The 72,089-nt window shown below is 41.8% G+C and overlaps 1 protein-coding gene and 1 pseudogene across 1 annotated transcript; one reads left to right on the top strand and one right to left on the bottom strand.

Annotated features, from left to right (window-relative positions):
- Window positions 1-3,763: 3,763 nt before the first annotated feature.
- Window positions 3,764-4,466, bottom strand: LOC147456910 (uncharacterized). Its single transcript, XM_086513478.1, has 2 exons — window positions 4,286-4,466; window positions 3,764-4,167 (listed from the first exon to the last, which is right to left on the bottom strand). The coding sequence occupies exons 1-2, from the start codon at window positions 4,464-4,466 to the stop codon at window positions 3,764-3,766; spliced, it is 585 nt and encodes a 194-aa protein (XP_086369604.1).
- A 27,028-nt stretch (window positions 4,467-31,494) lies between these two features.
- On the top strand, window positions 31,495-32,913 carry LOC147456909 (uncharacterized; annotated as a pseudogene).
- The last annotated feature ends 39,176 nt before the right edge of the window (window positions 32,914-72,089 follow it).

The following is a 72,089-nucleotide window of genomic DNA, read 5'->3' as shown; positions in this document are numbered from 1 at the left end:
AAGGACAACCATAAGCTTTTGTGCATCTTCTAAAGTGTGTGCTAGAAGCACTATATCATTCGCATACAACAAAAGCATGATTATCGCATTGCAAATAGTGACCTCTTCAATGCCTTCTTCTTGCATAAAGTCAAGTACCATTTGTTCCAATTGATCGATGCATATACCAAAGAGAGTTGGTGACAATGGACATCCTTGTTTAGCCCCAATAGTGCTATAACTTTTTTTGATATTTTTCTTCCCATGCGCAATTGAAAAATCACATTGAGGTGCACTACCACTTCATCAGAGAGAGGGTCTTAGCAGGCGACATCGACTTGGAGTACGTTGCGATGGATAAGCAAGTTGCAGATATCTTCATAAAGGCCCTTGAAACCACGAAGCTATGACACTTTCAAGAGATGCTTGGTATACAAGAGATGGAGTTGAGCTTGAAGGGAAGTGTTGAAATGTGAAGGTCAACATGTACGACTCTTGGATGACTACCACCGACAGTTATCACACTGGTGTGCCTTGATGGATACGCATATCTTTGCCAGTGATACTACAACTGTACTACACCGAGCTGGTCTACCTACCATAGTGATGAAACACTTATCTACTCACCTCATTCACTAGTGGTTTATACTAAACCGTTGTACTAGTTTCCCTTTTCATGTTATGTTTTCCCTTATGTTTTTTAGTCCTCTTATCTTGAGTTTGTGAAGAAGAAGTACTATCTTTTGCCTCCATCTTTGTGTGTGTGTATGTATGCTTGCAAGAGCTCAAACTCTCTCCTTCTCTATCTCTTGACATGCAGTGAACTAAGGATAAACTCCTTCAGCTGTCCCTTAATCCCGTCTCCATGCTTCTCTAGAGGTGTTGAAATTTCCAAACTCGAAGCACAATGCTCTAGCTATATTGATGAATAGCCTAATATGCATGTCAATATTAAAGATATAATTCAATAATATTATCAATCTTGATTGACATTCATCCAAGGAGTCTTTATGGTGCACTTTGTAGATTCAATGGTGAGACGAGGGATGTTCAAGCATTTTGCCATTGGACTCATGCAAGAGGCAATTCGTGCATACTAAACTATTTCAAGGAATTGATGGAGATAGTTGTTAGATTTTGGGTTGAGCATTCTAGGGCGTCTTCAAAAAAAAAAGACGCTGCTTGATAGTGTATTGGGTACAACTACCACAAGGAGTATTCATTTTACTTGCTTTTATTTTGATTAGGAAAATTTTAGACTCTCAAATGGACCCTATAAGGACTTTGACTTTCTCCTTGTTGTCCAAAACGGACGCACAATTAAACTTTTACACATGAAATAAAAACTTGTCGGACCTTTTGGATTTAGAATATACTCATAGAGATCTATCCATTGATATATAACATGACATCAGATTCCTTAAATTCTAGAAGATTTAAGTTTTTGATGTGACAACTCCATCTTATAAATGAAATCTCTCCCCACATTTCAGCTTCAGTGAAGAAGCCATAACTTCTACAAATCAACTCCAAATTTGTTAGAGTTTGAGAATTTAGAACCTACTTCCAAAGATCTTTCCACTGATTTGGTTGATAGGGTTTTGACAATACATTTATGTACTTCATCGGGTTGTCCACTTTGGACAAGAGAGGCAAAGTCAAACCTCTTTATAGGGCCTTTTTGAGAGTCCAAATTTCCCTAATGGAAACCTAGTCTCTGGAAGAAACTGTCTCCCGATCTTTTTCTCTAGTGAATGGAGTGTCAAAAGCTATTTTGTAGAATTTTGAAGATATGTGCGGACTAATGAGAAATGGATTCATGTTTGGCAATGCTTTCAGTGTCACATGCATGCCAAGAGTGACTGCTTTCATAATCATGTCCACCGTCTAGCTAGGATATCATCCCTAATTGGAACACTTATGTTTGCAAGCTATGTCCAACATTACAGAGGAAAGAAAGCCATCTCTTGGGATCATTTCATAGAATGTGAAGCGAGACCGTGTGTTCAATCCGACAAAAACTTTCAATACCACATAAGTGGTAAAGTACCATACATCATGTAGAAATCAAAAAGGAAAAATTGAGGGAGTGCGTTTTTATGCCGAAAGTTAGGTGTCTTTCCATTGTGATTTGACTCGACATGCATATTGTTTGGGAGAAGGTAAACCTACAAAGCTGAAACAATAGAACCCCTTAATCTCACATAAAAAATACCACCATTATCAACTCAGCAGGGTTACTCGTAATTTGGAGTGCCTTTTGTTAATACCCATGAATTTAGCACATACTAGTAAATCACATGTACAAGATTGGCATCAAATGTGAAAACTTTGATAATTCCTTTGACGTGAATAACTTTTGAATAATAAGAGGAAATTAGAACAACTTTCCTTCTCTTGCCCTAATTGAATTGGCTTCCCTCTTGAAAAACAAGTCTCCGATTCAAGACTAATTCTGCTGCAATGTTTTCAATTGTCTCGAACTATCTCTACCTTGTTGAGAATTCTTTTCTTATGTGTGTTATAAATTTAGAGAGTTTCAGATAAATTTCAAATTTGAAGGCGATAAAATCTACAAAACATTAAAAAATTCAAAGAAATTTAATGTAACAACCTATATCTATCTATATATATATATATATATATATATATATATATATATATATATATATATATATATATATATATATATATATAGAGAGAGAGAGAGAGAGAGAGAGAGAGAGAGAGAGAGTCAATTCACCCGTAGATTCTCTAGTTGATGGAAAGTTTTATTTACTCGGTGAGCCTAATAACGTTTTTCACTTTCTGGATCCTGGAGTGAGCCACTTGGCATAATCTAGCTCAACCAAGATCACTTGAGCTTTTTGATATTTTGGTTTGGCCATGCAAAAAAACAACGACTGCGTAGAAAAGCTCAAGCCCAATAGCGCTACTTATCGCCTGCGTTAACACCGAGGACTTATCTCCTACTTATCTCCTAGCACATTTAGAGCATTTTACTTTTATATGAATATATATCGGCATCGTTTTGAGCTGAGGAACAACTCCCATAAAAAAACTCATCTTCATGTTTGGCAAAAAAGCAAGGGAAAATTACCAAAATTCCCCTCTAATTTGTGAAAATTCCCAAAATTCCCCTCAAATTTAAAAAATTCCCAAAATACCCTTCTATCTATTTCAGTTGGATTGTTCAAGATTCCTAATCTTTATTCTTTTTTGACAATGGAGAACTGTTGTTCAATGCTTGGCATGTAAATCGGAAGAAATTACATGCCAATTATGTGTAAAAATAACGAAGCAATTCATCTCCAAAGCCTACATAACCAGGTCAAATTCTAGTTTTAGTATCTTGTATTTATAGACAATTAGTCTTCTTATGAAAAAGCTACATATTTTTTTATCTCTGGATAACTCTCACAACCGGGGGTATTTTGGAATTTTGGAAAATTTGAAAGGCATTTTGGGAATTTTTGACAAAATATGAAGGGTATATTGGGAATTTTTGAAATTAGAAGGGTAGTTGGGGAATTTCCACAAATGAGAGGGTATTTTGGTAATTTTCCCAAAAAACAATTTACGATCGAGGCTCATTAGAGGGCTCGTACGAGATAGATTTAAAAGACGGAGCTCGATGATCACTACATCAATATTAATGTGCAAGGGGTACAAGAGAGTTACTCGTCGCCATAACACAAGAAAGCACGGACATGCACGCCTTGCTTCTGCACCCACTCCCGCAGCTCACCGTCACTCACTCAGTAAACTGGGGGGACCATCCAGCTCAAAGTTCTTCTTGAACCTTTCCGCTCTGGAGAAGCCTCTTCAAGACGCTGTGTATTCGGTTCGCGTCAAGCTGCTGCTGTATAGGGAGCACGTCTGAGATAAGCTTTACACCCTTCAGGTGCATCACCTGATGGAGTTTCTGCAGAAGACCGAGTAGCTCGTCCAAGGCATCCTGCAGTTTCCGGGTCCTTCCGCAAAAAGTATGGGAACGGGGAAGCAACTCATTTAGGCGCGCCTTGGACACGAACTTCTGCCTCAGATGTCCACCCGCGGTGGTGAGACCGCCTGCAGCACCCAGCGCCACTCCCGCCGCCACCAACGGTAAGGTAATGCCGAATGTAAACGGTGCCAGAGCAGCACCCAGCATGGCCATTGCTCCACCTGCTGCAACAGCACTCCCACCTGCAGCGCATTACCCAACTTCATCAAGAAACAATTCTCTTAATATGTATCTCATGTAGTTAGTTCCTGCTTCACGACCATATACATCCGTCCGTTCATAATTATCATTCTTACCCACCTGCAACCTGGGTGATGCTTACGTTCGTGTGCATAGACTCCAGCTCTCGACAAACTCCCTCTATTTTGGCCTCGAGACGCTGTTGCTCCGCCTGCCACCCGTGAATGTCCATTGCTTCCAGCTTCTTGAAGGAAGCCTCAATTCTTCGACGCAAGTCCTCCAGATGGTCAGGTGGCGCCATAATCAGGTTGCTAATTCAGCGAGCAGCCAGTAAAAGCCCTGCAGAATAGCATCTACTTATACTCTTGATGTAGTTGGAGATACGACCAGATACAAACGATATGTCGAGATCTTTGACGGATTCGCTGCATGATTACCCATGAGCGCATGATGGTAATAAGAGTCCTCGAGCAGTAATGCACCAGAATCCACCAAAATATCCGGCTTCACACGAATATGCTGAGCAGTAATGGAGGTGAACAACAACATAATATGATGCCAACGTGCCCTGAGGGGCACGGGGTCTTCAATGAATATCAAGCTGTGGGATCGACGCGGAAAACTAGGGCGTGCCATTCAAAACTGACCTCCATATTGATATAATGTCCAAATTGTCTCATGTAATGCGCCAATGTAGTTAGAATGTCTGTTTATCTACTCGTGTTCATGAGCTGAAATCACCCTGCTAGCATTGATAGTTGCCTTTTTCTTGCCCTTCCCACCTTTCGGCCGCACTTATTAACATCCCTTGTGATGTAGAGCCTGGTTGCGTGAGGCTGCCAAGCAGCAGCCCTGCTCAGTCACTACGACTCACACATTCATGGGAACTACGGAAGGGCACGTTTTTGGCAAGGCGGGAGGCTTTGGGCCGTCGGATCAAACAGCAGGGGGGGGGGGGGGCAGACTTTTATAACACTGCACTCACATGCATTTGAAACAAGCGCAATTGGCGGGCTGGATAGGGAGCGCCAGTCTCATGCGAGAGGTGGTGAGGTCAAGTCCCAAGCAGGGGAGGTTGGGGTCGTTACATTTTTGCCATGTAGAGATGGGATCAACAGGGGATTGAATATCCACCGTGGATCCGTCGAGAAAGCCCCGTGACACTTATGACCGAGCCCCTCTCCCCCCCCTCCCCACAAATTACATAAATGAGAAAGGGATATGAATTATTTTTTTATTAGAGTTTGAGAAATTTGAGATGTTTTATTAGAGCACTTATAGTGTGAAACAAACTCACTTCTTGGCTTACCGTAAAGGCAACGATCATAGAGATTCCCTCATTGACTTGCATAGAGGGCAAATGTCATAGAAATGCTTGCGCTTATTCTTTGGACAAAAATACAATTTATTTCTTTTTGGGTGTTCAAGAGTGAAGGTAGTGGAGTAAGGATATGGAGCGAGCTTGTCGAAGCGAGCTTCTTTTTGGGAGGAGGAGCCACCATTGCACCACCACTATCGCCCTCATTGGCCACCAAAGTCATCCCACCTATCCCCTCTCATCCTCCCTATCCTTTGTTCTCCACTCTCCTACACTCTCTATCTCCCTATCCTTGCCTCCATATTTCTTTCTCATTAACTTCTTCCCCCCCCCCCCCCCCCCCCCCCCCTCTCTCTCTCTCTCTCTCTCTCTCTCTCTCTCTCTCTCTCTCTATATATATATATATATATATATATATATATATACACATATATGTCATTATCATCATACCTACCCTTGATTTCACTCCTCTCTCTCTCTCTCTCTCTCTCTCTCTCTCTCTCTCTCTCTCATGCGTCTCTCACTGATTTGTGCACATCATCTGCCTTTCTCTCATCCTCTCTATTGACCACTCTCTTGCTCTCACTCCCTCTCCCTCTCCCTACCACCACATTTCTCTCACAATAAGTCTCTCTCTCTCTCTCTCTCTCTCTCTCTCTCTCTCTCTCTCTCTCTCTCTCTTCATATCCACCCTTGATATTTCTCATTCCATTGATCTCACTGCAATGTCCTATGTCAGCTATGTACCTCTATCGCTCTCTCCCTCCCTTTGCCTCCACGTGTTTTTTTAACTTCTTTCCTCTCTCACCCACTCTCTCCCTCTCTCTCTCTCTCTTCCTCAAATTTTTTCCTTTCTATCCCTCTATTTCTGTACATCCCATAGTCTAAACAAGTCTTCTCTCTCTCTCTCTCTCTCTCTCTCTCTCTCTCTCTCTCTCTCTCTCTCTCTGTGTAACCCTAGCAGCTCCTGCTTCGTTGACCTCCCCCTAGGCGAGGGGCTACCTTGCGGGGGGGTCCCCGGTTCTACAGCGTTGCCGTACTCCAGCTTCAGCTCGAACAGCTCTGCGTCACAGCTCCAGCAACGTCGTCGCCTTGTCCCGCCACTATGGCACCATCCGCTGCTCCAGCAGCGTCTTCACGGGCGCCCTCACATACTCCCGTGCTCATCCCGACCCCGTGCAGCCCTAGCGACTCCTAGATTTGCAGATGCAAATAGAGTCGGCAAGCCTCAATTGCGTCACCAAACAATGTCCATCAGCAAACTATGTGGGCCGCCTCAGCTGAACTCGAGCCCGCCGCCTTGGACTTCGACAGCTCCGGCTCCTTTGCTTTTGAACTAGGTCATTTGACCCGCAGGCACCAGGTCTCACACAGTTTTGCGACGATGACGACTCCGAGCACACCGGCTTCATGTGCATGCAAAAGTTTTCTTGTTGTGGCAGTTGCCCCTAGGAAGGACTCCTTTGCCCGCCAAGAAGCTAGAATCTCAACTCTTGAGACCCAAATCCAAGAGCTCATTAGGGAAAATGTAGCCCTCAAGAAATGCTTACACAATCTTGAGGTCACAAAGGAAGAAGAGAGTCAGACTCTCCTTACAAAAGCATGAGAGGTTGAAGCCTCTATTGTGGAGTCTTTCACAAAGATTGAAAAGGAAGTCCGAGAAGTCACAGATGGCATCACACAAAACACTGGCACCGAGTTAAAGGCCGCCCTCCAAGAGCGCCAGCTACGGGAATCCCTCGATCCTAAAGTGAGGATCGGAGGGCTCCCATCACCATGGTGTACCACCGAGCACACTCTCAAAGAAGCGATCCTCAATCTCAATGACATCTTGCAGCCAATCACTATTGAGCCCAACACAATCTCTTGGCTCAACGACACAAACAGACGCTTGCCACCTGGGCAATGCACACTTACCTAAGGACAAAGAAGATCGGTTGAGGCTTTTATGCCAATTGCGCCTCCTCAAGGGAACGAATTTCTGGATTGATGAGGAGTTAACTACGAACCAACTCAAAATCAAAGCAAGCGAGCTCAAGAAAATACATGATGCTCGTAAACAAGGAAACTGGGCAGTCTATCGAGATGGGCGAGCCCTCATTCAATATTTTCAAACTCCTAAGAAGACCCTGTTGCTACCGACAATAGTAACCACTTAAGTTTTTTTTTTCCCGTGTTGTCATTTTGTCACCCCTCCTTTCCATTTTAGGATACATGGCTCATGTGCCCATTTGTATGACCCCCTTAAAAGCTAGTACTCCCACGTCGAGCCTTTACACCAACCAATTGAGTTGTACTAGTCATATGATGGAGATACCTTTGTAATGATTGTAGTTGGTCCCATAGGTCATATTTGACCTCTGAGGACGATAATCAATGTATCTCTCTCTCTCTCTCTCTACATATGTGTGTGTGTGTGTGTGTGTGTGTATATATATATATATATATATATATATAGAGAGAGAGAGAGAGAGAGAGAGAGAGAGAGATATAAAAGATAGATAGATATACACACACACACACACACACACACATACATACATGCATGCATACACACACACAAACACACACACACACACACACACACAGATACATACATACATACATGCATACATATATATACATGTGTGTGTGTGTGTGTGTATCTGCCACCTCCCCACTCTTGACATCACTAATGGAAAAATTCGTTAGAGAGAGATACGGGGGGGGGGGGGGGGGGGGGGGGGGGGGGGGGTGGGTTGGCAATATGTGGCATTTTCAATATTCAAAGCGGTACAATTGTAAGCTGAGACACATTTTTCCTAAACGTTGGTGTTTGTGTGTGTGTTTGTATGAGTGTGTGTGTGTGTGTGTGTGTGTGTGTGTGTGTGTGTGTGTGTGTGTGTGTGTGTGTGTGTGTGTGTGTGTGTGTGTGTGTGTGTGTGTTGCTGTTTTAAATTTAATAAATACACACCAAGGAACAAGACGTTCAAAAGATGACTGGCTAAAGATGTCTAGGCAAATATTTGTACAGAAACAACTCAGTCTTAGATTCATAACTGTACAACATAATAAGAATGAGGTATCATCCCAAATGAGTTTATACAAAGGTATCATAACTATCCCAATAGAATCATCAAGTGTTATCAAAGTTGGACTGCAGCATGCTAAACCTTATTAAGCCAAGATAGAATTCTCAGTTAGACTTGGCTACGTATGGCAGGCTTCAAAGAACCTATCAGCTGTTATCCATGTCAAACTTAAAAAATATTAGACTAGCTACTGTACTACATATTAAAATCTCAAGGTTATTTTTACATCATATTCTTGCCAGAGTTGCACCATATGTTTCTTTTAAAAAAGTTTTTCTTTTAATAATAACCATTTACTGTAGAAAATATTGACTAATCCATAACATTCTATGTACTGCTTTCAGCTAATAACATGTATGGACAAAAACTTGCAATGCAAAGTTTTGTAACTTCATTCTAATATATGATCCGAGGTCGAGCCCTTCAAATAGAACAAACCAACAATCCATAGTAAAACATAATGGCTAGAAATCTCATTGTACCCAAATGTTTTTAATACAACTGTGGTTAGTATTGAAGTTTTTGTTAAAGCAAGCTCATAAATTACATCAATCAAGCCCGCCTATAAAAGTTTAAAATAATCCATTTTTTCCATATGCCAGGAAGTTGTATTAGCAGAAATCCAAAGTATCAACCATTAGAGCAGAAGATATTTCTGGCTTAGCAACCAAAAAAGATACTAGAGGATTTATTGGCTCAGAGTCAAATCTATCAAAAGATGGTAGTAAGAACCAGATTTTAACTCTAATATGAGAATATGTATGTAAGTATAGGTTTACCAATCAAAGCTAGATCTTTGACTATACACAACAAGGAATTCCAATTCTTTACAGTGTTTCATATCTCCCAGGTTTTAACCTAGATTAAGTACTCTTGTAAAAAAACCCGTATAACCAGCAAATGGAGTTTGTCAAACTAAGGTAGAAAATATCAAATCCAAATTTATTTAAAGCCAAAGATATATCCAATGATGAACTTGGCATCCTTTATACTAGATTTTCAAACCTGGACCAAATTAAAGGCATTAGCCAATAATCAATAGCATGTTGTATAATAGATTTTTTGCAAGTCAAGGCCAGCATGACAAAGTCCAGCAAGGTCAGCAAAAAATAAGTGAAAGGATCATGCAAAAAAGCACCTCAGACAAGTATTAGCCAGAGCCAGAGCCTGCCAAAAATCAGGCCACCTCAAACCATATCAAATATAGTCAGTTTATGAGAGTAAAATTCCAATCCCAAACAATAATTAGCCACATCTAGCGACTAGGTAAGTCCAAACAGTCATCCCCATATCTCAAAATCATAACATACTTAGGTAGTAAAGCACCAAAAAACCAGATTATTATCCATATGTCAGTCAGATCTAATGCCAAGTTTTGTAAAGCACCAAACCTAGAATATGTATGTATGTATAAAGTATATAATTTATGGCAGTAACCCCAAGAGCTAGTTGTAGTAAAAAAAAGATCAGGACTAAGCCAGAAATACAAGACCCAAAAAGCCAGCCACTAATCAGTAAACAGGCTATAGGTAAATCAATGCAGACAAGCACCCCTACCTCAACAGAGAGATTAAGCCAAATAAACATAGATAATCACGGTATTATCTACAAAATGTATGTATCATAACCAGATTAGCACCTGCAATCTTCCAAACTCAGGTTTCAGCAGCAAATCACTCCTATGGTTTTGTAAATCAAAACATGTAAGGCGAAATCATTTCTCAAAAAATCCCCATGTAACTTTCTGACATATGAACCACCCATAACCCTCTAGAATACAAACCAGTGTCTAGTATTTCGCCTACATCAGTAGAAAGATTAAGCCAGATAACAATATATAATCATGTCATTATCTATGAAATGTATGTATCATAACCAGAGTAGCACTTGCAGATTTACCGTTTGCAAGTTTTAAAGCCGTCATCCAATCAAGAGCCAGTATACTTCAAAAATCCTTATAAAACCAGAGTGGCACAACACTAGAACATTTATAGAAGTTGAAATTAGAGTGAAGTTTTAGAACCTGTCCAGCAGAAGCATTCCAAAATACCCTTCATAGTACTCGGAGAGTTTCATAGCCAAGCAAATGATATCACAGCAAAAGCAATGCTCACTAACTAGATCAAAATTACCTTCTCTGTTTTGCAAAAAATCAAAAGACAGAAAGAACCCAAGTCTAAGTGAGGGGAGAGGAACCCCTACCTTTATATATGAGTAGTCGATTGTTAAGGAGCCGCACAAGGAATGCCATCTAATGTGGTTGTACTGAAACATAATAGGTAAGGCCAAAACTGGTATGTTCATCACGGCAAGACATCCCATCGATCAGGAGGGAAAGACGATTTTATCATGAAAGTGATACGCTACCTGCCGCGTCGGGCCGCCCAATCATCAGCCCTCATTACCAGCAAGGGAGGTTTTCATCATGAAGCCCCTCGAGTGAAATTATAGGGGAAAAGGATTTGTGTCATCTATTCAGGTCTTTGGAGTGCCATACTCACGCACCAATTTATGCCCATCACTTAATTTCAATTAGTTAAATCCTCAAGGGACTGCTCCCACTGAGCCAAGCCTTTTAGTGGTTTATACTCAACCAGGCTTATCAAGACAACAATGATTCCTAGTTGGATGTCATTGTCCTAGCTAGATACAGTGATTCAGAGTATAGTCAACCCCCCCCCCCCCCCCCCCCCCCCCCCCCCCCCTGGATGAGGTGCTAAATCAACTACAGCCCGATGCAGTGCCAAACCAAGAGTTTTTTAAGGGAGCCATAGTAAAGTGCATTGCCAAAAGGTATGTGTGTCTATAGTTGGATGCAACGGTTATTGTTAGATGAAGTGACAAAGTGTGTGTGTGTGTCTATGTGTGTACACACACGCACATATACACATACATGCATGCATATATCTATTAATAAATATACACATGTGTGTGTGTATGTGTATCTACCACTTTCCCACTAGTGACATCGCTAATAGGGAAATCCGTTAAAGAGAGAGTCGGGGAAAGGGGGGGGGGGGGGGGGGGAATATATTTATATGTGTGTGTGTGTGTGTGTGTGTGTGTGTATGTGTGTGTGTGTGTATGGAGAGAGAGAGAGAGAGAGAAAGAGAGATATTTTATTATTGTCCTCCTTGGAGGTCAAATATGACCTACGGGACCAAAGTTACATGTGATGTAGTATGTGTATGGTTGATGAGTGACTCTGGATGCTCCAAAATTGTGGTGAAGGGAGTTGCAATGGAGAGCCTGTTGAGATGTAGAGAGAAAAAGAGAGAGACGAGTGTTGAGATGTAGAGAGAAAGAAAGAGAGATGAGACAAGAGACACACCATATGCGCTCCCAAAGACTGATTCATATTGAGGACAAGATACAAATATATAGGTGAGACCAAGTTGAGTAGAGTGAGCCATATATAGTTCCAACACCCCCACTCAAACAAAGGTCTCTAGCTTTGGATGAAAAAACCCTTGGGGAGTTCAAGGGAAAAACCCAAGCCCCTATACAATGTGAAAATATGAACCAGCGATGATGATGTGAAAGTGAATTGTGCATCTATGTAAAAATATTCAAGTGACTTAGAGATCACAATGTGCAAATGTGGAGTGTGCATAGTGCATGGTACCTAAAAGATTACAATGTCATATGTACAAGGCTATTACAATAGCAAAGAAGCTAATCTAGAAAGAGTGAGGTCGAAGCAACTCCAAGCTCCGAGCGCAAGAGGATGAAACGTGATTTGTTGAGGCCTTTGGTCAAAATGTCTGCAATCATCTGGTCACTTGGACAGTGTTCAACCATAATGGTTCCTTTGCGTACTTCATACCTGACATAATGATAATGGACAGCAATGTGCTTTGACTTATTATGTTGAACATAGTCTTTTGCAAGACTAATAGCACTTTGGTTGTCACACCGCAAGGGTGTGCTAGAAAGAGGAGAGTGACCAATATCAACCAGCATTTGTCGAAGCCAAATCAACTAACGAGCTGCAAGTGATGCCGCAACATATTCTGACTCAGTTGTAGAAACTGCAACACAACGTTGTTTCTTGCTAGTCCAAGAAACAAGACAACCATTTATAAAGAAGCAATTTCCACTAGTAGATTGCATAGATAAATGTGAGCTTTCCCAGTCTGCATCTGTGTAACCCAAAAGAGAAAGAGATTGCATAGAATCCGATGTGAGTTGTCGTCGATAGACTAAACCAAAATCTGTAGTGCCTTTCAAGTATTTCAACACACGCTTTGCAGCAAACCAATGCTTAAGAGAAGTACATGCAAGATGTTGTCCAAGATAATTAGCAGCAAACATAATATCAGGACGAGTGTTCATGCCAACAAACTGAAGACATCCAATCAAGTTAGCATAAGGTTGATTTGTGACAAGTTGACCGCCATTGTCAGAAGTGTTCTTCGTAGAGCTCGCAAGACAAGGTGTGTTCGCTGAATGTGCAGATTCCATACCAAATTTTTGAATAGTATCTGCAATAAACTTTGACTGTCGAAGGAATAAAATACCTTTTGTACGGTTCCATTGGATTTGAATGCCAAGACATGAGTGAATCTCTCCAAGATCCACCATATCAAATGCAGAAGACTAACTTTTTCACTTGCTGAAGAAATCCCAAATCATTGGAAACAAGGATGGTATCATCCACATAAAGAGCACGAATCACAAAACTGCTACCTTGGCGTTTTATGTATAAGTTGGGGTCTGACGAGCAAGAGATGAATCCTTTAGAGGTGAGAAAAAGATCAAATTTTGTATACCAGGCTCGCGAAGCTTGTTTGAGACCATATAGTGCCTTATGGAGTTGAGCAACAAGATCTTCTTTACCTGGAATAACAAACCCTTCTGGTTGTTCCATATAAATTTTCTCTTCCAAGTCACCATTAAGAAAAGCAGTTCGCACATCCATTTGATGAGCTTCTAAATCAAATTGAACAGCAAATGCCAATAAAACTCGAACACTTGTAATGCGAACAACTGGTGAAAAAGTCTCTTGATAATCAACACCAGCTACTTGGGAGTAACCTTTTGCAACTAAACGCGCCTTGAACTTGTCAAAAGATCCATCTGCTTTTACTTTTCCCTTATACACCCACTTACATTTAATAGCTGTACGACCAAGAGGTAATTCAGTTATTATCCATGTACCTTTAGAGATAAGAGAATCGTACTCTACTTCCATAGCCTCTTGCCATTGATCCTTTTGTGGTGAAGAGATAGCTTCATCATAAGTAATGGGATCTTCGGAAGTAGGAAAAGCATTATCAGCAATATCGTCATCATAAACATGACATGAGCCATGTTTAAAATCAATAGGCAGATCAACAAAAATATCAATATCATCATTGGCAACATTCGGAATGGATGGTTGTGAGGAGAAAAGTTGCTCTATAGGAAGAGTTTCATCTTCTGAAAGAAATGGAAAAGCTTGAAGCAATGATTTAGTATCATCAGAATCATCCATGGACCATGAGCCTCCCATAAGCTGTTTGTTAAAAGTAGCATCACGATTCACAATTACTTTCTTGGAGGAAGGGTCATAGGATTTGTAGCCTTTGGAAGTGTCAGAATATCCAATAAAAATAACTTCAAGACCAGGAGCATCAATCTTTGTTCGTGTTTCTTTGGGAACATGAATATAAGCAATACATCCAAAGGTTCGAAAATGAGATACAGAAGGAATGTCACATGTCCATGCTGTGATGGGTAACTTACCAGAGGGTGCAGTAGTAGGAAGATGATTCTGAATAAATAATGTTGTCAAAGTAGCTTCAGCCCAAAAAACACGAGATAAGCCAGAATGAATCAGCATACATCTTACAGCATTGAGAATAGTGCGATTCTTTCGTTCAGCAACACCGTTCTGTTGAGGCGAATATGGAATAGTGTGTTCATGATGAATTCCACTGTCAGAACAATAACTCACAAACTCTCGAGAAACATATTCGCCTCCATTGTCACTACGAAGCTTCTTAAGGCGACGACCAGTTTGAAGTTCCGCAGCCTTGTGGAATTGTTTGAAAACAGACAAGGCTTCAGATTTTTGTCTAAGTAGAAATGCAGTCGTATACCTTGAGAAATCATCAATGAAAGTAATGAAGTAGCGATATTGTGATCTCGAAGAAGGTAGAGGTCCACATATATCAGTATGAACAAGATCCAATATGTCATGAGAATGAGTTGTATTTGAAAGAGGAAAGGGTTTGCGATTGTGTTTCCCAAGAGCACAAAATTCACAAATTCCCATATGAGGATGGGCTTTAAGATCCATGCCATGAACAAGATCACGACGTTGAAGATCAAGGAGTTTTGAGAAATCAGCATGAACAAAACGGTGATGCCATATTTTGTAATCATGATCACCTGGAGCAGTGACAACATTTTCTACAACATCGTTGAGAGAGAGTTCAAACAAATTACCATTTCGAGGAGCAGTGGCTATAGTCTGTCCATCTTTCTCAATTCGGCATTTGGTATGATCAAATCAAACAAACAGACCAAGATCAACAAGTCTAGCAACTGACAAAAGATTACGTTGAAGATCTGGTACATGTAATACTCCTCGCAAAATTCGAGTGGAAGAAGATAAGGTACCAAGATATAAGTCTCCAATACTCTTTACTTGACAAGTAGTATCATCAGCAAGATGAACAACACGTTGAACTGGCGGTGGATGATAGTTATGGAGCCACTTAGACTGATATGTCATATTTCCTGTAGCACCAGAATCGACAATAAAAAGTGATCCATCACGTACATGAAGTATTCTGTCTGGAGCAATTGAACATAGGACGCAGCTTGTTTCTGGTACAATGTTGTTTCGATGTTCAGTAGCATATGCTCTATTCCGATCTGTGTCGAATCGACGCTTATAACACATATGAGTGGGATGATCAGATCGTCCACAATATTCACAAGAAGAAGAAGAAGAGTCTCTAGATAAACGTGGTTGTTTTGTGGTAATATTGTGTTCTTCATCATATTGACGTGCCCAACAATCATCTTCAGTACGGCCATTTCTGTTGCAGTAAGAACATTGCTTCTTAGGAAATTGGAGACGAGAGAAAATATTACCGCGACGGCCACCTCTGCGGTTTCCTCGTTGAAATGGACGCCTTTGAGCATAAAAAGCCCGTTCCATCTGTTGTGACTCAGTCTCCTTATGTGAAATCATAGCTGTATCATGACTAGCATTATGAAGTTCTTGACGTTAAGAGTATTCAATTAAAGACATGCAGGCTTGGTCGAAATCAAGACCATCTTTATTAGAGAGAATAGTAACAATGCTATCATAAGAAGAGTCCTTCACCGTATCAAGGAGAAGTGTAATCAGTTGCTTTTGTGGAACAGGATCACCGACAGCAGCAAGTTGATTAATAATAGATTTGAAAGATTCAATATGTCCCGTCATGGTAGTACCAACTTCATATTGTAACTTGTTAAGCAACCCTCTCAAATAAAGTATTTATGTGACAGATTTCTTCTGAAAGTTTGCAATAAGGTACTTCCATACGTCGTGGGAAGTAGGCAGTTCGTACATATCAAGCAAAAGGGAATCAGTAAGAGCAGAAAGAATATACCGACGAGCTGCTTTATCACGTCGTTGCCAATCCATAAAGGCAACATTCCAATCTTCAAATATAGGTCCTTCAGTGATAAGCACGTTATCATTATCCGTATCAACAGGCTGAGGCGGACAAACACGATTTCCAAGAACAACATCGGAGAGTTCATCGCCTTCAAGAATTAACATCTTTGCTTTCCAGCCTGGAAAACCTTGACCTTGGAAAGGAGGAACAAAACGCTGGCCAGAAGGAAAGCCGTTGACGAGAATATTCATAGCCATATCTTGTTGCGAGAAGACGTATAAGATAAGATCGCAGAATTTGCACACCATATATGGTGAAGGCCGCAATTGAGAATGAGAGAGATATGAGGATTGCGTTCTGTCAACGATAAACGTAAGAAGGATGCTCAAGGAACTTCTAAAGATGTGAGAGACGTCACCCAAAAAGGGCAGGGTAAAGGAGATGTTAATAATAAAAGAGTCCTCAAAATAGAGTGGCGTGAGACGCAAGATTGACGGCCACAATACGAATAGCAAAAAACTAAATCTTCTCGAAAAAGTTAACGCCAAAATAAGAAAAACGATCGCGGACGCTTCACGAAGAAGTAGGACGAAGAAAGCTGCGTCAAGCTCAATTGCAGTAAAAACAGCATAACTTTCTACTGCGAACTCCGATTGACGCAAACCTAGAACTCAAATCGAAGAGCTCGAGGAGACGAACAAGTTTTGGATGAAAAGTGCCATTGCGCTATGCTCCATTGTGCTTTTCCCGTTTCTCCAAATTTTTAGCAGAACAACAAGAAAAATTGAGATGAAGTTCAGTGTGTCATCAACAAGAAAACGTAATCAACGATTAGATTGATTAGCAATAAACGTCACACAAAACACTAATCATATTCTTCTTAACACAAAACAACCACAGTTAACAAGAATCAATGCTCAAAAATAAAATTTGTAGCAATTTTTGAATCTTACATGCAAATCGCATACACATACTGTTTTGTCACCATGAATTGAATCGGCGCATAATCGTTACTACTCTGATACCATGTTGAGATGTAGAGAGAAAGAGAGAGAGACGAGTGTTGAGATGTAGAGAGAAAGAGAGAGAGACGAGATAAGAGACACACCATATACACTCCCAAAGACAGATTCATATTGAGGACAAGATACAAATATATAGGTGAGACCAAGTTGAGTAGAGTGAGCCATATATAGCTCCAACAGAGCCCACAGTGTGGCTAGGAGAGAAAAGTGTGTAGGTCTAAGTCATGGCTGAAAATGTGAGAAAAGAAAGTTCGAATGTGACCTAGAGCTGAGAGAGAGAGAGAGAGAGAGAGAGAGAGAGAGAGAGAGAGAGAGAGAGAGAGAGAGAGAGAGAGAGAGAGAGATAGTTCTATTACCATCCTCGCAGGTCAAATATGAACTATGGGACCAAATGAACATGTCACGTGGTGTGAGTGAAGAGAGAGAGAGAGAGAGAGAGAGAGAGAGAGTAGAGAGAAGGAGAGATAGAGTGTCTTTGAGAGTAGGATAGCAAGTCCCTCTCAAGCAAGGAGAGTAGAGAGAGAGAGAGAGAGAGAGAGAGAAAGAGAGAGAAAGAGAGAGAGGAGAAAGAGAGAGAAAGATAGATAGATTGAATTATCATCCATAGAGGTCACATATGACCTATGGGGGGGAAGAGAGAGAGAGAGAGAGAGAGAGAGAGAGAGAGAGAGAGAGAGAGAGAGAATGGAAGGTTGAGACCCTCTCATGTGCATACTCTTTTAGGGTTTCACGGAATGCCCAGTGGCTGCATGCAGCTGTCTCAAGGAACTTCATAGAGAGCAGAACATCTCACCTTGGCCTGGATCTGCTTTACAGCCACGTCGGGAAACTGCCAGGGGGATCGCTCACTCAATAGCCCGTCGATCGTCTCCAACCACGTTTTCTTCTTAATAAGGTCCTCATTTGATCACTTTGAACCATGGCTCTTCCCACTTCATTCTGCTTGAATCCAAGAGAAGCCTCCATGGCTCCTACTGTTGACAACTTTGAATTACTGTCTTCTCATGAATTAAACTCTTGTTTGAATGAAGTGCTGACTACTGACCCTCAAGTTGAAGGTCTACATAAGGTCACTCTTTCTGCAAAAACTGTCACAAATCAGGTCTCAGTATTTAAATCGAGGGCTATTGTGCTCTATTTCAATGGTGAACTACCTGCCCTAAATGAAATAGCAGGGTTCCTTGATCAGGGCTTTAAACGGGCAATAGTGGACAAAGTTTTCTATAGTGGTTCAGGATTATATGAGGTGCTTTTGTTCTCATTTGAGGACCAAAAAGCTTTCAAATATTCTTCTACAATAATTCTGTGTGTTCAGGTTGTTCATGTTCTCCCCTGGCAGCTAGACAAGAAAATTAAATAAGAGTTGCTCTTCAAGTGTCCTGTTTGGGTAGATTTTGTAGACTTACGAGCTTTTTTACACTACAAGAGGTTGTGTGCTCTTGTGATGCTGTTAGCGACGGAAATACATTGGGTTTTTATAACCCCCGGCGTCGCTAAAACCGTCGCTACGAGCGTCGCTATATGCGTCGCTATAAGCGTCGCTATATAGAGACGGTCATAGCGACGCTTATAGCGACGTTTACACTGCAGACTATAGCGACGCTCATAGCGACGCTACAGACCCATAAATAGCGACGGTTATAGCGACGCCCGAGAGAATTGTTTTTTGGTGGCAGGGCATTGAATGCCCTGCCACCCATCAACCATATTGTATTTGATTCACTTTTTAAAAAAAGTGCAAGGGTAGATAATAGACCCAAAATAGTCACCCACAAGACGCATTGGTTGCAAAATTGACAATTGTACACATCATAGGCAAAATGAATTGATTGGCAAATGTAATAATGACAATTGTACAACATCATAGGCATAAAGAATTGTTTGGCAAAAGGAACTGCGGTGACAAATGTAATAATATACATGGTTCAAAAAGACGTATAAAATCCGTCTCATGATACATAAGCTATGAGAAACCCTAAACTAATGCTATCTAGCTACGGCTAAACCGACGTCGTCTAGCCAGACGTCGCATCGCGTCCAAGCGGCGTATCTGTCGGATTCTGCAAAAAAAGACAATAAGACAGCTTTCAGTAAGTATAAACATATAACGACATTTATAAAACAATACAAAAAATAAAAAAGAGTAAACCCTAATACTAACCATGCCGCCGCGAGAACTGAGAATGTCCATCAGGGCGTTTAAGCCCTTCCTGCCTACGTACTCGCGCTCGTACGGTGTGGGATCACGTCCTGTCATCGACCACTGTCAAAACATACAAAGATTTCATTATGTTAGAATTAAAAAACTCATAAACCCTAAACTATCGAACATAAAGAGCAATGTGAAAACACTTACAAAATCGGCCTCAAATGATGCCCATCCACCGCCCCCCAAGTGGTGCGAGCTCCCTGCCTCTACTCGCGCTCTGGCTGCATCCTTTTGTTGCTTCCACTTGTCGGGATTCTTGCGCGCTGCTTTCTTTGCATTCTTCCAATCTTCTTTGGCCAACCAATCTGGCCTGTTCCACTCATTCTTGATTGCTTTTTGCACTTCGGAACGCTTGTGCTTGCAGTATTCGCGCATTCGAATCTTCATCAGGTCTTCATTGAAGCGCTGATCCCGTGTTGGAACGGGAAACTCATCATGAAGTATGCTGATGACTCTGTTTTTTAAATCACTTGGTACTTCACTCCATTTGTTTAGTATGTAGTGTCTAAACAGCTGAGAGCAAAGACCACGCATGCGCGAGATCACCTTCTTGCCGTCATCATCCATGATGATGCCGCCGCTGAAGTCGATGGAGTAAGACAAGCCCTCTGGCCGGTGACGCGTGAACCTGGGTGTCCCGACAGGGGTCTCTAGCGGCGTGTCGATGGGGGTATGGACGTCAGGTGTCTCCACCGGCGTCTGGGCCCCGAAGCGAGGAGTGTCGAGTGGGGTGGCTCCTGGCGGAGTAGGTAGAGGTGTGTAGCTTCTAGGAACAGTCAGCCGTGCAAAACCTGGCGTAGATGGCGATGCTGTGGCTGGTGTGGAGGCATCGGTGGCGGAATCCCCACAACAACCGCCACCGCCACCGCCACCACTAGAGCGCCGGTGTCTAGACGAGTGTGAAGCTCGTCTCGTCGACGCCGAAGCTTCGGAGCGCGCCGAATGCTCCGAAAGAGAGGGAGATGCGGATGGAGTAGGAACGCGCGATGATGCGCCAGAGCGATGATGCTCCACGTACCACTGTCTCTGCTGCGGTGACAAAGAAGAAAGAAACTCCTCATCATCCATACCTGCATTAAACACACGAATATTTAAACTTAATATTGAATGAATAGAGAAGACAATGACGCAAAGACCATTAAATACAATGACGTAATGACGCATATAAATACAATGATGCAATGAATTGAGTGATAGAAGAGGCAAGTCGAAAACTCAGAATTTTCAATCAAAAGATGTGAGCGCGAGTAGAAAAGAGCGTTATACACCATGGAAGGTACATAGAGAGCCAGAGCTTTTACAACACGGAGCAAAATTGTTCAAATACAATATTTGTGGCTTTAAGAGATCTCTCTCTCATCCTCGCATAACTCAGCATAACTTCCTATATCTATATAGAGCTCTCTGTTTAAACACATATCCTCTGTTTCATTTTGTAGCTCCTCTGCATGCACCCCATATAGAGTAGTAGCATCTTGATGCTCTTCTGGCACCACCGCAGCGGCTTCTGATTGAGCATCTTCTCTGATCTCCTCCATTGATGCCGTTGTGATTGGCACATGGTAGACTTCATACGTCCTTGCACTACGAGGGGCTACCTCTATGACGTACCACCAGTTTGATGTAGACTTTGTAGGATGAAATATTACCTGCCAGAGCCACATAACTTACATGAGAGCTTTCAAGCACATAACTTGTAAAAGGGGGATGTTAACTATTTACATACTTACTTGTTCACAATGCTGGGGTAGTACGAAAGTGTCTCTTAGGTCAGTCCATTTCTAGTAGAATCCACCTCAAGAAAACCAGACTCTCCTCTACGCACAGTAGCGTTGCGACCCTCCATGATTATCTTGAACCATTGCACGTCGAACAAGTCGACAAAAAATCCTCTGTAATCGATCCTCAAAATCTCTTGCAGCGTGCCGAAGTAAGTGAGTTCCGCCACCACAGGATCTGCATCAGAGGAACGTCGTCGACTAGACTGTTCAAATTTTGCCATGATTCCACAATCTTGAGTAAAACGCTTTTTGTCGATTCCTTCCACCCTAAAATGTCGACCTTTACACCATGCTGCTGTGTATGACTTATACTACAACGAACAAAGATTATGAGTGGCCCTTCAAACGTTTATAAATAAAGTCACTTGCTAGTTGTACATTGCAAACTTACCTTGGTCGCGCAACCCCGAGAGTACTCCCACTCTTCCTCAGTCACTTCGTCACCGCATTGTTGTGCGCTTTTCAATTGGTTGTGCAACCATCTTAAGCTCATGAAGGTTGGTAGGCTCTCCAGAGCCGCTGGATAGTGCATCGGTGGTCGTCTTCCCCGTCTCCACTCGATTCGTGCCCTTTGTCGCTCTTGCTTTGCATCCTCATATTGTGAAATCCACTTTTGCATCACTGGATTGTGAAGCATGCAAAATCGGTTGATTTTAGCCTCTAGATCTTCCGTCATCTTCTTCTCAACACCGAGATTGCACATGACAATCCCAGATATGCGCTCATCATCTATGGTTCGCCATAGCGTGTCCCGGGCTTTATCAAATCCGTCTAGCCACTCTCCAATGTACACTAGGGACTCTGATACCAACCAACCTTCTGCCATGCTACCCTCCGGACGTGCCTTTTGACGCACATATGCCTTAAGCGTTTTCATGAAACGTTCTAAGAAGAACATCCATCTGGAATGATCTGTGCCAGCTATTTCCACCTCATCAACTATGTGAACAAGAAGATGCACCTGAATGGTTAGCATTGTAGTAGGAAAATGTTTCTCAAACATGCACACAAGCTCCGCAGCATTTAGTTTGGCTAATGGTATGGAGTCTACGTTGATCTCCTTTTGTGAGATCCATTGCACCAGCTTTGCAAGTTTGTAGATTGTGTTACAGATGTCGAGAGACAAACATCCCTCAATGGCAACCGGTAAAATAAACTGTAAAGTATGTGCAGCAATGATATTAAAGTCCACATTTTATGCAATGATATTAAAGTCCACTATGAACGTACCTGACACATTTTATGCCAATCGTGTGACTTCAAACCGGTAAGCTTTCCTTCTTTAGTAAAACACGTTCGGAGCGAGTGCATTACGCCAGTGGGGGTCCGCAAAGATCGAATGGTCTCTTTTACTTTGCGTTCTTGGGCTCCTGTGAAAATCCATGGTGCTTTAGGGAGTTTTATCGATCCATCAGACGCTGTTTGTGGCCAATATTGCTCCATACGATCCACATTTCTAAGGTCAACTATGGCTCCCAAAGTATCTTTCTTGCCGGTCAGATGGTCCCATAGTAGATTACCCACATTCTTGAATATGTGCATTGGATCGAGCAAGTGATTGATCATGAGTCGGGGCCAGTATGGTAACTCGTACCATAGAGATAGTCTCTTCATCCCTGGAGGCAATCCGTCATCGCACATCTCCTTCTGCTCTAACCATGCTTGTGCAAACATCCTTGGTGGCTCTCTTCCCAAAAAGCCGTCGCGTAACACATGATTCTCTGGAAGATACGCTTGATGACCTTCGTAGATTTGCTTCTTTAGTGAGGGTGCCCTACGTGCATTCAGTCTAGGTCCACATGTGACACATGCTCTGTATCCGCTTGTTTGAAGCCCTTCATGTATACACATGATAATAGATCAACTGTGGGAAAAAACAAGATTTACAGTGTCTGAGTGAGGAGTGTCAATAGATCACCTGAGCATTCTGTTAGCCCCGGATAGTCATGCATGGTCCACATTAGAATGCCTCTGATCAAAGCATTCTGTCGTCCTGTGTGTCGGCTCATATCCACCACCTCTATGCCAATCCACAATTGTTGTAGCTCTTCCAATAGTGGACGAAGATACACATCCATATTCCCCACTTTATATCGCCCTGGCACAATCAAGCTTAGCCATAGGTGCCCCTTCTTCATAGTCAACCACGGGGGAATGTTGTAGTTGACGATGACAAGGGGCCATACGCTGTAAGATGTTTGTTTATGTATGTGTGTGTGCGTTTTTGTTTTTGTTTGTACTCTCTCTCTCTCTCTCTCTCTCTCTCTCTCTCTCTCTCTCTCTCTCAAAAACACTATGTGTGTGTGTGTATGTGTGTGTGTGAGAGAGAGAGAGAGGGAGAGAGAAAGAGGGGAAGGGAACATGAGAATGAGGAGAGGGAAGGAGCATACCTGGCTCTCCTTCCTCTCCTCGTGTGTGTGTGTGTGTGTGGAGAAGAAAAAGAGAGAGACATAGAGAGAGAGAGAGATAGAGAGAGAGAGAGAGAGAGAGAGCGTTACCTGCTTCTTGCTTGAGGGCGCCGAAAAACTCAGATCTGAGATCTGAGTTTTTGGGCGCGCTTGGTTATTTTTTTAGCCCAGCGGGCGTCGCTATGAGTGTCGCAAATTTACAAAGAAAGTTGCGACGCTCATAGCGACGCCGGGAATTTTTTTTTTGAGCGTCGCTGTGTGAGCGTCGCTAATATGAATAGCCTCTTGTAGTGTTATGGCCATGTATCAGAGAATTGGCTGCTTCTCTTGGTAAAGTTTTGTTTGCCCCCACAATTACCTGCCCTAACAGAAATAGAGCTTGTGTTATGTGGAATACTGACAAGCAAATGCCACACACTTGAAATTGAGTTGCAAACAATTGGTAGAATTGTCATATATCTGAAATGGGGGAAGCTATCTGGCTCTTGTTATCACTGTGGCCATATACGACACTTTTCAAAAAATTACCCTACATTAGTCAAAGGGAATGTGCAACTCATTCACTCTTACCTTGGAAGCAAACACTTAGTCCCAAAAGAGAAAATCTTTGGCAAAGTATTTGGTACTCAACCAGAGAAAAGTCCACCTACTCTTGCTCAAGGAGCCTCTCATCAGTATGTTGCTCCTCTTGGCAGATAAAAATCGGCTCTACAGATAAATAAGCCAAAAGGTCCTTCCCATGAAGGGAACCAGGCATCTCAGCCTCCCTCATCCAAAAACCCTAGATAGGGGGACAAAGGGAAGAGACGGGTTGATTTCGAAGGGTACCTGTTGTCTAAAAGAACCTTCAGGACCATTTCTGGAATCACTGGATACACATCCCCAAATGCTTTTGATGTCCTCCAAGATGTCCCCTCACCCGATACACTTGCTACCATAGATTCGGTGATATTACAACATTCTGCAATCAAAAACAACATTGTTGCATAACCTAGAGGTCCATATGTCAGATAGTGTCAGTGATGATGACACTCAGCAAGTCTTATATACTCCTCTTTCATAATGAAAATTGCTTCATTTAATATAAAGGGATTAAGCCACCCTTCAGGGCTTCTTTCATTTCAAAACTGGCTCTTGAAATCTGACTTGGATGTGTGCATGGTACAAGAGCATAAGATGCATGCCAAAGCAGGGTCTGTTATGCATTTTAAGGGGTACACTCTCTTTTTTGGTGTAAAAAAAGGCCTCTACTCTGGCACTCTGACATATGTCACAACCTCTATGAAGCCCGAGTGGCTCTTAGATCACCCTTTAGGGAGATGCTCTATCATGCAGTTTGAATCTTCATGGGGCACAATGCAAATTGGTATTGTTTATGCACATAATGATGTTGGGATGAGAAAAGACCTTTGGAATTGGCTTGATCACTTAGATTGGAAACAAGGGGTTCTGGGTGGTCATTTGAACATGGTCCAGTCTGCTAATCACATGACCTCTTTGTCTACTGTTATGTCTTTGATTGAAAGTACTGAATGGGATAAACTTCAAGGGGAAGCTGCCCTAACTAATGCATGGGATGCAGCCACCAGGTCTTCTCCAGGGTTCACCTTCCACTCTCTATCTCATCAAGGCTCTTGGTCTGGATTAGATAGGATTTGTTTTATTGGATCTGCTGGTTGCCAAACTCTGAAGATATGCAAGTGGATGTCTTCTTTGCTTTGTCTGATCACTTCCCAATTATATTGCAGTTGACTGATGTGAATCTTGGCACTATGCTTTCATTTGGTCATTCTAAACCTTTGCTAATAAACAATTTATTTCTGAATCACAAGCATTTTAGACATCAGATTGAATAGCTGATTCAGCAGGCTTCTGAAATGCATAATAATCGTTTGTCTAGCTAGCTGTGTATAATAGTTGGGATGCAACAATGTATCAGATATGTAGGAAAACTTATCAAGCAACAAGGAAACCTGAAGTTGAAAAAGTCCATTGATATGGCTGAGACCCTGGTTGCTAAAGCAGGTTTCACTGCACTGTGTCAGAAAGAAATGCAGGACTTGATGGAAGCCATAACAGCTATTCTGGATTGGGAACTGGCTCAAACCAAAACATAGAGATTTTTGTGCAGACAATGGTATTGACAGATGGAAATGATGTCTCCAAAATATTTTTTTATAAGAAATTGAGATGCAAAAGCAAAAGGCAAAATTTGACAGCTCTTCATCAGGATGATGGGCGTCCTCTCACCATTGGTTCAGAAATCCTTGAAATGGCCACTAAGTACTACAATGAATTGTTAAATATCAGACCTGAAATCTCCTTGCAGAGGGTTAATACAATGCAAACCTTGCTTGGGGCAGTGGATCCGTGCATTGAACCAGTCCACAGCTGCAAGGTTGGAACAGCCAACTGAAGAGGTTGAGATTCTACATGCTCTAAAAAAACTGCCAAATGACAAATTCCCTGGCATATGTGGGTTGTCCAAAGAGTTCATGCTCTCATTTTGGTTGAATCTAAAATCCATCATCTGTCCTTTGTTGAATGCAATCTGGATGGCTCAATGCATGGATTGTGCCCTTAAACAAGGGGTCATCCAACTTATCCCTAAGAATACCTTTCCAAAGACTTTGGCTGATTGGAGGCCCATCACCATGATGGGGATTCTGTACAATATTTTGGCCAAAACCATTGCAATCAAGATAACACCAGAGCTGAGAAAACATATTTATACTGCTCAAACAAGGTTCATCAGTGGTGGCAGATCTATATTCAATAATATACTCACTGTGCAACTGGGAATTGAGCATGCAATAAATTCCAAACAAGACATGGTGATGTTTCAGATATATTTTGTGAAGGATTTTGACACAGTGCAATGGGACTTTTTCTCTAGCATCATGACAAAAATGGGTTTTGGGTTTAGAATCAATGGATTTATAAACCTGCTGGGTTTAATGCTTATTCTAGAATTGTTGTCAATGGTAGACTGTGAGCAAAGGTATACACAGCCAGGTCTGTCAGACAAGGGTGTCCTATTAGTCCTTTGTTTTTTGTTATTGCCACTCACCCTTTGTATTCTTACTTAGATTGCCTTGCTTCAAGTGGTCACCTACAAACCCTGCAACTTGGATCAAAGCAAGTAGCAAGAAAGGTATTTGCTAATGCCACCCTTTTGTTTTTGAAAGCACACAATGTAAATGTCATAAGATGTGTTAAAGTCTTGGATCTGTATGCATTGGTAGATGGCCTAAATCTGAATCTCTCAAAATCTGCACTAATAGAGATTTCTGTCAAGTCCTTTGATACCCAGGTATGGTCAGGGAAAAGGTACCCCAAGGGGCATGTCTTTAGACACTTGGGGTATCCAATTGGAGTTGGAGTCTCCCAACAACAGCTTCAACAATGGGTGGAGGATAGGGTTCAAACTAAAATCTCAGCATGGCATTGTGATGAATGGCCACTTCATGTTAGACTGAGAATTGTGCAAGCTATATTTGTTCCATACATGCTGTTTTATTTACCATTGTTGGATTGGTCTCACAAAATGTTGACAAAATGTACTATGCTGATATCTAAGTTCTTATGGAATCTCAGATCTGCTTCTGTTGCACTTATTTCATGGGAAAAAATCAGCTTCCCATATGCATTGGGAGGGCGACATATACTCAACCTGGGTTCACATGCACAAGACAAGAGAGCATGCTTGCTAAAACACATGTTGGCATCTGACAGTGACTAGTCTCTTTGCATGTGGAGAATCATAGAAACATCTGTTGTGTATTTTCATGGGGTGTGGCACATGTCCAGCTGGGATAAACTTTTCATTGCTACTCCTTTAAAAATAGGCTTTGATGTTTCTAACATGCTTTTGAAATCCTAGAAAACAACATGCTCCACTCTCATATGGAAAGGCAGAATAAGATACACGGGGAATTCACTGGGCGCAAAAAACTTGTTCCGGAGTTTTGTTTTTAAAATACCACCTGTTAAACTCATGGGGAAGCCTGCCCTTTCTCTTTTCAAAAAGGGAATTGTTCGAATTGATCAAATGCTGGACTCTAACCTGCAGTTGAAAATTTTTCTTGCAGAAGCGATAAGACAATATAAACTTGGACATGGATGCAGAAGACTATGGCATCAGTTGGGAGCTCATGTATACAGCCCATAGATATTTGGATTGCCCATATGCAAGACGGACACAGAGATTGGGTACTGCCAAGATGCACAGCCAACTGGTGGCACTCTTCTTGAGAAGTTTTTTACTCAGCTATTTTACCAGACACTTGTATACATGATAGATATAATAAACAATGGAGAATGCATATGAATCAGTCTTGGTGGATTAAAGTGTTTTCTGCTATTTGGTCTATCCCTAATCAGTTCAAATTTAAAGTCTTTTTGTGGAAAGTATGCACTGGTGTCTTGTCTACTGCTTCAAATCTTCAAAAAAAAGGCTTTACTGATGGTAAGTGTTGTGTATGCAAAAGGGATGAAACTATCATACATGCATTTTGGCACTATAAATTGGTTGCAGAATGGTGGAGATGGGCCAATCTTTTGTGGACTACTGCTAGGCGGGTGCAAGTGACAAAATTCAAACTTGTTTTGTCTAAAATAAACACTAATTAGGACACTGCATTGGAATTTTCTATGCAGTCCTTTAGAGTCTGGTTCCTGTGGTTTATTTGGCCTATGACGAACATGGTGGTATTTGAAACAATGGCTTTGCAAGACAGAAAGGTGAAGGAGAGGGTACTGCAGATTATTGGGAAGTTGAGGTCTGATGAGACCAACATCTATACTTTGATATCATAATGTAAATATAAACCAATTCCCAAAAAGAGAGAGAGAGAGAGAGAGAGAGAGAGAGAGAGAGAGAGAGAGAGAGAGAGAGAGAGAGAGAGAGAGAGAGAGAGAGAGAGAGAGAGATTTTATTATCGTCCTCGGAGGTCAAATATGACCTATGGGACCAAAGTTACATGTGATGTAGTATGTGTATGGCTGATGAATGACTCTCGATGCTCCAAAATTGTGGTGATGAGAGTCGCAATGGAGAGCCCACATTGTGGCTGGGAGAGGAAAGTGTGTAGGTCTAAGTTATGGCTAAAAATGTGAGAGAAGCAAGTTCGGATGTGACCAAAAGTTGAGCACTCTAGTAGTGTGTGGTAGGTAGTCAGACTCTTGAACTTGCAATGAGCATAATGTGCATAGTCGATTTGACTCTTCTCCATTTCCCTAACGCCCTATCTCACATTGAAGGAAATGGAAACTAAGCCAAATGGATGTGATAGTGTGTATCGCCGACAAGGGGATAGGCTCAAGCATGTAAGTGTGAGTACGGTTTCTTCTTTTAGCGAAGAGCATGGTTTTGTAGTTGGGGGCAACATGGGTGGTGTAATGTATAAAGTGTGACCCATCGGATTTCTCCCAAGCCATAATACATTGGCGTTGTAGAAAAGCTTCATTCACTTGGGAGTCAATTGAAGCATCATGTAGCAAGTGTATGCATCCCATCTCCCAAACCACTTCTTTATGTCTTGCATTCATCCCGTGCTCAAGATCTTGCTTTTATGCATCTTTTGAACTTTTTTGATTGCTTCCCATCGAATTGTAGGAAGTGGATATGAGGGGTTTTGATGCATCTTTATCATGTACTCCACAACCCTTTCCATGCCCATAACCTCAATTGGAAGATATCGTGACTCAAGAAGTAGGAGCATATATGGTGTTTGTGTCTTAACTTGGAGAAAGTTTGTAAGAAAATTCTTTTGGACATTCTCAAACTCTTTCCAAGTAAATTTTGAGATGCTTCCTCTCTACACTTCAACTCCATAAAGAAGAACCGGTGTCACCAATGCATCAAAAAGATACTTCTTGAGAACCCAACACGATGTTTCCTGCATTACACATGTTCTCAAATGCATAGTATGCTCTCTGTCCCACTTAAAAACGACGTATAGCACATTCATGCCACTTGTGATTGGACGAAACCTCAAGGCCAAGGTACTTAAAGCTCTTAACAACTTCAAGTGTCTCATTGTTGTACACAGTACATGGCTTCTCCTTATGGTTGGGTTTCACAAGGCTAACCTTTGTTTTGGACTCATTCACAATCAGCCCACTATGCAAGCAGAAGTTCTCAAGGACAACCATAAGCTTTTGTGCATCTTCTAAAGTGTGTGGTAGAAGCACTATATGATCCGCATACAACAAAAGCATGATTACCGCATTGCCAATAGTGACCTCTTCAATGCCTTCTTCTTGCATAAAGTCAAGTACCATTTGTTACAATTGATTGATGCATAGACCAAAGAGAATTGGTGACAATAGACATCCTTGTTTAACCCCAATAGTGCTTACAATTTTTTTTGAAATTTCTCTTCCCATGCGCAATTGACAAATCACCTTCTCATAGATTCGAGAAACCGCAAGCATAAACTCACTTCGCACTTGGAGTTCTTTTATCCTTCTCCACAAATTGTTATGTGGAATCATATGAAAGACTTTCTTAAAGTCCACAAAACAACAATACAATGGAGGGCACCGAGAGAGTGTTTTGAAGCCGAGAGGCCGAGAAAAGCAGGTGGGGAGCACTGCCATAGGGAAATGCTACAATGGGAAGTCCGAGAGCTGAATCCAAAGGATGAGGGTGCTTCTTGCGAGTGATATTAGATACTATAGTGGACTGCCAAGGAGTTGAGGAATGGGTGCTATTACAGAGAGAGGAAGGTGCTACCTTCTGGGAAATGCAAAGCCATGAGCTATGAGGAGAAGGGGTTGGCCATACGTTGAGAAAGTCCGAGAAATGCCAAGCACAAGTGGGGATCACAAACAGTGAGCAGAGATTGTCCGCAAGCATGGAATATTGAACCTATAAAGGGTCGAAGGCATCATTCTTGAGCAAGACAAGGGGTTCAACACCATTGTATACCTTCCTTTTAAGGATCTTGACAGGGTTTTTTGTCAAATCAATATCAACCTTGTCTTGTGCTTTCATGTCCAATGATGTGTCATAAATGTGAATGGTATCTATATGGGCATCATGTGTGCTAAAGGGTATTTGCTAGCTTGTAGGTAGACTTATCATATAGACTCGTAACCTTGGGGTGCCTGAGGGAGTTAGTGCTAGTTATTTATGGTATAAAGTGCAATGAGACGTCAGAGATAGAGTCATGCTTGTTTACTTTGCAACTGAGTGTGTATAGTCTGGGATGGTTGGGTGGGGGCTTGGGCAGTGATTGTTTGCAGATCGGGAGTCTAGGTGTGTGTTTACTAGGGGATAGGGGTGCTATGCAATCACTTGGCTATAGAGAGGCATTCACATTGTGTGCTGGTCGGTTTCTCATTTCCCCCTTTCCATCTTGTGGTGCCCCCACTGAGGACCCACTGTTTGCTTCCTAACAAGGTATGCGTGAGTCAAGATGAAGCAGAAATTTGTTCTGGTGTTCAAAGAAGATGAAGATGATGACGATTGGATTGCCGATTTTGAGCTATTTATGCTGACTGTATTGCGGATGCCAAGTGATAAAGCAAAGATCTAGACTCTACCTTTGGTGCTGCGAGGTAAAGCAAAAGGTTGGTTCGATGGCTTAGAAGATGCACACAAGCAGGATTGGATCAAATTTCGCGAGCAATTTTTATAACAGTATCAAAAGGTGGTGACGGCTTCAGAAGAAAATACAAAGATCAAAGGTTTACAGCAGGACATAAGTGCAAATTTCAATGCCTTTGTTGATAGATTTGAAGATTATTGGGAGGAATTTGCGACTGCTACTCAAGCAACCCATGTGGGATACTTTAAGCTAGAAAGGTTTCTATCTTGCTTGCATCCCTATGTTTGTGAAAGAGTGGATTATGAAGATCCAAGGACCTTTGATGAAGCTGTCACAGTTGCCAGAGCAAAGAGTCGAAAGATGAAGAGAAAAATAGAGGCAAGATTGTTGCAGTCTATAATCACATTAGCTAGTGGACCTAGACCCAAATAGATAGATGAGCGTCAAGGGGTAAAAGCTTCTTCTTTTATTGATATGCATGTGATCAAAGCACGTGAAGATGACTCCAGGCTAGAAGAGGTACAACAGGTACCAGTAAGGGATCAAAATGTGCAGAGAGGCATATTCAGAGTGCCACCCAGTTTGCTTCCTCAAGAGGACGAGGCGATAAAAGGCCTTGAAGAAGAAGTGTCAGTTCAAGCACTAGCAACGGGAAAGGTAGCAAAGGTACAAGAATCAGCAAGTTCAGAAGAGGGGTGCGAGAGTTCTCAGAGCTCCAACAGCAGTTTGGACACAGATTCTACATGGGAGACAGAATCCATGTCTTCTAGGTATGAGACTTATGATGTTTTTCATGTGGATAAAGTGATGAATGATTTATAGGAGTTGCCTATTAGCCAGATGAAGGTCAAAGAGGAGCATAGTGCAAGTGTGGAGATGCTTTATGTGAACGTGCCAGTCGAGAAGCCTTCTCTTGTGTCTCGTTATGGTGAGTCCCTATTGGAGGAAGAGTTATGGTTTGATTGTGCATCCGACTTAACTGAAGAGCAGGTTTTTGAGGATGAATTGCAGGAGCTAGAAAAAAAAGCAGAGGTATGTCAAGCTGATTTGTCTATGCAAGGCGTGGGGCAATCTTGCCTTGGGGAGCATATAGAGGTACATAGTATAGTTTCAGAGTTTGTGTGTACCTGTGGAGAGATAGCTCCGGCAGATGACTCTATGGAAACTGATACAAGTGCAGCCTATAAGAGAGAGGTTCCATGCAAAGAGGAAGGTGTCGCCAACCTTCTTGGTGATGAGGTGTTTGAAGAATAGGATGAAGCTCAAGCAAGTCATACTCTTTGATTTGAAAAGTTGGTCTTGGAACCATTTATAGAGGATTTAACTGCAGGTATGCAAGGCGCACATGTTTGCTTGTCTATGCAGCAAGTGCACACAAATGGCAGGATATTGCTACTTCATGCTATGCTATTGATAGCTATGTTGTTCCTGGTTGCTTTGCAAGGTGTTCTATGCAGGTTTCGATGCTCATATGATAAAGATGATGATATGGAGGGTTTTGTAGCACATGACATGATATATGCTTATGGTATAGGTCCTTCAAGTGAAGGAATGTATGCTTATAGTGGACACGAAGACTTATGGATGCAGGGGGACAAAGCTCCATGCTATGAAGAGTTGGAAGGGTGGTGTGTCTATTGGCCTACAAGTGTAAAGGAAGGCTTGGATATACATGCTTTACAGGTAGATGGCAATGAGCAATGCTTTACTTTTGATCCAGGTGGACTCTACACCATGCTTGGGGGAGCCTCAAGCTTTCCATTTGACCTTGGATGGTGATGCAGTAGTGGACAATTTTCTCTCAATCTCTATCCTATCTATATAGACACTATATCATCTTTTTCTTATGCACTTTCTTTACCTATTTTATGTCAAAACCAATGTGCCGAGGCAATGCTAGTTGCCGATGCTCGAAGCTGTAGAGGAGGATTACTGAGATAATTGTATGGGATGAGCACTCTCAATCGGGAAAAGAATCACTGATGTTGAAAATTGGGACTATGCAGAGAAACGCCCAGGCTTACTCACCCGTCTAGTACATGCCCTCTGTATATATGTGTGCCTTTCCGCCAAGAACATACGCGTCTGCTCTCTTTGCCGCGACCAAGAGAGTAAAAAATCTTGCTCTTTCTCGTTCTTTCTGTGGGATGCGGGTGTCCTCTCACGCTTTCTTCTCCTCTCTATTGTGAGGGTGTGTGAACACCTGCTTACACACAAGATTTTTCAAAAAAATTGTTCTCTACTCTCTATGTCAAGAACTGCTGATCTCAGGTGCAAGGACACAGTACGTGCACACGTGTGTGTGTGTGTGTGCACGTGCGCGTGCATGCGTGCGTGCGTGTGTGTGTGTGTGCATGCGTGTGTGCGTGTGTGTGTGTGTGTGTGTGTGTGCATGCGTGTGTGTGTGTGTGTGCACGCGTGCACTTGCGTGTGTGTGTGTGTGTGTGTGTGTGTGTTCAAACACACAACAACATACTCCCATGCTCTTGAATTTAGTGAGCTGCCTTGCTTTGGTTAGGCTTGTGACCTCCCAGAAGCATCCAACACTACAACCTTTGCTCAACAAATTCCCCCAATTTGCTGCTCGTTTTTAGTTTGCAATGTGTGTCTGTGTGTGTGTGTGTGTGTGGATCACACAACACCACACACACACACAATGCCAAAAAAAAAAAAACTTTCCAACTAAAGTGCTGCATGAGCTTTTCTCCAACTTTCCCCCTTTGCTTGCTTACTTGTTTCCTTCCTTTGATTTTTTGCTCGACTTCAATGCCTTCAAGCTTTCAAGGTCCCAAAGCTTTGCGATGCATAATTCTCGTTTTGCAACCCAATACCCACAGTGCTCACTCCTCGAGTGTGCTCAGTTTCTCTCCACACTTGCTATGTCTTGCATTTCTTGCTCCCTAAGTCTCATTTGCCTCTCTCCAGTGCTATTGAAGCCTAGCTGCACGATTTTAGCTTGGTCCCTCAACTCTGCTCAATTCTGATAGAGTCTTATGGCAAGCCTTTGAACTGCACTCGATTTTTGCATGGTGCTTGCTTGTCGAGGTTGATTCTCTTCAAGCTTTCAATCTCTGAGCTTCTCATAACCTACTTCACATGGTCCGACATGCTCTACTGAGCTCTATTTTTTGCAGATACTCCAAGATCCCCTCCAGGACAAGAGAGGTTGCACGCATCGAGGAAACCAAGATCAGAGATCTCGTCATTCTAGCATATGCGGTATGTATACCTATGTTATATCATTCTCTCTATACAGTCCTATTTTATCTAAATAATGCTATGGTTGAGCATAAATTCTCAGTGAGGGGGTAGGCAATGATGGTGCACCCAAACTGTGTCGACCTATGGAAGTGCAAGAAACCGAGGCATGGTAGTTTGCAAGCAAGTAATAGGGACATTGGGCAGGTATTTGATGGAGCTAGGAGAGAGGTACACTGAGATGGAGCACTCGCTAGTGGAAGCTACAAGTGTTTCTTACTATCACAGGTGACAGGAGCAAGTGTTTATATCAAGGTTGGGAACGAGGCAACGGGTGCTGTATGCAAGTGCTATGAAGTTTATGATATGGGTTTTTCATGAAGATGTCTGCAAGACGCTCTACTTTCCAGGGTATGTATGCTAAATGTGGATTTTAGAAAGGTCAAGGACAAATTTTATCTCTATTGGTCGAGGAAGTTTAGGAGTGCTCGAAGTGTACTTTTTGGTGATTGCCAAGCTCTTTGGTTGCATGAAGCCCAATGATTAGCACCGCCCTAATCGGATGCGGGTTGAAGATTACCGACACTTGTCTATCCACACTAAAGATGATTTTTATGGAGCTTTATTGCCTTGGCAATTTTTGGCGTGTGCAAGGGGGCCAAACCCAAAGATTTTTTTAAGCTTTAACTTGAAGAAAAAAAGCGATGCATGAGGATTGGTGCGAGTGCAGATAGAAGCAGGTCGATCATGGAAGATGCCATCTGCCCGGCATGCAAGAGGAGGACGCCATCTGGGTGGTTGCCATATAGGAGTAGAAAAAAGGCTAGCGCTGCAATTGCAGGGGAGGACCCGGCCAGTTTGCAGGAGAGGGGACCACTAGCAATATCTCTAGTGGCCAAAGAGAGAGAGGAAGGTGGTACTGAATGGGCTGACATGCCGAGTACAAGAGGGGCCCGCCTTGAGGTGAGCAGGGCCGGGAGAGACTTCAAGGGGAGGCTATCGCAGCAAGCTACCAAGGGCCAGGGCCTTACTGAGCATGTAGAGAGCTTCAAAATAGCCAAGGGAGTTGAAGGGTTAAAGGGTGGCGGGCTATTGCAGCCAAGACGGTGAGAGGGTGGCCGCCAGTACATGCAGCAGGGAGTTGCAGCCAGGAGGGCACCGAGAGAGTGTTTTGAAGCTGAGAGGCAAGGGAGTTGAAGGGTTAAAGGGTGGCGGGCTATTGCAGCCAGGACGGTGAGAGGGTGGCCGCCAGTACATGCAGCAGGGAGTTGCAGCCAGGAGGGCACCGAGAGAGTGTTTTGAAGCCGAGAGGCCAAGCAAAGCAGGTGGGGAGTGCTGCCATAAGAAAACACTACAGTGGGAAGTCCGAGAGCTGCAGCCAAAGGATGAGCTCCTTGTGCGTGATATTAGATACTATAGTGGACTGCCAAGGAGCTGAGGAGTGGGTGCTATTACAGAGAGAGGAGGACACTACCTTCTGGGAAATGCAAAGCCAAGAGCTGTGAGGAGAAGGGGTTGGCCGTATGTTGAGAAATTCCGAGGAATGCCAAGCACAAGTCGGGATCGAAAATAGTGAGTAGAGATTGTCTGCAAGCATGGAAGATTGCACCTATAAAGGGTCGAAGGCATCATTCTTGAGCAAGACAAGGGGTTCAACACCATTGTATACCTTCCTTTGAAGGATCTTGATAGGGTTTTTGGTCAAATCAATATCAACCTTCTCTTCCACTTTCATGTCCAATGATGTGTCATAAATGTGAATGGTATTTGTACGGACATCATGTGTGCTAAAGGGTATTTGCTAGCTTGTAGGCAAACTTATCATATAGACTAGTAACGTTGGGGTGCCTGAGGGAGTCAATGCTAGTTATTTATTTTATAAGGTGCAATTAGAGTTCAGAGATAGATTCATGCTTGTTTACTTTGTGACTGAGTGTGTATAGTTTGGGATGGTTGGGTGCGGGCTTGGGTAGTGATTGTTTGCAGATCAAGAGTCTAGGTGTGTGTTTACTAGGGGATAGGGGTGCTATGAAATCACTTGGCTATAGAGAGGCATTCACATTGTGTGCTAATGGTTTTCTCATTTCCCTCTTTCCACCGGCATGGTTGGACATAGAGGAGTAGGCAAGGATTGCACAAGAGACACAAGCACTACAAGAGGTTGTGTGCTCGTGTGACGCTCTTAGCGACGGGAATACACTAGGTTTTTATAACCCCCGGCGTCGCTATAACCGTCGCTAAAAGCGTCTCTACGAGAGCGTCGCTATAGGCGTCGCTATATAGCGACGCTTATAGCGACGCCTATAGCGACGCAGATAGCGACGCTCTCACAGAAGAGTATAGCGACGCATATAGCGACGCTACAGAGCCATAAATAGCGACGCTTATAGCGACGCCTGAGAGAATATTTTTTTGGTGGCAGGGCATTGAATGCCCTGCCACCCATCAACCATATTGTACTTGATTCACTTTTTAAAAAAAGTGCAAAGGTAAATAATAGACCCAAAATAGTCACCCACAAGACGCATTGTTTGCAAAATTGACAATTGTACACATCATAGACAAACTGAATTGATTGGCAAATGTAATAATGACAATTGTACAACATCATAAGCATAAAGAATTGATTGGCAAAAGGAATTGCGGTGACAAATGTAATAATATACATGGTTCAAAAAGACGTATAAAATCCGTCTCATGATACATAAGCTATGAGAAACCCTAAACTAATGCTATCTAGCTACGGCTAAACTGACGTCGTCTAATCAGACGTCTCATCGCGTCCAAGCGGCGTATCTGTTGGATTCTGCAAAAAAAGACAATAAGACAGTTTTCAGTAAATATAAACATATAACGACATTTATAAAACAATACAAAAAATAAAAAAGAGTAAACCCTAATACTAACCATGCCGCCGCGAGAACTGAGAATGTCCATCAGGGCGTTTAAGCCCTTCCTGCCTGCGTACTCGCGCTCGTACGGTGTGGGATCACGTCCTGTCATCGACCACTGTCAAAACATACAAAGATTTCATTATGTTAGAATTAAAAAACTCATAAACCCTAAACTATCGAACATGCATAAAGAGCAATGTGAAAAGACTTACAAAATCGGCCTCAAATGATGCCCATCCACCGCTCCCCAAGTGGTGCGAGCTCCCTGCCTCTACTCGCGCTCTGGCTGCATCCTTTTGTTGCTTCCACTTGTCGGGATTCTCGCGCGCTGCTTTCTTCGCATTCTTCCAATCTTCTTTGGCCAGCCAATCTGGCCTATTCCACCCATTCTTGATTGCTTTTTGCACTTCGGAACGCTTGTGTTTGCAGTATTCGCGCATTCGAATCTTCATCAGGTCTTCATTGAAGCGCTGATCCCGTGTTGGAACGGGAAACTCATCATGAAGTATGCTGATGACCCTGTTTTTTAAATCACTTGGTACTTCACTCCATTTGTTTAGTATATAGTGTCTAAACAGCTGAGAGCAAAGACCACGCATGCGCGAGATCACCTTCTTGCCGTCATCATCCATGATGATGCCGCCGCTGATGTCGACGGAGTAAGGCAAGCCCTCTGGCCGGTGACGCGTGAACCTGGGTGTCCCGGCAGGGGTCTCTAGCGGCGTGTCGATGGGGGTACGGACGTCAGGTGTCTCCATCGGCGTCTGGGCGCCGAAGCGAGGAGTGTCGAGTGGGGTGGCTCCTGGCGGAGTAGGTAGAGGTGTGTAGCTTCTAGGAACAGTCAGCCATGCAAAACCTGGCGTAGACGGCGATGCTGTGGCTGGTGTGGGGGCGGGCAAAGAAGGGGAGGGTAAAGAGCTTCGTCGAACACGAGGCGGTGTGGAGGCATCGGTGGCGGAATCCCCACAACAACAGCCACCGCCACCGCCACCGCCACCGCCACCACTAGAGCGCCGGTGTCTAGACGAGTGTGACGCTTGCCTCGTCGACGCCGAAGCTTCGGAGCGCGCCGAATGCTCCGAAAGAGAGGGAGATGCGGATGGTGTAGGAACGCGCGATGATGCGCCAGAGCGATGACGCTCCACGTACCATTGTCTCTGCTGCGGTGACAAAGAAGAAAGAAACTCCTCATCATCCATACCTGCATTAAACACACGAATATTTAAACTCCTTATTGAATGAATAGAGTAGACAATGACGCAAAGACCATTAAATACAATGACGTAATGACGCATATAAATACAATGACGCAATGAATCGAGTGATAGAAGAGGCAAGTCGAAATTGTTACAGCACGGAGCAAAATTGTTCAAATACAATATTTGTGGCTTTAAGAGATCTCTCTCTCATCCTCGCATAACTCAGCATAACTTCCTATATCTATATAGAGCTCTCCGTTTAAACACATATCCTCTGTTTCATTTTGTAGCTCCTCTGCATGCACCCCATATAGAGTAGTAGCATCTTGATGCTCGTCTGGCACCACCGCAGCGGCTTCTGATTGAGCATCTTCTTTGATCTCCTCCATTGATGTCGTTGTGATTGGCACATGGTAGCCTTCATACGTCCTTGCACTACGAGGGGCTACCTCTATGACGTACCACCAGTTTGATGTAGACTTTGTAGGATGAAATACTACCTGCCAGAGCCACATAACTTACATGAGAGCCACATAACTTGTAAAAGGGGGATGTTAACTATTTATATACTTACTTGTTCACAATGCTCGGGTAGTACGAAAGTGTCTCTTAGGTCAGTCCATTTCTTAGTAGAATCCACCTCAAGAAAACCAAACTCTCCTCTACGCACAGTAGCGTTTCGACCCTCCATGATTATCTTGAACCATTGCACGTCGAACAAGTCGACAAAAAATCCTCTGTAATCGATCCTCAAAATCTCTTGCAGCGTGCCGAAGTAAGTGAGTTCCGCCACCACGGGATCTGCATCAGAGGAACGTCGTCGACTAGACTGTTCAAATTTTGCCATGATTCCACAATCTTGAGTAAAACGCTTTTTGTCGATTCGTTCCACCCTAAAATGTCGACCTTTACACCATGCTGCTGTGTATGACTTATACTACAACGAACAAAGATTATGAGTGGCCGTTCAAACGTTTATAAATAAAGTCACTTGCTAGTCGTACATTGCAAACTTACCTTGGTCGCGCAACCCCGAGAGTACTCCCACTCTTCTTCAGTCACTTCGTCACCGCATTGTTGTGCGCTTTTCAATTGGTTGTGCAACCATCTTAAGCTCATGAAGGTTGGTAGGCTCTCCAGAACCGCTGGATAGTGCATCGGTGGTCGTCTTCCCCGTCTCCACTCGATTCGTGCCCTTTGTCGCTCTTGCTTTGCATCCTCATATTGTGAAATCCACTTTTGCATCACTGGATTGTGAAGCATGCAAAATCGGTTGATTTTAGCCTCTAGATCTTCCGTCATCTTCTTCTCAACACCGAGATTGCACATGACAATCCCAGATATGCGCTCATCATCTATGGTTCGCCATAGCGTGTCCCGGGATTTATCAAATCCGTCTAGCCACTCTCCAATGTACACTAGGGACTCTGATACCAACCAACCTTCTGCCATGCTACCCTCCGGACGTGCCTTTTGACGCACATATCCCTTAAGCGTTTTCATGAAACGCTCTAAGAAGAACATCCATCTGGAATGAACTGTGCCAGCTATTTCTACCTCATCAACTATGTGAATAAGAAGATGCACCTGAATGGTTAGTATTGTAGTAGGAAAATGTTTCTCAAACATGCACACAAGCTCCGCAGCATTTAGTTTGGCGAATGGTATGGAGTCTACGTCGATCTCCTTTTGTGAGATCCATTGCACCAGCTTTGCAAGTTTGAAGATTGTGTTACGGATGTCGAGAGACAAACATCCCTCAATGGCAACCGGTAAAATAAACTGTAAAGTATGTGCAGCAATGATATTAAAGTCCACATTTTATGCAATGATATTAAAGTCCACTATGAACGTACCTGACACATTTTATGCCAATCGTGTGACTTCAAACCGGTAAGCTTTCCTTCTTTAGTAAAACACGTTCGGAGCGAGTGCATTACGCCAGTGGGGGTCCGCAAAGATCGAATGGCCTCTTTTACTTTGCGTTCTTGGGCTCCTGTGAAAATCCATGGTGCTTTAGGAAGTTTTATCGATCCATCAGACGCTGTTTGCGGCCAATATTGCTCCATACGATCCACATTTCTAAGGTCAACTCTGGCTCCCAAAGTATCTTTCTTGCCGGTCAAATGGTCCCATAGTAGATTACCCACATTCTTGAATATGTGCATTGGATCGAGCAAGTGATTGATCACGAGTCGGGGCCAGTATGGTAACTCGTACCATAGAGATAGTCTCTTCATCCCTGGAGGCAATCCGTCATCGCACATCTCCTTCTGCTCTAACCATGCTTGTGCAGACATCCTTGGTGGCTCTCTTCCCAAAAAGCCGTCGCGTAACACATGATTCTCCGGAAGATACGCTTGATGACCTTCGTAGATTTGCTTCTTCAGTGAGGGTGCCCTACGTGCATTCAGTCTAGGTCCACATGTGACACATGCTCTGTATCCGCTTGTTTGAAGCCCTGCATGTATACACATGATAATAGATCAACTATGGGGAAAAACAAGATTTACAGTGTCTGAGAGAGGAGTGTCAATAGATCACCTGAGCATTCTGTTAGCCCGGGATAGTCATGCATGGTCCACATTAGAATACCTCTGATCAAAGCATTCCGTCGTCCTGTGTGTCGGCTCATATCCACCACCTCTATGCCAATCCACAATTGTTGTAGCTCTTCCAATAGTGGACGAAGATACACATCCATATTCCCCACTTTATATCGCCCTGGCACAATCAAGCTTAGCCATAGGTGCCCCTTCTTCGTAGTCAACCACGGGGGAATGTTGTAGTTGACGATGACAACGGGCCATACACTGTAAGATGTTGATCTTTGACCAAATGGATTTACGCCATCCATAGCCAGGCCTAAGCGCAAATTTCGAGCTTCCCTGGCAAAATCCGACCATGTTCCATCTATATGTTTCCAGGCTGCGCAATCTGCAGGAATTCGTAGCACACCATCCGAAGATTTATTCTCCTCATGCCATGATGCTAGGGCGGCCATGGACTTGCATTCGAAGAAATGCTTGATGCGAGGAAGCAAAGGAAAATGTCGCAAAACCTTTTGTGGAATTTTTGTCCCGTGGAGATCTACTCGATATCTTTCAGAATCACATTTCGGACACTTCTCCATGTCTGTGTATTCCCCTCTGAAAAGAATGCAGTCATTAGGACAAGCGTGGATAGAATTGTAATCCATCCCCAAGTTTCGCAAAATCTTTCTTGCTTCATCTCGGGAATCTGGCATCACATTGTCAGCTGGTAGAATGTGCTCTTTCAACAATCTACACAACATAAAAATATGATACAGTCTTGTAAAAATCTATCAGATCATTATACATTTAGAGTTCTATTAAAGTAAACTAATTGTAATAGATCACCTGAAAAGCGCTGTGACGCTAGTGTCACTCCATCCAAACTTTGCCTGCATGTTGAGAAGAACCAGGAGTGCTTTCAATCTAGACATACGTGCTCCATTATACAATGATGTATCGGCTTCACTTTTCATATCATCATAGATAAGCCTTTCTGAATCCATGATCGTCTCGATCATTTCATCAATCTCGGGCTCAAACATTGCCTCGTTGGGAATGTGCTCTGCATGATCATCCCCCGAGCTGTCAGAGGCTACATCTTGTGGCCTCACATATGCTGCTTGACCAAAGCGCCTGCGAATACGTCTATTGGGTTGCAAGATTGCTGCTTGTTGGCCAGCGTCAGAGTCCGACGAGTTATAATTGGCAACAACTCGATCTATAATAGATGGATCGAACTCGCCAAATTCGCGAACGTGCTGCAAAGAAACACGTCTTGTCCGTCGCACAGCATGCTTGCATTGATTACAAGGACATAAGACCCTCGTTGAGAGATAGGTGTTTCGGTTGGACGGTCCCACATCCTCGTCGCTACTCATAATGAGGATAAAAAACTTATAACCTGGACAACAAATTTAATATTCTATTGGCATTCTTCGTCTTATCTCTCTCTCTCTCTCTCTCTCTCTCTCTCTCTCTCTCTCTCTCTCTCTCTCTTTACCTCACATTCTCTAGTCATGTCCAATCCCCGCACACCTCGGTCTAGAGGTGCACGGAGATCAGAACCACCGGGTTATAATCTCGTCTTTATTGGTCAATACCTATATTTGTGGGTACAAGAAATCTAGACACCCACGTCTACATGATACTGCATGTAGTGGACAAAATCCCTTTGCCTCTTCTCTAGCTGTAGCACTTCACTTCATCTTAACATCTTTTCACAGTAGATCTTTTCACTATTCGTCTAACTCTAAACCCTAAACCGTAAGTAATTCTTGCGTGGACTCGATCTAACGTAAATAAGCGTAAATCTAAATAAACGTAAATCTAACTAAAAATAAAGCTAAATCTAATTTAACGTAAGTCTAATGACTAGAGGTTGTCTAGATGGTCATTGTGTCGGGGATGTAGTGACTCTTGCCGCCCTGAAGATCCACCTTCTTCCCTATCTTCTGAAGACATTTCACTAGTACTTTTGGATCGACGGAGCCCACCATGAGTGAAGGCAGCAATACCCTATATTCCATTGAGGGCTTTCTTCACCCGCTTCATGCAGGCATCGCAGTCTATGGAGACCCGCATCTAATCTAATATAACGTAAATCTAAATCTAGCTTAAATAAACGTAAATCTAGTTAAAAATAAACCTAAATCTAATTTAATGTAAGTCTACATATAACCTAATCTTTAACGTCTTTTAAGATAGTTTCCTACGACGTTATAACTCTCTTCTTCCTGTGTGTGTGCGCGTGTGTGGATGTGTGTGCCAATAAAAAGAGATAAATGGTATAACCTTTCTATCACCCATGCCAAGTATGATAGATTGATTATGCCATTTCTCTCTTGAATAATAGGTCTTCAGTTCAACTCCTCGCTCGTCGGCTAGATATTTAGGTCTTTTAATTTTAATTAGTTTCCTACGACGCTCCCTTAGTTTCTCTTTCTTTCTCTCTCAATGTGTGTGCGTTTTTTTGGATCGTATGCATGTTTTCTTTCTCTTTTCCTCTCTCAATGTGTGCGTTTTTTGTTTATGCATGTTCTCTCTCTCTTTTCCTCTCTCAATGCGTGAGTTTTTTGTTTATGCATGCTCTCTCTCTCTCTCTTTTTCTCTCTCAATGTGTGTGTGCATTCTTTGTTTATGTATGTGTGTGCGTTTTTGCACTCTCTCTCGCTCTCTCTCTCTCTCTCTCTCTCTCTCTCAAAAACACTATGTGTGTGTGTGTATGTGTGTGTGTGAGAGAGAGAGAGAGGGAGAGAGAAAGAGGGGAAGGGAACATGAGAATGAGGAGAGGGAAGGAGCATACCTGGCTCTCCTTCCTCTCCTCGTGTGTGTGTGTGTGTGTGTGTGTGTGTGTGTAAAAGAAAAAGAGAGAGAGAGAGAAAGAGAGAGAGTGAGGGAGAGCGTTACCTGCTCTTTGCTTGAGGGCGCCGAAAAACTCAGATCTGAGATCTGAGTTTTTGGGCGCGCTCGGTTATTTTTTTTACCCCAGCTGGCGTCGCTATGAGCGTCGCTATAAGCGTCGCTATGAGCGTCGCAAATTTCTTTGTAAATTTGCGACGCTCATAGCGACGCTTATAGCGACGCTCATAGCGACGCCGGGAATTTTTTTTTTTGAGCGTCGCTGTGTGAGCGTCGCTAATGTGAAGAGCCTGTTGTAGTGAAGAAAATCCAGACAGATTTCAGCAGAGCAGAGAGATGCAGCCAAAGCACGTTTGGAGTTTGATGGTGTGTAACATCTTCGGAGTGGAGGCTACAACACAATTCTAAATTATTTTGTAAGTATTATAGGTATGTGTTGCATTGTTGAAAATATATATGAAGTTTGAAGATTTATCTCATGATTAAACAATAATTTTGTAGGAAGTTGTCGTGAAATGCTTTTCGACACACCGAGAGGAGAAGTAAGGGTACAAGCATGGGCTTGTGGCCCTTTTGACCCAGCCTGTAGGAGGAGGGAGAGAACGTCGACTGAGAGGCATTACCATGACGGTCTTCTTTGTACAGTCTTACCCAGTCATCTTCATACAGTCTTCTTTGTACAGTTTTTTTTGTAGCTGTGGTCTTCTTGATACAGTTTTTTTTTGTAGCTGTGGTCTTCTTGATACAGTCCGTTTCATGTACAATTTTGTAGTGCTTATGTTTATGGTTTTGCATTCTATTTGTGATTATGATTTGTTTTCCAATTATGGTATGGCACAAAGGTTATGGTTATGGTATGGCACAGAGGTTTTGGTCATGGTTTGGCAATCAAGTTATGGTTATGGTTTTGCAATGATGGTATGGAAATCATGGTATGGTTAGGGTTTGACAATCAAATTATGGTTATGGTTTTCGGTGATGGTATGGCAATCATGTGATAGTTATGGTTTGGTAGTCAGATTATGGTTATGGTTATGGTTATGCTGTTAAGCTTATGGTTTGGGAGTCAACGTTATTGTTATGCTTTTGGAGAACTTTTCATGATTAAGCTTTTGATTTTGTGGTTTTGTAATTATTTTTACAGGTTTGCTAATCTGCATATACCCACTCTTTAGCGTCCACTTGTAGGTGGAGTGCAGTTGCTTGTGCCCTCTCTGCCCAAATTTTCTTTTGCAGGTTTGGTCATCAAAACAAAATTCCGTATATACGCCGGTACAGGCCTAAAAAAAATCATCGGTATTAATAAAATTACCGGCACGTGTAACTGCATACATACAAGCGTATATAACTGCGTGTATTCCGACGGTTATAAGTTGGCATATTTGGATGGTGCTTATCGGTATATATACCAATGCTACAATACCGGTGTTTATTATGATGCTTATTCCAGCGTATTTTACTTTTAAAAGAAAGCTTGTCTCGCTGATATCTCTGTCGATTTTTACGCAACGTGTTGTTGCACTAATTTTGATAAATCAAGAATATTGTAACTCCTATTTTTCAAGTGGATATTGTAATCGATGAGCCAGAGCTATAAGCTTCCAGATTATATCAACTTATCCTTAGTTAGAGCTCCTAGTTGATTCATTTTTGACCAAAAAATATTGGCTAGGATATAAAAGTTAATTTTTGTAAGTTATTGTCAAGTTTTGAATAAGAAATACACAGCGTGAGCTAACACTGCTCACTTCTCATGCTTCCTACTCCCTTGTCGATTGTCACATTGAAGTGCGGTCTCCTGCATTGCAACCACAGGTAAGAGCTCTACGCATTGACGTAAACATATCATGGTAAACCATAGCTTTTGGCATCGCTGATCCGCAGCCTAATTTCATCATAAGTAGAAATTTAAGGTAGGAAATCACAAAGTAAGGATAGGTGGGGGTATTGGGACATCATTGCTAAGCATTTAGATGCATTCGGGGTCAAAAACGACTAGGTGAAAAACTCACTACTGCTAATAATCGTGATTTTTTCACTTCATCAAAAGCGAGATATGAGACTATAAGAATGTGTGGTTAGGTCTTATATACTTGTCCTAGAAGTTTTGTAACATTTGGATGTCCTTTGATGCTGTAACGGTCATGTTTTGTTTACCGGTTAGTGACTAGCTTTTGATGACTTAGGTACGTCATTTGAGTGTAGCTTGTATTGGATGCGAGTTGTCTGTATTTTTCCAAGAGATCGATTAACACTGTCTTGTAGCCTCTATGCACTAGTTGAGTCAGCTTTCTCCCATGGATTGACAATTATGTTCGTGGTTCTCGCTATGTTTGCAATAAGATAAGAGTAAGGTTAGAAAACCCATACCACATTTTCAGTTTATTTCAAAATTTTTTGTGTAATCGCATAATATCAAGGATGAAAATACCATACTATGATCATTCAAACTTGAATCAAGTTCTTTCATTCATCTTCAATTTATTTCAAATTTTTTTGTGTAGTCCCATAGTATCAAGGAGGAAAAGACCATACCGTGATCATTCATACTTTTGATTTTGTGTTCACATAAATTCACCGGTTTTCTTTTTGTTGTAGTGTATCTACAACACTTTCGAGTGTGTACTTTCCGCTGCAAATCTTCAAAGAGAGAGAGAGAGAGAGAGAGAGAGAGAGAGAGAGAGAGAGAGAGAGAGAGAGAGAGAATTTAAACATCATAGGAAACTATCCCAAGAGACCTTAAAGATATATACGACAAGAGCCTTGTATGTGTGTGTGTGTGTGTGTGTGTGTGTGTGAGAGAGAGAGAGAGAGAGAGAGAGAGAGAGAGAGAGAGAGAGTTTTGGTTATAAATAAGCACATATATGGTTGGGCTCTTGGGAGTTCACAAATATGTGAAGAAAAAGAAAAGTGTTTCTTATGCAATGTATTTACAGTATGTCACTACACAAAAACTGTTATTATTTAGGTCGCATAAGCAATGGGGAGCGTCGCATAAGTGATGCCATTTTTTGAAGCTTCTATAATGTTTTGGCATTGTTATCAATGTCGTTTATGTGATAGTTCTATAGCTAGAAGCCCACCCAAAATGCAAAGATCAATCCGCTCCTCCATGCCAAGATTTATCCTTAAGTGTTCATGATCAATGTTGGGTGCATAATTGTTTCATGGCAAGGGCATGCTGAGCCAATGAGCTGCTAAGAGAAGGGCATGTGGAAGCTCAAGAGGAGGCAGGTACCTCTGAACAACAAACTATAGATATACCATCAATCTTCTTTGAAGATATGGAAACACAACCAATAGAAGGGCAGACAGGAGGTTCTGAATTCCAAGTGCCAATCACTAAAGAGGAACAAGTGCCAATGGTTCAACTTTCTAAAGCTGAAGAAGATGCACTTAAAGAGCAGATTGTCCATAAGTGGATGCTGAATGAAAGTGGCAATGGATTGAGAGTTAAGAGTTCTTCACTCAGTCAATGTAACATATCTCACTCCACCCCAAATTAAAACTCATTGGCATCAACAGCCACTGCCCTACCCTTTGATAAAGGTGGAGCTACTGCACGTAAAAGAGAGAATGTACAAGGATATGCAATATGAAGAGTCGGATTCTCTCCACCCTAAATGGAGGAAGAACTGGCTCAACAAAAACTTATCTTATCTTGTTTACAAGGGCACCTGCATCAATACAGAAGGATCCAACATTCTGTCATGTACCAAGGGTAAGGACATGGCCATCACTTGAAGCATTCAGGAAGAAGAGACCAACTTGGCTCAACTACCTGCGATTGCCAGCTCTAGAGCAAGGACCATCAATTGATGAATACATGGTGAAAACCCTAACAGGTGCATGAACTTCTTCAAGAGCTGACCTGTTCTCTCATGCATTAGGGCCAAAAACGACTCAAAAAGGGCTGTGTAAGGAATTTGTAAAATTACTAATTAGCAGAGACGTTTGTGGTCAAAACGGCTCCAAATTTGTTTGTTTTGGTCATTTAAAGCATATCTACGCAATCTAAAGCGTATCTAGGTACATATCTCTAAATATTCAAAAAGATATCATTTTCTTCACATTCCTTTGTGGCTCACCTGGAAATTTGTTTTCATTTACTTCACTTGGCGGCAAATAGTTGTTTCCACTTTTGAATCTCTCTTTTTTCTCTCACCTTTCGCGAGCTTTATCTCTTCTTCTCTGATGCACCTTGTTCTGCTGCTACGTTATTTCCATTATACTTTTTGCTCCTTCATTACTTACAATGACTAATACATCTTTCATTAGTGATAACCGCAAGTTTCACTTGAACATTAAGCTAAGCCAGGAATATGCTACTACGTGGAGTGTCTATCAAAGACCAGTTACAACTGCAAATGAAGGACAACAACTTCGCAACGAGGGAAAGAAACACATTGATATATGGACAGATGGGAGCTTGTATCCACCGGATCCTAGCATTGGAAGGTATCCATATATCTTTTCACACCCCTCATGATTTGATGAGATTTATTGGTGATGAGGTTGATGGCTTACTAGGATATAGTTTTAGGTTATCTCATTCACACATTGATCATACACATTACATTCAATATCTCAAAACTGTTTTGTCTTCAAATGCAACAAGAATTTTAGAACTTGAAAGACAAATAGCATCTCTAAAACAAGAAAATCACCAACTTCGGACTTTAAAAGAAACGTACTCCAATAGGATTAAGAGCACGAGTAAAACGAATGAGAGATGTTGTAAACTTAACAGAAGGTTCTGGACAAAGAAAAAAAAGATTAAAGATTACTAGAGAACATGTGACTATTCTTGTAGGATTTGATATGTCTAATGGTCAAGAAAGGGTGAGATTTTTGAATGAGGTAATGAACAAAAGTGATATTCTTAAACTTAATTTTGAAACTTCCTGAAAATCAAACTCAGAAAAAATTGGTATTTCAGAGTTTACTGAAAGATATGGGTTTACTGGTCCAACCTTCTCAAATGCAAGAAGTTTGTGACACAGTGGGGGTGAGTAGAAGGGGTTACAAGGCCATCTCTAAAACCTGGTTTCAAGTTTTAAAGTATTACAAGATTAAAGATTTTGGGTTGCCTAGGCCTCATAATTTTGGGAAAGTTAGGACTCTATTAAACGAAGAAATACCCGAACATTTTGGAGAGTACTATCATATAGAAGGAACGATGCCATATGAAAAACAGAAAAAAAAATCTTCTTTTGAGTATAATGTTTTTAATAACATTTGGATGAGTATAAAAAATGTTCAATCTGCTATGGTGAGATACTATAATATGCAAGAAGTAGATTGTGAAGGAAAACTTATATTTGTTCTGAAATTGGATGAAGCTCAAATTCAAAAATGTCAAAAAATGGAAATAGTATTCATATCCCTTATGAATAGAGCATTGGACTATAGCCAGGGTAAGCTTGATTCCCCATACCACAAAACTCAATCAAAAATAAAACTTTGGTGGATCGGAGCAGCTCAAATACCATGCTAGTAGAAAATCACGATACATTGAAATGGCTGTTTTTGCAGACCGATATCCCTTCTGTTATACAGGACCAAAATGCAGGTGAAAAACTCTGTTTAGATGGCATGGGTGACTTTTTTGTAGAATGGCACTTGAGTGCCGACCTAAAAGCATTAAAGTGCATGTTTGGTGTATGTGGAGGTGCCAATACCAAGTATCCATGTCTCTATTGCATGGCAAGCATTGGAACAAAAGGATGGCTTGCAGAACAAGAGGTTGGAAAAGCACCATCAAGGAATAGTGTTAACGCCATCGACTACCCATCGTCTTCTATGATTTGGGATCCAATTCTAACAATAGATTTAAAAAATGTACATATATGCAAAATGCATGTAGAGATTTGAATCTTGGACAAATTGCTTCGACTCCATCTTGACTATGCATATTCTATTAAGCCAACTAAACTTGCAGACGAGTGCATAGAAAAATGCGAGGCTTTGCTCTCTCAAATGGGTTTTCATGGTGGTCAAGTGCATCTAAAAAAAGATCCCACTCTTTCAAAAGGAACCGGTGATGTTTTGCAAGATGTTTCAATGGGTGGAGCAAAATCTAGAAGATTTTTGAGTAACCATGACAACAAACAAGTTGATGCTATGTGGAACTGCTGGAAGGATCTTTGTGTTATAACAACCAATGTCAAAAGTAGACCAGATGTAGCCAACAAACGCATGGAAGTGTGGAAGAAGCTTGACAATTTTTTGAAAGTTTTGAGACAACAAGTTAGCTCTGCTACTTATGCAGATGACTTTAAAAAGACAATAAAGCTTTTAATAACTGCGATTACAGATGCTTGGGGAGCAAAAGACATCACATATTACTTGGTGAGTATTCAATTACTTGATGAATGAGAAGAACATGCCTTATTGTTATTGGGTTGAGGCTATTGCTACAGGTGTATACATTATGAACAGGACCCCGACTACTATAGTACATGATATGACACCTGAAGAAAAGTTCAGAGGTGAAAAACCAAATGTATCCGATTTTAGAGTGTTCAGATGTATTGATTATGTGCATGTGCTAGATGAGCTAGAAGTAGGAAGAAAAATGCGTGATCGATTGGCTATTCCCTTGAGGAAAAAGGGTATAAATCTTAAAATCCTGTCACGAGTAAAGTGAGGGTGAGCAAGGATGCCGTTTTTTATGAAATGGCAAGCTGGTATGATGATGTAAAAAGATGATTTGGGGACTAATGTAAGAGAGAATGTGGATGCAAAAAATACAAGTGCGTAGTCAAAAGTTTTGAGTGGGCCGCAAGGGTCTTCTAGGGCAAGTCATGGTGAGAATCCATGGAGTGGTAGGTTATGTGAAAGAGTGAGTCCTGCAAACTCTTCAAATATAGCAAGGAAAGGAAAGAAAATAGTTGATGATGTCCCTAAGTTATTAAATTTGAGTGTTGGTTTTGATAATGGTGATAGCAGTGGTTCTGAGCAGAGTTTGGATGAGGAGTTTGGCATACCCTCTATGAAGACTCCGGGTGTAAGAAGAATGCAAGCAGGGAATAGGGCACCTGGAAGTGATCCCGGACAACACAATGAGAAAGAGAAAGAAATCATGTGCAAAGATTGACTTATGAAAATTATGTGGCTCGACGTCATTTTGTATTTATGGCGAAGATTATAGAGGAAATAGAATTGAGAATGTATACAATAGCATTCCATATGATGATGATGAGAGCGATGGTGCATCCATGTTACTTGAAACACTAGTCCAAAACCCCTAAGAGGGCAAGTGAATTCTTTTTCTCGTAGACAAAATACATCTTTTTCTCCTCATGATTTATTGTTTTTCTTGCTATTCTTCACTTCCTTTGTTCAATATTTGAGATTGTTGTACATTAACTATCAAGCTTTGTACCAACTTTCCCCTAACCAATACCAAAATAATACTAACCAGCACCAAAGGGGAGCTAACTAGCACCAAAGTGATGACAAGAAGTACCAAAACTTTTACTGTAGAATCCCTTGCATAAGATCATGTACCAAAAGGAAGTTAATCAGTACTAAAGTGATGACAAGCACTACCAAAATATGGTACTCAAGAGTTCTTTGCATAAATTCATGTACAATATTGTGAGCCTTTGGTGCAAGATAATGGATCCAAGATGCAACTATACATTAGCAACTTTAGGGTTTCAAATACAAGTGATGCACAGCAGGGTCTCCAAAACCTGATAGACAACATGGCTCACTACCAGCATGAAGTAAACAGTGCCAAATTCTTAAGAACATTTGGTAATGGATAGCACCAAATTTTGTACATTTTCACCATTGTATTAGCACTTATGTGAAGGATTTCAAAACATATGCTTTTAGACTACAAACCACTAGACAACACAAGAAAAGACACTAGAGATCAAGATCCCAACACAATGTACCAAAAAAGTGGTTTTCCATTATATAATATGCAGCATGATACAAAATTTCACCAAGTAAAACAATTCAATAATATCCTAGGTCATAGGGATCAAATTTGTAAGAGCAATCCTCCATCTGTATGAAGTAATCAATAACATACTCAAAAATATAATCTTTTATGTCAAAGATAGGGTTTTTGCGAGTGTACGCTGTTGGGCACCGGTCACGTATCCATCTGAGCAACCACATCAAAATGAGGTTGGCCAAGTAAAAAGGGTGTTATTTTCCTACCACATTAGTGTAGTATGATTTGATTGCAAGACAATTCTCATAGTTATTTTTTAGTGACTTGTATCTACAGTCATCCAACAAAATTGTGTTTCTAGCATCAAAATCCTGGTGCTTTGCCCATACTGTCTGTAGATTCTTATGGAAAATAGGCTTCTCACCCACCACTTTGGTCACGTGTGCACCTCATCCATGTCCCACAATCTTCTTGGCAGAGTATATCTGCCATGCCAAAGAGGAGGTTAGAAGTATGCGTAACTTAACCTCTGAAGCTTACACAAGTTACTTGCAAAGTACTTCTTCCTCACATGTTTGGGGAAGCAAGCGTTCAACATATCTAGCACATTTTTCCTTCTACACCATGACCACAAAATTATCTTGGATTTTTTTAAAAGAGTTAGTATGAACTCCTCAGCATCTGGACTTACAAGACAAATTATTAGCGAGCTATTGAGTTTGACGATTTGTGGTTGGAGCTTCTTATCCAAAACCCAAAGGCCTTCTAGAACTTCGTTGCAACTTGTCAAAAACACCCCATTAATATTAAGCACAATCAGCTGCCCGGGTTTAGCAGCCACACTAGCCACAAGTGTTGTGTTTGCCGGTGGCTCATACAGCCACCAAGAGTTTACCACAATACCAACAGTCCATATGGGTGAAGGCAAATAGAGAGTGCAAATAGATAGTGCAATCATCATATCATAAAAAGAAAATTGGTATGACACTAGAAACTACCAAATTTGATACTCAATACTACCAATTTGGTACTATATTGTGCAATACTTAGTTTGGAAATGGTACTCAATAGTACCAATTTGGTATTGTATTGTGCAATACTTAGTTTGGAAATGAATAGTAACATTGGAGCTCACTTAAAATTTGAACACACCACAATATTATAGAGAGAACAAGAGATGAAAGATAGAGGCCAAAACTTGAACCAATTCGATGAAATAAAAAGCACATTGTGCGAAATACATTTGCATGTCAGAAGGGCTACAGTTTTCATGCACGAGTCAACTAGTTAGGTGCATGGTTGCGCTTATTTCTTTGCACACAAAAAAGATCCAACACGGTTGTCAAATCAAAAGAATCACATGTCGAATTCTATACAGCATCACTAGTCACTAGATCTACACCCCTGCTGGTGCTGTCCACTTTTGCATCCTTTTTTGCAACTTCCTCCTTGGCATTCTCGGACCCATCCCTGTTCTTTACTTTTCCTCACTTTACCCTTCTACATGTTCCCCTTTCTTGGCTTGTGCATGTTTCCCTTTCTTGGGATCATCCACCCCTTTCCACTCCTTGGCATCAGCCCATATCTTGTCCTCCCCGTGATCCACCTTTTTGGATTCCAACCCCTTCTTTGCCTCCTCCGCATCCTCCTTGGCCTCCACACCATGCTTGGTCTCTTCCCTTACCCCTTTAGTTTATTCCACCCCCTGCTTGGTCTCTTCCCCTATCCCTTTAGGTTATTCCATTCCTTTCTTGTCCGCTGCACCTTCCCCTTGCCTATTCTCATCCTTGATGGTGATATAATCTCTTGACTTTGTGTCAGTAGCATCTGGTCAGGTAGCACCCAACTGCACTTCTTGAGGGATTCTCCTTAACATTCTTGTCCACGTAGTCACTATTTCCTTCATTGTCCTTCATGGTATCATATTTTTGTGCCTTCTCAGTCTCTTTCCCTTCCACACTACCATACTTTAAATCATGGAGAACATCCCCTTTATCTTTAGTAACCTCATCCTCCTCCCATATACGACTTGCAACAGACTTTGTGGCACCTTATCCATCCTTGACTGCCTCTCCATTTATTTCACTGGGCCTAGCCGGTGCAACATCCTCCTCCTCTACAAAAACAGCAAAAGACACCATGTACTTACAAACAACCTCACATTTAGTGCATGTAAGAATATGATTTTTAGTACATAAACATACTTACTCTTTACAACATGATTCCCAATGACCCAGGACTTTGCCACCTCAAGGATCACCATAGTACAACCAGGTTTGAAAAAATGATCCTTGATTTGTAGCAAAGCACTGAAGCAAAGGGGGTGATAATGATGTTGACACTCAAGAATAAAGGTTCAAACAACCCCTGCAGGCTCTAATAGCTCACCACATGCAACACACACACACCAAACACGTGGATCATACCCACAAAATCAACAACCTGGGGCCTAGGATATAACATGAATATCTTCCCAATCCCAACATCAGTAATGATCTGCTTCACAAAGAGGGTGTGGCCTTGTTCTTCCTTCCATGTTTCCTCCAACAAATCATACTCAGCATGTTGCCAGACAGCACCAAAGGGGGAACCAGATTAGTACCAAAAGGTACCAGTTAGTAACAAAAGCTAGCAGACAATCCTCAAGGAATCATACTAACAAGTAGTACCAAAACTACCTTGTGCTTCCTTCCATGTTTCCTCCAGCATATCATACTCAATATGTTTCCAAACAACACCAAAGGGGGAACTGAATAAGTACCAAAATCTAGCAGGCAGTCCTCAAGGCATTATACTAACAAGTAGTACCAAAACTACCTTGTGCTTCCTTCCATGTTTCCTCCAACATATCATACTCAATATGTTGCCAAACAGCACCAAAGGGGGAACCAGACTAGTACCAAAAGCTAGGTCCATATTAGTACCAAAAGCTAGCAAGCATTCCTCAAGGCATCATACTAACAAGTAGTGCCAAAACTACCAAGTCATCAATGACAGAAGACAACCATGAACTACCAAAAATAACCATGAGGTACCAATTATTAGTTGAAACATAAGGAGGAAAAAAAAGCTAACAGCCACCAAAACAACATTGCCAAAAGCTACCATAACTACCTAAAACTACCAATACCACCAAAACACTATTGATAGAAAGCAACCATAAACCACCAAAGGGGGAAAAAATACTACCAAAAGCTTCCAGTTAGTAACAGAAGTTAACAAGCAGTCCTCAAGGCATCTACCAAATAGTACCAGAAACTACCAAAATTACCAAGTCATCAATGACAGAAGACAACCATGAACTACTAAAAATTGAACCGATTCAGAACCATGAGCTATAAATTAGTACCAAACGCTTCCAATTAGTACCTATAAATACACCGAAGACAAAAACAAACTATTCAAACATAACCAAACTAACAAAACAACCTTATTAGATCCACGCCATAAACTACCAAAGCATAACCAAAAACTACCAAAAGCATAGAGCAAGGGTTTATTAGTATAACTAACAACACATTTAAAACTCTCAAAACAATAAAATTACTAGACTACCAAACATCTAATAACAACATGATAGAAGATACCAAAAGAAGAAAGTAGATCCGAAAGGACCCAAAAGATACCAGTATAAAGAAAAAATACCACTATAGCATAGAAAAAATTCAAAAAATCTACGTGAAGCTATCAATCTACCTAAAATATGCAACTACCATACAGAAGCAAGAGGACGGACATTGACAAACTACCAAAGCAAGATTTACACATACCAAAAAATACCAAGAGCTTTCACGAATACGAAAAACTACCAAAGGATTTCAAAACTGCTAGACTTGTCAGAATCTACCAATACTGAAAAAATTAATTGAAGTACCAGAAACTGCCATAAACCACCGAATGTACTAGAACTACCAAGGCAACAACAACTATAAGTTATAGAAAGTTGCCAAAAATACCAAAACCACTTTCTTAAGGCATGGATGTCAAGGATTACTTTGGGAAAAAGATTGAGAAACTCATGCACCATATCCATGGGAATATCAGTAGGCAGATTGGCCTCTACTAATGCTGACAGACTTGCCTATGTAGTTGATCTTTTGATAAGAGTTCTTGAAGAGATAGATGAGGCTACTGCAGATGGAAGTTCAAAGTGAATTTCGTTTGAGTTTTGGAGGAAGGAGGCCGAGAAATTTGATGGCTCATCACCTCAGTGATGGCCTTCTTCTTTTTTTCTTTCACAACATCTTCCTATTGGCTAGAAGACTCTGAGTCAGAGTCAGAGGTAGCACCGGAGTCAAACGCTTTGTAACTCTCATCACCATGATCAGTGGAGGAGAGATCAATGAGGCCATGGTTGGAGGTTTCTACATCTTCTTTTTCTATAGAACTTCGAGATGTTTCAATGGGTCTCTGGCAAGACAAAGCTTTCTTCCTAGCCTTCGTGCTTGTACCCGCCATAGTGAATTGTTCTTGGATTGTGCTTGAACTCACTGTTGTGTATCCTCAAAAAATTGCAAAACTAAAAATGTGAGTCAAGATTATTGAAATAGGGCCTTGCTGAAAAGCATAAGAAAAGAAGGTGAACGCTGCAGCATTGCACTTGATGGGATATGCTCTAGAGGGGCGCTACAACCTGGAACGCGATGGGATAGACTGTAGGGAGGAAGAGGGTAGGCGATAGACTGTAGGAGGGGCGAGGGGGTGGGGTTAGCGTAGGGGCAATATCAGAGAGGGGATGAGTGAAGCGGCAAGTGGGATTAGGGTAGGGGATATGGGGCTTAGAATAGGGGTGAGAGGTATTAGATAGGGAAGCGAGAGGGGAAAATTGGGTAGGGGCAAGTGGGAGATTTGTTGTGGGGCAATGGAATTAGAGGGTAGGGGCGAGGGAATTAGAGGGTTGAGGGGATAAGAGGGTAGGGGTGATGGAGGATTGGTGAGGGGCGAGGGAATTAGAGGGTAGCGGTGAGGGGGGATTGATGAGGGGCAAGGGGAGATTTTTTGGGTAGGGGAGAGGGAATTAGAGGTCATGGGCGAGGGGGGGTTGGTGAGGGGCCTGGGAGATATTTTTTGAGTAGGGGTGAGGGAAGTAGATGGTAGGGGTGAGGGGGGATTGGTGAGGGGTGAGGGGATAAGAGGGTAGGGGCGAGGGAATTAGAAGGTAGGGGCTAGGGGAATTGGTGATGGGCTAGGAGAATTGGTGAGGGGCAAGGGGATAAGAGGGTAGTGGCGAGAGTAGATAGTAGGCTGAGAGGTAGATAGGGGAGAGAGGGGCGGTTAGGGGGCAAAGGGTCATAGTGCACGAGAGAAAGAAAGGAGAAAGGGAGAGAAAGGGAGAGATAAAAAGTTGTAATGTGCTGCCAACTGCCTGCTTTCTTTAACTAGGATATGGTCGATTAGAAAGGCTAGAGCAACCATGCCCAACTTCGAGAAATCTTGCATGTAAGTGTGAGAGAGAGGGGAAGAGAAATGAAAGGAGTATGGCAGCAGGAGTGAAGCATATTGAAAGAGTGTTACAAAAGAAATCGCACAAGAAATGTAGGGAGCTAGATGTGTGTGTGTGAGAGCTCAGCATAAGAGAGAGAGGGGAAGGGAGATACATCAGAGCAAGTTTGAACTTGTTAGGGACATTACCAAAAACCAAAGATCTATCCGATGAGAGTTGACCTCGGACATTCAACAGATCCATTGAGGACAGAGAGGCAGTAGAAACAAACAAAGCAGTAACGCTGGATCATAGTAGGACTCCAAAAACCCAATTCTATCATTGAGAGGAGAGGAACATTGATGCATGCGATCAAACAAAAGACCTATTCAGGAATTTTGGGAAAGATGCACAATTTTGGGACAATTTTTGTTAGTTGAGAAGTTAGAGATTTCATCACGTCTTGAAACTAGGAGTGGAGAGATTTTAAGATAAAGAAATTTCATAGCTATTTTGAAACTTAAAATTGAAAATGGATTTTGGACATTTCATGGATACACAATTTTAGAGACAATATCATTATGAAGATGTTGTATCAACCAATATGAAGTAACTAGGCCAAGTATAGACTTCAACACATGTGACTTATACTAGTTTGAATGTAGCTATAAGTTGCTCATCATTCCTAAAATCTTCTTAGTTACTTGAAAGAGAGATCTATAGGTTCTTATTTCAATCCAACCAATGCTAAGATCTCTATGCTGTCCCAATCATCCCAACAACCAACCCAAGAACTATGATAAAGCGTGACCAAATTCATGAGCTTGTAGCAAGTACCTTGTACACATTTTGGAAAATAGTTCATTAGTGCATATCCCAGGGGATACCCATTACAAATGAAGAAAAGTGAAAGGGTGCCAGCGGGCCTAACAATGAAGCCAAGAAAGCAGATGGTGGGATGGAGGAGCAACAAGTAGCTAACAATGAAGACAAGCAAATAACACTACATGAAGTGGAGGACTTGACGAGGGAGCCACATCGTGAGGAGGTGCATAGGGAGAGTTTTTTTAAGTGGCAGATTCATACCCTCAATGGATTGGCTCTCAAATTGTGGTGGTGTATGTGAAAGACCTATGCCCGAATCAAAAAATGAAAAGCTCGATTACTACCTATTGTTGTTCACTCAACCTTTTTAGAGGCGAAAAGAGCATAAAAAATGAGGTGGGATATTCATGACTAACAAAATAGTTGTGAAGATGAGCCAGCATGTGGAAATGATTCTATTAATTCCTTTATAAAAGAAAATCTTCAGGGATTCCTTGGGGAGTAAAAGATCAAAAGGAAACATAGATGGCAGGTGTTGGGCAAGGATGCTCGCTTACTAGCTTTGATTCTTGAATCCCCCATAATCTTTGATATCATGTTTGTCCTCTACATCTTCCTCGTCCTCATTATGCTCTTCTGAATCTTTAGGGATGCCTGAGTAAAAGATTGGAATGCATTGTAGATGGCAGGTGTTGGGCAAGGACATGGGCTTCTTGGCTTTGAATCCCCTTAGAATCATCACTATCATCCTCGTCCTCTTCATATTCCTCTTCCTCATTATGCTCTTCCAAATTGAGTGCAGTTTTCATAACGTTCTGTAGCCCATGAAGCCGACTAAGATCCACCGATCCTTTTGATGTCAAGCCGCTAAGAAACCTTGACTATTTGCTAGCCTTCCCCTCTGCTCTTTCAATTGGGTGCATTTTCCATCACCTTGTCCAACCCATGAAGTAGACTAAGCTTCACTGCTCCTTTTGATGCCAGGCTGCTAACGAAGCGTCAAAAATTTGCCAACCTTCCCCTCTACACTCTTCTCGTCCCATGACCCCCAACTTGACTAGCATCAAATTTCTGTTGGCCCTCATTCTACGATACTATTATCTCCCTAGTGTTGCGAGACCAAGGAAGGGACTTGAGAGCTAGATATGTGGCAAGATTAAGCGAGAGAGGTTGGCCAGGCGATACCCCAACAAGCTTTACGTGAGTATCACACACTCGAGTTGACTCCCACACTATTTGGGCAGTTTTTAACTCCACTTGTTGTTGCGAGCAAGGAAATCTCTAGAGATTTGAGCTAATAAAACTGAACACGAGCTAATATGCAAGGACTAGTGAATGAAGAACATCTTGCGGAAACAATGGTGAATAAAAATAAAATCAAGATGTGTCAAGATGTGGATCTGCTCAAAGGCTCGAACTTGAGTTTGAAAATAGCTTTATGAAAAAATATCAAGATTTTCACAGTTCTCATTAGGCCTCTTGAACTTGACGGTCAACGTTAAATTTGAATTCAAAATTAACGTCTATCGTCAAATACTCCATCTTAAATCTGCACACCATGGCAACATGTTCTTGCTATGCTGCATCTCAGATAGAGTGCTTGCAGAACCACAACACAACACTGAGAGGCATGAGAAGGAAAACGTACAGCAGCTAAGGCCGGCACCATTCGGCTCATACTCAACAACACAACACAACACTCAGAGGCATGAGAAGGAAAACGTACTGCAGCTAAGGCCGATACCGTTCGGCTCATATTCAATCTGTTGCGGCAAGAAAGAAAGAGAGAGAGAGAGAGAGAGAGAGAGAGAGAGAGAGAGAGAGAGAGAGAGAGAGAGAGAGAGAGAGAGAGAGAGAGAGAGAGAGAGAGAGAGAGAGAGAGAGAGAGAGAGAGAGAGAGAGAGAGAGAGAGAGAGAGAGAGAGAGAGAGAGAGAAGGCCTGGTTTAAGCGTAGCAAGGCTGCCATGACAACCAAGTTGAAGTGGAACATGTCACATCAATGCAGGCCGAGGAATATCTCAGAGCTCGCGACAGTCCTTGTTGGATTTGGGTCTTCTTGCTTCTCTTGACAGCCCTCTCTTTGTGCTTCTGCCCGACGGCCTTTGCTGGACTCCAGAATTTGGGTAGATTTTTAAAAATCTTTGAAGGTGATTTCCCCATTCCCCCCTCTCCCACCCCCCGGAAACTCTTCTAGTCGTTTCATCTTTTTAAAATCTTCTCTAAGATTGGGGAGAAGAATATCGAAGAGGATAATGGTGTAGTCCTTCTTGCTACTTGAGATGCTCAATTTGCCCTTCTAGTAATGTGTAGGCTGATATCAAGGCTTTTTTTGCTCTCAAGTTCAAATGAGGCAGCGACAGGAAAAACAAAAGGGACGTGAGTCTTTTGTGGAGAATTTTATTTGACATTGATGGCTCATTTTTGGACCCACTTTAACATTGGCACCATCTCCTCCCCCCCCCCCCCGACCGCCCCGTAAAGACCTTCGCTACTGCCTATTTTCTAGCATGAGATGCACTACATATGCATTGAATTGATGCCAATGCGTGCAAAGGCTTGGACCCACCATTGCGCTCTAGCTCATAAAAAAACAAAAAAATACAGAGCATATGTTGCTACCTCCTCTTGTGAATGAGGGGGGAGAAGGATGATGTAAAGGCCACTCTTTGCTGTTGGGCTCATCTGAACCTGACCTTAGCTGAAAAAGATTTTTATATGAGGATTTCTAGCGATGAGTTTTGTTGTTATAGCAAACTCGCGTGTTCCAACCGCAACAATATCAGTTCACATGAGTCTCAAAGTGAGGTTTGAGTCTTAATGATTGAGTATTGCCTCTGTTACCCATAAGTGCAAGCCTCTAATTGGGTGGAGGTTTGCACTAATGTTTGAATCCCTCTGATCTACTGACCCTCTAAATTTGGTCTTGAGCATATGATTTTTTGGTCAAAATGGGTTAGAGGCTCGAACTTAAGTTCGAGCCTCAAATACTTGTTGATCTACCCCCTATGATCAGTGGAGCCACATAATTGTTTTCTCGAATAGGGTGGAGTTCAAACTAGTAATGGAGCCACATAATTGTCTTCTTGAATAGGGTGAAGGCTCGAACTTAAGTTCGAGCCTCAAGTGCTTGACATATGATCCTTGGAATAGGTGGAGCCATTGATTTTTTTGTTGTAATTGAGGAAGAGGCTCACACTTAAGTTTGAGCCATTGCTTGGCCCTCGAATTAAGATGGAACCTAACAATGTTTTTCTTCTAAATAAGATAGAGGACCCAAATTTAAGGTTGATCCTTTGCTGCTTAACCTTACCTTGGGATCAAAGGAGGCCAAAAATGAAATTGGAATCTCGGGTGGTTTGAGCCTTAAGGCTTGAGTAGTGCATCTCTTACCCATAAGTGTGAGCCTCTAATGGGGTGGCGGCTTGCACTAATGTTTGCGTCTCCATGCTTGGCTAGCCCCCTGTGTTTGGTCCAGAGCCACATAATTTTTTTGCCAAAATAGGTTGGAGGCTCGAACTTCAGTTCGAGCCTCCAATAATGATCTACCCCTATGATTAGTAGAGGCATATTATTTTTTTCTTTAATAGGGTGGAGGCTGGAACCTAACTTTAAGTCTGAGCTTCTAGTGCTTGATATATGTTGCTTGGAATCAATGTTTTTGCTATGAATGGGGCAAAGTCTCAAACTTAATTTCAAGCCATTGGTTGGCCCTCTACTTAATGGGTGGAGGAACCAAATTTAAGCTTGATTCTTCACTGCTTGATCTTCCCTTGGGATCATAGGAGGCCCAAAATGAAATTAGCATCACATGTGAATTTTGAGTCTTAAGGCTTGATTATTGCCTCTCTTACCCATAAGTGTGAGTCTTGAATGGGGTTGAGGATTGCACCAATGTTTGAGCCTCCATGATTGATTGGCCCCCTAAGTTTTGTCCAGAGCCACATGATGTTTTTGTCAAAATGAGTTGGAGGCGTGAACTTAAGTCCCAACATCCAACACTCGTTGATCTACCCCCTAGGATCAATGGAGCCACATATTTTTTTCTTGAACAGGGTGGAGGCCCTCAAACTTAAGTTTGAGCCTCAAGTGTTGGACATGTGCTCCTTGGGATCGGTGGAGCCATCACTTTTATTGCTATGAATGGGGCAATGGCTCCCACTTATCTTCAAGCCATTGCTTGGCCATAAACTCTGAGATGGACCTAACAATACTTTTCTCTTGAATGGGGTGGAGGACCCAAAATTAATCTTGATCCTTGAGTGCTTGACCTTTCCTTGGAGTAAGAGGAGGCTCAAAGTGTTATTTCCAGCTTAAGAGTGGAAGGAACAACCGGTGAGATCGTATGAAAGTGTAGAAGAGCTGCAGAGGCCCTAAAATGGGAAGAGGAGCAAGGTTTTTCCAAAATCATTGGTCCCCTTGGCTCTCTAAAGTTGGAAGGATCTAGCTTAACACCTTTTGGAGAAAAAATGGCTAAAAATATTAACAACAAAGGACTCTGACATTTTGTCCATTTCTTGGACAACATTAACAGGAGGTAAAAAAGGATAGACCACCTAGCCACACGATTCCACCTCAATTGGATTGAAAGGATACTATCCAACAAAGTTTTGGATGGGCTAGAAAATTATTGTATGCCAATGTGTGAGTTTGTGTTCAAATGAAAGGCTTGATGGTGGCCCAAGGATAGACATTTTTGCACTTTAACCAAAGACCAAAGACATCTACCACATTTTTTTGGTCTCATCTTATTGGTTATGTCCCCTAAACAAGCTCTCGGGAAAATAATGGCCAAAATCAAGGTGAATGGTTGTCATCAATAACATTCGGAAGACACACTAGCCTCTGACGATGAAGATCTTTCTATAGAAAGTTCTATAGGGGGGCCTTGCCGTTGGAGTGAAGATCTCTACTAGAGGGATTGGATCTAATAGATGTTTGGGATTATATAAAAATGCTAGTGAGAACCTTGTTCACCTCTTCAAGAATTGCCCGACTATAAGTGGGGCTAGCTTGGAAGACGTGCAAATGGGTACAAAAGACCTAGAAGATAGGTTTCTTCAAGAAAAACCTACTCCTTGGAGGGATGGGGATGAAAAGCCAAGTGCTAGTAATTTGCATGCAAATTGTTAGATCTTTCTATATCAAGCAAGTATGGAAGGGCATGAATTGTTGGGTCTTCAAGAATTGTCTCTCTTGTGGTAATTTTTGAGATCATGCAAGAAAGCAAGGAATTGATTGTATCAATTGGTAAATAAAGGACCTTGACAAATGGTATTGTGGCATCAATGTTGTTTCGTTAGTTTAGGGCTAATCTAAGTCTGTGGCTTTCTTTGTTGGCTTCTCTTTGAACCCTATGATGTCTCATGTATCTCTATGGTCCTATGGGTGCCCTGGATTGAATTGTGAGCAGGTATAGTATTGTGATGTTTTGATATGTTTAATATAACATCACTCACTTTTGTGGTTTTTTGCAAAAATAAAAAAAGGAATCTCAAGTTATGTCCTCGTAATTGTGGTCCTTGTTTTAGGCTCCATGCATTGTGAGTATGCTTGAAGTGGGAATTGGTGGTATATCATTTTATAGCTAATTGTGATCCTTGTTTTAGGCTCCATGCATTGTGAGTATGCTTGAAGTGAGAATTGGTGGTATACAGGTTATTGGATCTAGGGATCAAGGTTGATGGAGCTCTAGATTTGGACTAAGTTTTGATTGATAATGAAGTCATGAAAGGGATGATAACTTGTATGTTAATGCAAAGATTTATTGTAAATGCTTAAATTCTCACCACTATATCCAATGTAATTTGTTCAAATTCTCCACAAGTCGGAGATAAATATGCTCTAAAATGACCTTTACTTTAATGAATAATAAATGAGCTTACATAGACCAATGGTTTAAAAATGCACCTGACTGAAATCCAACATACCCCAATATGCTTAACATTGCTAAGATTCAAGTTTCACTTTTGTAAAATGGGACTTGAATGATTCCCAAAATTTCTAAATTGGTGTTACAAGGAGAATTTTTAAGATAACACCGATTACAATTGAGATGAGAACTGATATGAGGAAGACTTGAGAAGAGGGAAAATGGAAATCCAGAGAGAGGAGAGAGCTGAGGACAGTGGCAAGGGAACGCCTGCCAAGCTGACTAATTGGACAGCCCCCTGTGGCAAAATTTCTTGTACCATGAATGGCCCTTGCCAGGCTGGCACTAACTTCTTAGCTTTTTTGAGATATCTAGCTTGATAGAGTAGCACTAATGTTCCTTGCGTTATTTTTGGCTTTTTGAGATGGGGACCATGCCATGCTTTGTGATGAAGTTTCTCGGCTTGCAGGGCATGTGAAGATAACATCCTGCTTTCTTCTAACTTTGAGAGACGAGAGAGGTTTGGAAAAGCAATCCCTACTGCGATGCGAACGCTTCCCACTCTTGCTGAACCTAAGTTGAACTCATATGGTGAAATTGCTTCTAGACCAAAAGCTATCTGGAATGAGGTGTGGCTAGTGGTTGCCTTGAAGGAGGTGCTGTAAGCCCAAACTGTGCCGAGGATAGCTTGAGCCCAAGAAGTTGGATGCAAGTGACAAGCTTTGGTGAGAAGCATGATTAGCACTTTGTTACTGCTTTCAACGTGACAAGATTTTTTGAGAAGCACGATTAGCACTTTGTTAGTGCTCTCAGCTTGACCATTTTCTCTATGATAGTAAGAGCAAGATTTTCAATGAAAAACCTTTGTAGTTCATGAGGAGTGTGGAGATCAGGTCATTGACAAAATGACTACATTGATCACTGGTGATTTCTAGAGGGCATCCAAACCTGCAAAAAATATTTTCATACAAAAATTTTGCGACAGTGGCGGTTGTATAGTCGATCGTAGCCACCACTTCGGCCCACTTTGTTGCATAATCCGTTGCTACCATGAGATACTTACGATTGCCGGTTTGAGAAGGTGGAGTAATTGGACCAACAAAGTCCAAGCCCCATCGCTCAAAGGGCAAGCATGCCATAGATACCTGCAGAGGGTGGTTGGATTGCTTGCTAGGCTTGAGCGCACATCGCTGATAGACATCACAAATCTTGACATGAGCAATAGCATCCCTGAATAGATAGGGCCACCATAAGCCTATTTGTAAGATTTTTTGCACCATGATGTGAGCAGGGTAATAGCCACCTGTAGGACCACTGTGTGCATTTTCTAGAATGTGGTCTACTTCATGAGGGGAGACGCACCTACGCTGCACACCATCTGGCCCAAATTTGTAGAGCTGTCTGCCAATCAAAGAGAAGGGTCTAGACTACAGCAAGAGCCAGTAGAGAGCAGATATAACACATCTCCATACCATTCTGAGGTCGTGTCGACCTTAAAGAGATGACTATCTGAAAATCATCATCAACCTCAGTATCAGACTCACGTGTATGTATGCGAGAGAGATGGCTGGCCATGACATGCCGCTTTCCTGGAACCATAACTACTTTGAAATTGAATTCTTGGAATATCAGTAGCCACCTCCAGACTCTTCCTGCAGCTTGGGGTTTATTTAGAAGATAGCGTAGTGCATGATGATTTGTGATGACAGTGAAGTGAACCCCTAACAAGTAAACTCTTGAAACTTTTGTAAAGAATACACCATACAAAACCTTCCCTTTTTGTGGTGTTGTAGTTACGCTCTGCATTGGTGAGCAAGCGACTTGCATAGTAAACAAGGCGATCCACGTTGTACTCCTTACTAGGCTGAGTCGGAAAAACACCCACAGCTAGTTGAGTGGCATCAGTATGCGCATGAAAAGGGAGAGACCAATCCGAAGCCACTAGAATAGGTGCTTCAGTGAGACATTTTTTGAGGCATGCAACGGCTTCAGCCATGGGTTTTGACTACTGGAAGGTTACAATAGCACTAGTGACTCGGGTCAATGGTTGAGCCACCTGTGCATACATTTGTATAAACCTGCAATGATAGCGTGCGTGGCCTACAAAGCTTTGAACACCTTTCAGGTTGATGGGAGGTGGTAACTTCAAGATGGCCACGATCTTCTTTGGGTCAGGTGCTAAACCTTTGGCCGACACCAAAGGGCCTAGAAGTGTGCCCTTAGTGACCAAAAAATGACATTTGTTAGGATTGAGCTTTAGGCGTGCCTCTCTGCACCTGAGGAAGACAGTAGAGAGTTGAGTGAGGTGCTCCTCTAGATTTTCCAATGGGGTCGAACATTGAGCACTTGAGAAGGTCAAAAAATCATTCATGAAGATGCGAAGATGATCCGTAGGTAAAGGACTGAATATGAGATATATTGCTCGATTGAAGGAAGGTGGAGCATTTTTCAACCCAAACGACATCCTAATGTAGATAAAAATACCCAGGGAGTCACGAAAGCCGTTTTAATTTGATCACCTGGATGGATGCCCAATTGATTGTATCCACTGAACCCATCCATGAAACTATACAATACATGCCTTGCTACATCTTCTAGCACTTTCTTAGTGAAAGGTGTGGGAAAACCATATGGGATAGTTACCTTGTTAAGAGCAGGGTAATCTATGCACACACAGATTTTATTGGACTGCTTCTTAGGCGCTATCACCATGGGTGATAACCACTTAGAGTGCTCCACAGGTAGAATGATCCCTGCCTCTTGCATTTTTTCTAGCTCTGACTTGACAGCTCTGTATACTTTGGTTGAGCTTGTAAGCTCGGCCTCTGACAGGATTAGCCCCTTCAACCAGAGGGATAGTGTGGACACCCAATTCTGGTGGGATACGTTCCAAATGCTTGTAGGACCAAGCAAAAAAATCTTTAAAAGAGTGTATAAAAGAAACTACTTGATCAAGTAATGTGGGATGCTCCCATAACCAAGCTGAAAAGAGGATGTGCTGAGGGTTGTCAGGGTCGCCTCGGTTGACTTCTTTGATTGAATCAAGAGGTGTGACTGTGAGGGTGCTTTGGAAGTTGAAAAGTGAGCTGCCTCTTAGAGATTTGAGACATCATGGGATGGTGTTTGATCGATTAGAAACTTTGCATAATCCTCTTGTAACCATCCTTGTGGAAGCTTCTCAAAGGGTAAATCTTCTGACATAGACATAGCAAAGTGCTTTTGAGGGGACGGGGCATCAGACCCAAGAGATGTTAGAGGAAGGGTGCATCATTGGCGAGCTCATGTAGAGGAGATTTCTTCCCCCTTCAGGTAATGTGTTATAGGTTCACCAAGGACGACGGCTTCCATCAGAGAAACACTTGAATCATGGTTATTAGTGATTAACACACTTCCTTCTTTGACTCGCACACTCTTTGATGTAGGGCTTGGGACACTGGTGTCGGTCTGAGGAGCTTGGAGAGAGAGTGTTACAGGCACATGTGTGGCTTGAATAGAGACCACATAGCATGGCATCAATGTGGTAGCTTCCAACCACTACAGCAAGTCTTCGTCAGACTGGGATGGTGGGCTGTTGGGGGTCGGGGTTGGACTATACTGATAATGAGCTGTGATGAACCACTAGATCCATACCTCCTTTGGGTCAGATTGGCTGCATGGGTGAGCCAAGAGTATGTATCCACATGGAGTTGTTTCCCCAATCGTGAAGTGCCTTAGTATGCAAAGGAAACCTTGAAGTGCAAAGGAAATCCTCCTTCCACATGAGGAAGATTGACCACCACAAAATCCAAGCTAAATGTGAAGTCTTGTACCTTCAGAGGCACCTTATCTACTATGCCTACTGGATAGACTGCCCTCTGGTCTGCCAATGTAAGTGAATGGAGCAGGGCGGAAAGGCTGCAATCCTAAAGCCAACATAGTAAATTTTGGCATCAGATTGATCCCAGATCCACCATCCACTATGACACCTGAGAATTGATGCCCAAGAATAGACACAGTGAGACGAGTACTTTTGTAGTCGGTGAGGGGAGGAGCTGGATAATAAATCATGTAGGACTCTAAGGGCTGCACAGGTAGGTGCCCGCCACTAGGCCGTTCACTAATGATAACCGTTTTTTGGCTCTTCATAATTGCCATAGTGAGTTACCTCACCCTACCAAAATCACCTAAACACTATGGCTATTCTTACCCTTTCACTATACATAGGCGTGTGTGAGTTAGGGAAATTTTCCCATATTTCCTTAAAACCCTCAGCTAGCTAGCTAAAAAAATTAAATAATTCAAAAAATAAAATATATTATGGCCCATTTGTGTGTAAATATTGTATTGTATATAGTGCCTAAATATAAGAAATTTTCATAATTATTTAGGTATTTATTTGCCTATGTATGCTATGTACATTGACTCATCATTACCACAATTTTTTTTAACATTTTGCATACTTTTAAGTTCATATAAATATATTTTCATGCAAGCTTCTCTTATTTTTGGTGTGAATCCACTCCAAGGGGAAACTTCAGAAATACCTTCCACCATCAGTCATTGCCTTTCACTAAATTCCTATTTCCTAGAGTTATTTTTTCTTATCTCTTGTAAATAAATATACTTCAATAAAAACAAATGAGGGTCCCCTCATTTGATTCCTTATATTTTCATATATCTCTTTTTTCCATTTTATATTTATATATAGCTGACACTATTCTAGATTACATAATTGTTTATATATATAGTCTATTTTTCCCATCATATCCATGTATTATATTTATGCATAATCCACAACCATGCATATTTGCAAAACCCTAAGAATCAATTAGGTTATGCTCTAATGCAAGAAGGGGATCACCTTTGGAGCCATATGCAAATTCAACAAAAGGGGGCCACTGAAGACTTTTTTGTGAAGAAAAACAGGTATTTTGGTGGGATTTTTTATATCTATCTCCACTCTACATTTGAAGCGGTGGTCAAAAGAGAAAATGTGGACCAAGAGCTGAATAATCACCTCAAACATTTTGGTGATTTGTGGAGCAACCACCAGGGAGTTAGGATTTTTTGAGTGGACCCCATTCTACCCACTTTTCTCACAAGTATGTCATAGTCTTCTCTCACCTCTTTCCACACTTATACACACACACACACTCATTCCTCTCAATCCCTCACTCAAACCTGCACCTTCCATGGTTTCTCTCACCTTCTTCACCATTAACCTCCCCTCGTACTTCCATAGCTCTCATATGAGCTCTACATGTACATACACTATCTCTATGCCTCTCTCTATTACTTCCAAAGTACAATTCCATCTTACCCCTTTTCTATATACATAAAACTCAGCATGTAAACCATGGTTAACCTCTGCAAATTGAGAAACCTCATCAACCAAATTTCCATTTTCATCACGGAAATCAACCTTGACGGCGGTGGCATAAAGAAGAGAAGAAGAAGAAGATGATTGATAGTCATTTTGGGAACCTACACAAGTAAGTACTTCTTCAAGCTTCACCATCACAAGGATTTCCTCACTTAATTCAACCATCTCACTTCAACCATCCACCTCATTCTACCCATTGTAAATATATCATTAACTTTCTAGTGATTACTAACACTAACCACTAACATACTAACACAAAGTAGCCATTGACCTAACCATAAAAGACCCCTCAGCTCAAGACATGTGCATAGTAACTCTCTCTCTCTCTCTCTCTCTCTCTCCTTCCTTAAGACTCTACTTTCAATTTATCTATCATCAATAATGCTCTCTTTTGAGCCCACATCCATGACTCAAGCAGACAAAGAAGGCCCGGAATATTTTGATATTCAAAGAAAATCATAATCCTGATTTGTTAGCTTGTAATTTAGGATTTCCAAATAATCGTAATGAGGGTCTCTAACCTATAAATAGGCCCCTCTCATTATTGTAAAACAACCTCCAATATCTCACACAGCATCCCAACACTCTATGCGTGAGGAGAGACTTAGGTGTAGCAACCATTGTTGTGAGCTTCACTTTTGGTGTGAGAGAAGCTTTCAAGCTACACATTACAAGTGAGAGATTGTGAGTTCAAAAATCTCAAAACCACTATTGTATATGTTCCTCCATCATCAATAAATTGAGGTTTGGTGCATCAAAGGCATGCTACGACGTTCAAATCTTCGTCCTTCCACTTGTGCGATATGGTTTAGTGCGTTCAAGGTGACTTGTATATTTGGAGTTTCTATCATTTGATATTGTTTTAGAAAGTGTTTTAGTGTGTTTCATTGCCAATTTTGTGTCCATTGTAAGAGGGTATTGTGGTGAGAGGTCTCCCACACCCTAAGACAGTGTGTGTGTGTGTTGGCAATGTTTAGCATTCACTAAGCATTGAGTGTGTTCTTTACAAGCTCTACGAGAGCATCACAACGAACAATCTTCATTTGCAAGTCACAAATAAGGTATTACGCAAGATCCATTCCTCTCTCTCTTCACTTTGCTCTAGCTCTCTCTATTCCATTTTGTGTGTGTCTTGGTGTGAGTTTCTTGTGTGTGTTTTGTGGTACATCTTCTTGGTTGTGACAAAATCTCTATTGTGTCCTATTTCGCATACCATAACTAGGTGGTGCCCCTATCTTGTTTGGGTTTGGATGTGGGTTTGTTCTTGTATTGTGCTTGTGGTTGCCCCAGCCCCAATTGAGCAGCACGGGAGCCTTGAGGGGTGTTTAGAGGTCGCCTCCGTTGTTTCCCACCCCGGACCACCTCAATTTGTTACCCCCAGTGAAGAGGGCTTCTGTATTTTTGTGTAGGATCAACCTTTAGCATAATCAAGTAGTTTGCATGAATCATGAGAATTTGTATGATCCTTTCATTCCCATTGCAAGGAAAAAGGTACACATAATTGTTAGTACTAAGTTGCAATTTCAATGTGTAATTTGTAGAATTATAGGTCCTCTTAGGTTGGCCGAATATAAACGCTTCAGTAAATCCTTTTATTTTGCCTCTCAGTAGGTATGACCTTAGTTTGGATGTCTATATTTTTGTTTTGTTTTAAGCATTAGGTCATTCATGGACAATGGATAATGGCCTAGGAATAGAGGTTTTCCCCTTCCATTTCACTCCACACATTAGAATAAACATTGCAATTAGTAGAAAAATCCTTTTTCAACAACGTATGGTGTTCATGTTTGGTGCCCAAAGAGTAGGAGAAATTCTCGCGTCACCAAACCTTGTCATCCTGCCTCTTATTGATTATCATAGGTCATTTGATGTGAATATTTTTATTTTGTTGTAGAATAGATTGCAATTTAGAAAATATTATTGTGTAAATCTTTTTAAGAAAGAAAAAAAAGGTGTTGTCAGTTTGAAACTGATGCAATAGAGGCCCATCGCCAAATGTCCGGATATCCTCTTTTCTTTGGAGAGCCTGGAGAGGATGCATAATTATTTTTAGAAAATTTCAAGATGTCTTGCCGTATCAAGAGGATATTAACTGATCAAGAACATGTAGAAATGTTTGAGGTGGTCCTTAGGAAAGATGCTAGCAGTTGGTTTGACTCATTCCCTACGGAAGTTAAAGGGAATTATGGAAGTTGTGAATCATTTCAAGAGATACTTCTTTGATCCCCAAAACACTCAAAAGCTATGGCAATACATTGTTTCTCACAAACAAAAATACTTAGATGACTACTACATGTATAAACAAGAGTTTCTACGTCTTTGGGCTGTATGGGTGAGAAATGTTGCTAGCCCTGGTCATGGTGCAAAGTTCCTAAAGAAGGAGAGGTTCATAGCCGGTCTCTTTCCCACACTCAAGATAAAAGTTGAGGCAGGTGCACCTCCTATCTTTGATGCAACTGAAACTAGGACTGTTGAGAAGTATAGAAAACTCAAGTGCCTATGGACATGGGTTCCAGTAGAGGGTCCTAGACCTAAGGGAAAATTGCAAGCATCAACATCTAGAGAGATTCTTGAGGTAAAATCAACGGTAATTGAAAATTTAAATGAACCCTTAAGCAGCTTGGCAATCCACCTTGCACAAGCTGTAGGTTCCAAGCGACAAACAAAGAAAGCAGAAGAGCGAGAGCCACCACGACCTAGGAGAGTCTTGCAATGTTGGAATTGCGGAGAGTCTAGACATGGAATGTATAATTGTGCTTGGCCCCGTGGCAAGCCAGGGAGACCTAACTTGAATTACCCAATGATGAATGCAGGTGAAGGAACTAGTGAACAACCACGGCTTCTACAAAGGCCAAATGGAGCAAGACGACCTCCACGAGGA

This window comes from Adiantum capillus-veneris, chromosome 5 (assembly GCF_014529385.1).
Source record: "Adiantum capillus-veneris isolate H3 chromosome 5, ASM1452938v2, whole genome shotgun sequence".
NCBI lineage: Eukaryota > Viridiplantae > Streptophyta > Polypodiopsida > Polypodiales > Pteridaceae > Adiantum > Adiantum capillus-veneris.
Note: the sequence above shows the minus strand (reverse complement) of the source record. Positions and strands in the feature narration are given on the sequence as shown.

Bases quoted from the DNA above. Each gene is read 5' to 3' on its own strand.
- LOC147456910 (XM_086513478.1), bottom strand. From the start codon at position 4,466: ATGGCGCCACCTGACCATCTGGAGGACTTGCGTCGAAGAATTGAGGCT. The intron at 4,168-4,285 runs GTGGGTAAGAAT...AATGCGCTGCAG, and splicing joins AAGCATCACCCAGGTTGCAG to GTGGGAGTGCTGTTGCAGCA.